A 72,089-nucleotide genomic window follows, 5' to 3' on the forward strand; every position below is an offset into this window, starting at 1 on the left:
GTTCCTTGGTCTTATTGACATTGAGTGAGAGGTTGTTGTTAATCCAACACACAGCCAAGTTTTCAATCTTCCTCCTGTATGCTGATTCATGATAGAGCCCGCAACAGTGGTGTCATCAGCAAACTTGTATATGGTGCTGGAGCTGTACTTCACCACACAATCACAGGCGTAAAGTGAGGCTAAAGGCTGATTTATACTTGTGCGTATGGGCTATGCCACAGCCTATGCCGTAACCCTGATTTTCACTTCTGCGTCACTCTACGCCATAGTGAGCATGCGTTGGTGTGCGCCAAAATGCTAGTTGGCGGTGGGGTTTCTATGGCACTGTGTTGAGTTTCTTCGTGAGAGACATGGATGAGGCAAGGCATTTCAAATATTTTTGCATGTCGGCAGGTAGATTTGATGATTGGTTCATCTATTTCTCATCGGTGTACGCACAGCCTACAAACATGGCGGAAAAGCAACCGGAAATGCGTAGGAGGAAATGTGATGCTATCAAGTGGACCCATCACAGTTGTTGCGGTCTCTATCGCCGCGACGCATGAGTAACTTTTCTGGAGAAGGGCATGTCACCCTACAGCGTAGGTACAGCATAGGGCACGCGATACCTACAGCGTAGATGCGACGCACAAGTATAAATCAGCCTTAAGTACACATCCCTGCTGTGCTCCTGTGCTGATTGAGATTGTGGAGGAGATGGTTTTGCTAATCCAAGCTGACTGGGGTCTGCAAGTGAGGAAATCCAGGATCCAATTGCACAAGGGGGTATTGAGGCCCAGGACTTGGAGTTTATTAGCTTTGAGGGGAAGATTCCACAGGGGAAGAGCTTTCTTTTCTCAAATGTATGCTCAGTTTTAATGGTGTACCACCAAATATGAAAGTTGTAATGTACATGCTTAAACTTTCAATGTTTTAAAACACAATCTACTTTTAGGTTTCTTGATACATTTAAAGTAATAATGATGCTGATATTCTCTCAAATTTATTTCAATGTTTTTTTTGCTGCATTTGTCATTTGCTCTTGTTAATGAGCTTCAACGGTGACATCGTACATGTATTACCAATAGCCTGCCCTGGTCCAGCCACATTGATGTCACAGCTAAGAATGCTCACCCACACCTACTTCCTCCTGTGTCTGTCCCTCTCATGCATTAGCCTGTCTAAGAAAGGGGATACGAGCCAAACTTGCAGATGGAATTTCCCATCTCCATGTTCTGCTTCCCACACAGCTGTTTCTAATGGACAACAGATTGCTTAGATCTCTTCCTGTAGATTTGGAGGTGACTAACAATTCCAAGTGAGAGCTGCAGTCTCTTCCATGGGTAGGGAAGCAGGTAGATTGTTTGTGATGGTGTGTTATTTGAGCATAGCTTCTGGATGTGTTTCTGCCATAGAGACTCAGATTCCTCCAAGACGATTCTTCTCCATTTTGAGAAACACCAATCACAACTTCCATAAGTTCATAAAGATGCTACAAATCTTCAACGAAAAATTGAGAACACCCTTGAAGCACATAGCTGACCCTCACGGAAATCTCCTAATGTCATAAAGCTCAGAGTGGAGGGCATGTTCTGGGAGTCTGGCGATCGGTACGTGTCTACTGGTTCACTTGTTTTTTGTTTTGAATAATATTGCCATGGTACCAAGATGCAGTGAAAAGCTTGTCTTGTATACTGTTCATACCAATCAAATGATCAGACAGTACATTGAGCTAGAATAAGACAAAACAATAACAATGCAGAATAAAGTGTCAAAGCTAATGAAGAAATGCAGTGCAGGTAAACATTAAAATGCAGGATCTTCCGAGGTAGATTTTTGAGGCCAATAAATCATCTTATTGTACGAGAAGTCCATTCACTAGTCTACTTAAAGTGGGGGGTGGAAGCTGTCCTTGAGCCTGGTGCAGGATGTTTCTGGCTTTTGTATGTTCTGCCCAATGGGACAGGTGAGAAGACAGAAGATGCGGTCTTTAATTATGCTGGCTAAATTACTGAGGCAGTGAGAAATATAGACAGAGTTAATAAAAGGGAGGTTGGTTCCCATAACATGCTGAGTTCTGTCCACAACTTCCTACAGTTTCTTGCAGTCATGTCCAGAGCAGGTGCCATACCAAGATATTATGCAACCAGACAGAATTCTTTCAATGGAACATTAACAAAAATTGGTCAAGGTCAATGGGGACATGGCAAATTATCTTTTAGCCTCCTAAGCTGATGGTAAGACCTCTTAGCTTTGACATCAGTATGGTTGGACCAGGACCGGCTATTGGTGATACATGTACAATGTCGCAGATCAAAGCTTATTGGCAATGATCAGAGCCTCAATACTGGAGTTGCTGGCCTGAGAGAGAAGACTGACATTGTTTTGATTATTCAACCAATGGATTTCAAATATTTAAAAAAAGACAGTATTAGAGGCACATTCACAATGTTTTATGTTAGTATCCATACAAATGGTTAGCCAACTTAATCATTACTGGATGACATGAGGGTTGGTAGTGTTGTGGATAGTGTAAAGGTTGTTATAGATTACAACAGGATGCAGAGTTGGGCTGAGAAATGGCAGATGGAGTTCAATATGGGAAGTGTGAAGTGATACACTTTGGAAGATTGAACTGAAGAGGAAATACAAAATAACAGGATTCTTAATAGTACGGAGAAATGGAGGGATCTTGGTGTTGAAATATGTAGATCCCTCAAAGTTTCTGCACAAGTTGACATGGTGGTTAAGAGGCCTCTGGTGTGCTGGCCTTCATTAGTCCGGGTATTGAGCTCAAGCACCAAGAGATGATGTTGTAGCACTGCAAAACTCTGGCCAGACCACAGGTGGAGAATTATATTCAGTTCTGGTCACCTCACTTTCAGAAGGATGTGGAAGCGTTATTAAGGGTGCCGAAGAGATTCACTAGGATGCTGCCTGAATTAGAAAACATGTTGGTTGAGGAAAGTTTAAGCAAGCTTCAGCTTATCTCGTTGGAGTGAAGGAGGATGAGAGGTGAGTTGATACAAGTGTATAAGATCCTGAGAGGGGTAGACAGCGACAGAGCTGCAATGGCCAGTACCAAAGGATATTCAATTAATGTGAGTGGAACATAGTGTCAGAGAGTAATATGTGACCGATTGTATAATAGGACATTTAAGAGGCTATTAGATAGGCAACAGAAGTCCCAACATATCGATGCAGCTATAAAGAAGGCAAAACGGCAGCTATATTTCAGCAGGAGATTTGGTTTGTCACTACAAACACTTGAATACGTCAACAAATGTGCCATGGAGAGCATTCTGACTGTCTGCATTCTAACTAGTTCCGGTAAGGGGTTTTGGGGGAACTACTGCACAGGATCAAAGTAAGTTGCAGGAAGTTGTAAAATTAGTCAGCTTCATCTTGGGTACAAGCATCTGTTGTATCCAAAACATCTTCAAGGACTGGTGCCTCAGAAAATTGGCTTCCATCATCAAGGACCCCTACCACCAAGGACATGTGCTCTTCACATTGTCCTTCATCAGGAAGGAGGTACAGAAATCTGAAGACACTCATTCAGAGATTCAGGTACAGCTTCTCCCCTCTGCCTTTCGATTTCTAAATGGACATTGAAGCCATGAACACTAGCTCATTATTTTTTTAAATGCCAGTTGTTGCATTTCTTATCTTATTTTAATTTTTTAATATATGCGTACAGTACTTACTGTAATTCAGTTTTTTTTCTATATTCATCATGAATTGCATTGTACTGCTACCGCAAAGTTAACAAATTTCATAACATATGACTGATTCTGATTCATTGACAGAGTATCATTTCTCTGCTTTGGGGAGATCTGAAATTGAATGACAAAAAGTAGCTTTGAAAGGATCCTTAGTGTATCACCGGAAAGGCATTTAAATCTCGGGCCTGGTGTTCCAGGATTAAAGAGCTGATGGCATGTGATCAAATTCCATTTGGCTTGGAAATAAAGACTCAATAAATTAAGTATCTGGTGAAAAGTAGTGGGCATGTAAGCACTGGATTGCATTCAAAATATTTTCCATTTGTGTCCAGTCCATATTTACCTATTGGGACTATTCACAATTTTGGAATAATAATCCTACAGCTGATTTGGTGTTTTTCTTTCTTGGATTTCAAATGAAACACATTGTATATCACCAGACAGTAAAATCAGCAATTCACCAGTTCAAGTGGTCAGTGATTTAAAGCATATATATATTTAAGTTATGCAAATCATTAAGTATTTCTTGTCGATATGAAATATTTCTGCACATTTCTGCCAAACCACAACCTTCACCAATCAGCATGCAGCGGTTGAAGAAAATACTCCACAAACACTTTCTTAGAACAATTGGGGATGGTTTTAAGAGCTGGTCTTTCCACTCACTCTCTCTCTCTCTCTTTCTCTCTCTCTCTTTCTCTCTCTCTCTTTCTCTCTCTCACACACACACACACACACACACACACACACACACACACACACACACACACACACACACACACACACACACACACACACACACACACACACACACACACACACACACCAAAAACTAAGTCGCTCGCTAGTTGTATTCCTAACTTCTCAGTGAACTGAACTCAAATGCTGCCTGGTAATGTCTATTGCTCAATGCCTACCCAGAGCCAACGGAATCCAGTTTGTTGTTAGAGCCTCACTGAAGGCTGCAAAAGAGAACATTCTGCGGGGACTGATGACAAATAAATTACACATGGATGATGTAAGGGTTAGTGGACACAGTAGGTTTCTAAACTAACATTAAAGATTGGCTTAAGGTTTTGTGACCTTTTACGCTGGTTACACAGATTTTAACCCAGTCATGCAAATAAGACAGCAAGAAGTGAATTCTACCATATTTTCTTTTCCTTTATGTTTCTGTTCCTTCTTCCTTTATCTAACCTTTCCTTCCCTCCTTCTATTTTCTACACCCATTTACTCCTGCTTTTCCCAGTGGTTCCTTTCATTCCATAAACCGTATTTATTAAAGAATTGCATGATCAGCTATCCAACTTGATGAGGAGCCTGCATGGTGTTCCCATGCATCTGCTATCCTTGCCCTTCCTGGTGGTCGAGGCTACTGATTTGAGGAGGTGCTGCCATTGTTGCTAAGGCATTTGGCAGTTGCTACACATTGTAGACACACTGCCTTGATCGTGAATGAATAAATTTTACAGGATAGATGGCTATGAACCGAATGAGCTGCTTTATCTTGGATTCTGCTGAACTTCATGAGTATTGGTAGAGCTCACTCAATCAGGCACAATGTCAGTAACCCATCACACTCCTGACTTATAACCCAGAAGACTGAGTCACTCCGTACAGGACCTAGTTCCTGATCTTCTCTTTGAGCAAGGTATTTATTTGGTTAATTCAGTTGAGCTTTAGGCCAGTGGTGACAACCATAATGTTTCCAGGGCACAAGCCTGGGCAGGGTTTTTTTTAACGGAAGGCCAGCAGTTGCCCAAGCTGCAAGTCTCCCCTCTCCACGCCACTGATGTTGTCCAAGGGAAGGGCATTAGGACCCATACAGCTTGGCACCAGTGTCATTGCAGAGCAATGTGCGGTTAAGTGCCTTGCTCAAAGACACACACGCAGCCTCAGCCAAGACTCGAACGCCTTAGCCACTTGGCCACATGCCATCACACTAACGGAGGCCTACAATGTCGACGTAAGGAATTTATTAATGGTGGTGCAATAATTGAATGTCAAGGCAAGATGATTAGTTTGTTGGAGATGACCATGGCCTGGAACTTGTGTGGCATCAATGCTGTCCAGATCATACAGCATGCTGGCATGGAATGCTTCATTTCATGAAGAGCAGCTAATGGAATTGAATGTTGTGTGATCGTCAGCAAACATCCCAACTTTTGACTTCTGATAGAAGTTACTATCAGATCAAGAAAGTGAGAATATTTAAATACTTGCTAAAATCCATATTGATTTGCAATATTCTATCCTCATTGAGCTAGTTAACTCCTTAAAAATTGTACACAGGTTACTCAAGCTGGCCTTTCCATAACAAATCTACATTGACTCTCCTTTATTAAAGATCACTTCTTCTGGCTTCCAGAAGTATTTCCTTCCATCAGTAATGGAAAACCTTCCCTGTATTTATTCACGTGTTTAAGTAAGGATATCACATTACCAACCTTCTAGTCCTCTGGTTTGTAGCAAGAGAGAACTCAAAAAAGATCAGAAATTGTTATTTTCTCTTTGCTGGCATTCATTTCATCCATCCAAAGATGCTAATCCTCTTAATATATCTTCTTTCATGATCTTTATCTCAATCCACAGCTTCAACTTCTCTGCTACTACAATGTTTTTATTGTTCCTCCTGTTTGTGAATACAAAGTATTCATTTAGACCCAGGCCCATGTCTTCCACATCCACACACACATCAACTCTTTGTTCACTACAGTCCCAGAGCTTTCCTAGATATCCACGTTATCTTTATCTACTTACAAAGCATTTTTGGATTTTCCAAATCTTTGACTTGCCAGTACTTTACATATCATTTCTTTGCTTCCTAATTTCCTTTGTAAATTCATCCTTTCGCTTGCCAAGTGTTTTTGATAGCTGATATAACTTTCTCTGCTTTTGCCTTATCCTACACTCTATACTCCTTGACATCCAGAGATTTCGAAATTTGGATGTTCAATCCTTTTATTTCTTGGGAATAAATTTGGATCAAACCCCATTACTTCTTCCTTGACATTCTCCTACTGCTCTGACTCTGATTTATCAGCAAATAAAGTTACTGCTGCTCCAATTTAGAACTCACCCTCACAGTCCTCTGTTCTTTCCCTCAACTAAATCCTGTTGAATTATGTTCACAATTATAATGATTTGGAACTTCAAAATATTAAACTAATTCAAAGGAAGACACAGGAGTCCAGAAATGCAGGTATAACTTCATGTTTAAGCAAGGTGTGCATGTATCGCATGGTAACATGATGACATATATATTAAATGCACAGTAACAATCACCAACATGCATTCTGCTTAACTTCTTCCCCTGCAAAATGGAACTGAACTCTTCAGGACTGTCCTCGTTTGTTAAATAGGTTATGTACAAAGATGTTGCTCTACTGCTAAAGAACCTTACACTCTGCCGTCTCTATACTTTTTACAGGAATCCTATCTCAGTTCATATAATAACACTTGAAATCTTTTATTACTCCTATCATTTCTATTTCATTCATTTTTCACTATCTGGGTATCACTGGTAAGACCCAGTATTTATTTCACATGTCTTTCATTGGCCTTGAAATGGCTGTGAGGAGTTACCAACATAAACTAATGCAGTCCTTCTGATGAACGTGCTCCCAAATTCCAAGATTCAGATTCAGCAACGATAAAGGACTACAATGCATGACTAAGTCAAGATGCTGTGACTTCGTGATAAAGGTCTGGGTCTGAAAAGTTAACTCTGTTTCTCCTTCCATAGATGCTGCCTGACTGGCTGAGCATTTGCAACATTTTCTGTTTTTAACTTTTGGATGGTACGTGGGTTGGAGGAGAATGTGTAGGTGATAGTGTTTTCAGGCACCATGCGAGTGGGCAAGGCTTTGGGAGATTCTACTGGAGTAGCCCAAACAGGTAATTGTAGTGCATTGAGTCATTGGTGCACACTGCAGCCACAATGCACCAGTGTGAATGGAATAAGTGTTTAGGGTAGTGGATGGACGTGACCAAAGACAGCACAGTACAGTAGCACAGTGGTTAGCACAGTGCTTTACAGTATCACCAACCAGGGTTCATTTCCTACCACTACCTGAAAGACCTTGTACGTTCTCTCCGTGACTGCATGGATTTCCTCCGGGTGCTCTGGTTTCCTCCCACAGTCCAAAGACGTACTGGTTGGTAGGTTAATTGTTCATTGCAAATTGTCCTGTGATTAGACTAGGACTAAATTGGGGGATTGCTGGGTGGTGCAGCTCGAAGGGTCGGAAGGGCCTGTTCCATGCTGTATCTCAATAAATAAATAAATCAGAATACATCCGCACAATAATTTTAGCTCCAGCACTCTTAAAATGCAACCTTTCTGGTATGTATGGACGCCTCTTCTCCATATTCAGTCTGAACACATCAGGAATTGAGGCTGTGACACCTGCATTGTCTCCTCAGCTCTGTAGTCACACTATTCTCCTCCATCCTCTCTCACTAATAGATGACACAGATAGGAGGAGTAAGTCATCTTTGTACCGTAGACCCTACACTACTCAACGTGCCTGTCCTGCCAGTTCAGCTTACTTTGCGTCACCAGTCTAATGTAATTTCACCTCCTGGTCTAACAGACTTCCTTCTTGACATCAGCCATGCCTATATTCCTGTCTAATGTGCTTCTCCCTCCTCTGCCAATATGTCATCTTGCACCCTTGTTCTAGAGCCCACACCTTTCTCTTCTGGTCCCATTCTTGCTCCTGGTCCTTGGCTTTGTAGACAGTAGCCTTTGCTCTCATTCAGCTCCTACACATGGTCTTGAGCCCCGTGGATCTGCTCTATTGAAGACTGCTCTTGCACTTCTGTCGGCTCCAGCTGCTGGTCTTGCATCTCTTCCAGACCTTCTCTTTATACTGGGCTCACTCAACTGCCCCACATCCGAGAGGCCATGCACTATGTCCGGGGTGGTCCCCTCTGTAGATACAAGCTGTGAGATAGCCTTCATTTCCCAGTCTCTCTCTTCTTCTGTGAGGATGGAATGGAGATGATTAGTGAGCGCAATGGCTTTTTTGTTAACGTGTTTGCGAGGCAGAGCAATGGTGTTGCATAAAGATGAGGGAATGTCAGTGATTGCTAAACAGAACAGGATTTAAGGAAGTGGGTGGACAGAGGAAGACTTGTTGCAAGTGGTTGCTAAACCTTAAAGTTCCCTGGAAGGGTCAGTATTCCATTTCCTACCAACATTTCTCAGTCAGCCCCAGAATCCTGTTTGCAATGTACTTTTATATAACATTCGCATGATATCCAGTGGCCTTACAACTGCCTATTTAAAGCAGCTCGGACCCTGAAACTCTTAATATCATTTTGTTAAAAGTGCCCCAACAAAATGCCTAGAAGCAATTTCAATTCTGGCATCCACTGCTATGCCTCCCCCTGCCTACACTCAATACGTCAGGAGCTTCAGTCCAGGCCAATAGATCATGGTTGCTTCCTACAAAGGTGATTGGTTAATGTTAGGGAACTAAAAGAAACAAAATGCTGAAACTCCCAAAGCATTCTTTAACATCAGTTTTCCTCTCTTAAGCTTTAAAATAAATGGCTTTTGAGCTAAATACTGCTTAAATTGGCCACTTCACCAAGTCCTCGTCCTGTGCTGACTCACAGGCTACTAATCTACATGTATCTGAAGGCAGCTCTGTATCACTGACAGTGCTGGAAAATACAGAGGATTCCTTCAGAGCCCAGTGAGGTCTGGTGAACTTTGTTTGCCAGGTTATGAACTTATACTGGCAAGTGGTGAAATAGCCAGAGTCAGCATGCAGCCGGAGGCAGGAACAAGGTGGGAGACTGCGCCGCTGGAACGCGTACAGAAGCTGTTATATTCATGGGATTAATCACCGCACGTCATGGCAGCCTTAGTGTCAATGGCAACAGCCTTAATGGTATCCGTACTTCTTATTTTCCACAGGAAGACTGCGCACTTATCCCTCATGAATAACAAGGAATTAGTGGACTGTGAAATTATAGACTGGAAGTTAATATGTAAATTGGTGTCAGCCGATTATTGTGGTGTTATTTTACTGAGCATTATCTCAAAGGACCAGATTAATTAATAATTGTCTGCATTGCAACAGAGAAGTAAGGATATAAATCAATGAATTGCTGCGTCCTTATTTTACCAGTTCTCTTCAAAGTGTTCAGTCCTGGGTCAAAGTGCATGAGGAACTTGTCAATGGGGCATCGCAGACTGACCTTCAGTCACATGATGAGGAAAGACACACACACACACACACACACACACACACACACACACACACACACACACACACACACACACACACACACACACACACACACACACACACACACACACACACACACACACACACACACACACACACACTCAGAATTGGCTCTGTTGGGATTGTTCAGCCGCTCAGAATGCTGCATTTTAACACAAGGCCACAAGGACTGATCCGCTGGGTTCACTGTGTAAACTCTCAAAATACTAACAAAGGTGACAATGCTACGTGCTGGTTACTACCACAAAACCACAAAGGGCTCTTCTTACAGAAACTGCACCTTTACAGCTTTGGGTGTCTGAATTAATTCTTATTTCATTAAGCAGGGAAGAGACTCCCCTTTATAATGATTCATAAACGAGTCAGTCCAGTTTGATACACTGAGAGGTTCCTTCTGTTTCCAGCGATTTAATTCTCTGGTTCAGTGCAGTTATGGTGCCTTGGAACAGGCTGAGACTCTGCATGGATACTTCCCACATCAGATAGGCACATCCTGCAAGCACCACCCTGTGAGGTCAGTACTTCCAGAACACGTTTCTCCCCAGGAACGGTGACAAGTCGTGGATCACTCCTGACAGAGCCAATATATCTCCAAGGTATGCTGTTGGTGTATAGTTTGTCTGCAAAACCTGATTTATCCTGCAATTGAAGCTATTCAGTTCAATATACTCAATTAGAGCATTTGAAATTCAGACCAGGAGCATAATGCCTGTTTCAGATATGTCTTCACAGGATCTTCCTTCAATGATATTTAGTCCACAAATTTTAATGTAGATCTTTGTGGTGAACTACATATACCTGTCTGGACACGCCCGCCCCCCCCCCCCCCCCCCGCTGACTGCTCCTGTGGCTCCTCCCACTGACCGTGGCTCCTCCCACGGATCCCGGTATAAAGGCGATTGGAGTCTGAGCCCCGGCCTCAGTCTCCAGGATGTAGTGTGGTGGTCAATTGCTGCTTGTTCTTTCTTCCAGCCAATAAAAGCCTATATCTCGCCTCTCGACTCCGAGAGTTATTGATGGTGCATCAATCTTCCAAAGTTATAGATATTTACTTTATTAGTTTTCCTCCGCATTTTGGTTCAGTTAATGCATGATAGACCTTTAGATTTCTTGTCTGCTTACTGCTCAGATGCAAGATTTGGGGAGGTTTTGTAAATCCAACCTGGGCAGTACCAAAAGCAATCTGACCTCGAGACTGGTAATATTAAGGACATCCTTATTCCAGCAGTATAAATACCAGGACGGTAATGAATCACGAAGCGACGTGGTGAGGTTTTAAAATGAGGAATCCTGTTTAATCCCCTCTCTCTAACGATGCTGCCAGTGCATACATACGTCACACATATGTCATGTTTACATACACAACACTGCTTTCACATTTTTTTGAGAAATGATTCACATATTAGCAGCATTTACAAATTTAGCCTACTTACATTTATACTCAGTTACAGCATGCTCCTTTACAGATTTGACTGAGCTTAGTCATGTTCCTTGTAACTCACTAAGAGTGTAACACATTGTGGAATGTGATATCATTCTGTATTTTAACAAATAATTCAGTGTTTGGTGCCTCATTATTACATTCAAACAACATCCCGATAACTATTTCTTCACAGCTTCTTCAATCCTTCTGCCACATTATGTGTCACCTCCTGTTATGGGGAAATAAGTGTTCCTTTAATAACATTTTGCTTCATAAAATGCTCAAATAGAAATGAATGGAACTGAAGATCTTTACTGAAGATCTGTTAAAGATACATGTTACAATGTATCATTGCATGGTAACCTAACTCAATGACTATCGTCCAGTAGTACTTACATCAACAGAGATGAAATGCTTTCAAGAGCTTTTTCATGAAACATGTCAAATCCTGCCTGAGGAGTAACCTGAATCCGCTCTAGTTTGCCTACCATCACAACAGGTCAACAGCAGATGCCATCTCATTGGCTCTTCACTTAGTTCTGGAGCACCTGGACAATGAAGATGTATACTACATCAGGATGCTCTTCATTGACCACAGTTTCATATTCAGCACTATCATGCCCTCAAAACTCATCACTACTCTCCAAGACCTGGACCTCGGTACCTCCTTGTCAAACTAGATTATTGTTTTCCCCACTTGCAGGCCCCAGTCAGCACAGATTGGAAATAACATCTTGTCCCCAATCACCAGCAGCATCGTGCACCACAAGGCTGTGTGAAGGTAGGGCTGGGGGGAGATTATAGTGAGGGGGGGAAAAAGAGAGAGAAAGAGAACCAGACTAAAATTATAGATAGGGATGGGGTAAGGGGAGGTTTGTGAGTTGAGCTTGACAATATCACTAGTGGGGCTTACAATTGAGCACCAAATTTCACTCCAGGTGCTCTTTAAATACTCAATTCTTGGTGCCCAAAACATGATTGTCAATTAGCAGAACCATCCTGAACTCTTAACAGGGCCGCGCCAGCAATTGATACTCGGGAGAGTTAGGGCAACTAAATACCAGAAGCTGGAGCAGTTCGGAGCATTTTGTAACAGCACCTCCTCCCCTGCAGCCAACTCCTGGCGTCCCTGGCTGCTCAGAGAGACAGTGGTGGTAGTCGTGGATGAGAGCTGGATCTACATTTCTTTCAGGCACCCAACACCTTTCCTGGGGTCCTAATCCGTCCCAGTCCATGAGGTATTGCTGAACTCCCTGAACAGCTCGTGAGTTCAAAAGTCTTCTCACCGTGAAGACCTGTTCCCCATTGATAAGCCTGGGTGGCAGTGGGGCTGGTGGTAGTGGAGGTAAGGGGCTGGTACAGACAGGTTTTAACTTAGAGATGTGGAAGGTGGGATTGATCTTCAGGGTCTTGGGGAGCTGCAAGGTGTAAGCCACTGGGTTTACTTTCCTCAGGACATTGAAGGGCTCAATGAACTTGGGTGCCAGCTTTCTAGACTCCACCCAGAGAGGCAAATCATGAGTGGGCAGCCAGACCAGTTGCCCAGGCTGCAAAGTGGGACCTGTCTTCTCCTTCAGTTCGCCTTGGTCTCCGTCTTCCAGGTAGAGCCCAGCAAAATCTCTCTTGCCTTCATCCATTTTTGCTTGCAGTGTTGGATGAGATTTTTGACCGCAGTGACCCCACCCTCGGCCTCCTGCTCCAGAAGGAGGGGTGGAGGATAACCAAACTGGCACTTGAACATGACATCCTGTGTGCCGAATGCTGTAAATGTTGAGGGCAACCTCAGCCCACATCAAATGGTTACCCTGCTCATCAGGTCTTAGGGCATGTTCTAAATCTCAGTTGGTCTGCTCTGTCTGGCCATTGGACTGCGAGTGAAACCCAAAGGAAAGGCTTGCTGTTGCCCCTATCAGCTTACAGAATACCCTCCAGAAACGTGATGTTGGGCCCAACATATTGATGCAATTACAAAGAAATCATGACAGCAGTTACGTTTCTTTAGAAGCTTGATGAGCTTTGGTGAGTCAAGTACACTCACAAATTTCTACAGATGTACAGTGGAAAGCATTATAACTGGTTCTATTACCATCTGGTATGGAGGGGCCACTGCACAGGAACAGAAAAAGCTGCAGGAAATTGTAAGCTCAGCCAGCTCCATCATGGGCACTGGCCTTCCCAGCATCGAGGACACCTTCAAATGCCGATATCCCAAATAGGCGGTATCCATCTTTAAGGATCCCCATCATCCAGACATGTCCTCTTCTCATTGCTACCACCAAGGAGGAGGTACAGGCGCCTGAAGACACACACTCTCAACATTCAGGAACAGCTTCTTACTCTCTGCCGTCAGATTTTTGAATGGACATTGAGCCCATGAACACTACCTCAGTATTTCTTCCTCTCTTTTTGCACTGCTTATTTAAATTATTGTAAATATATAGATATACTTCTAATTATAATTTATAGTTTTTATTATTATGTATTACATAGTACTGCTGCCACAGAACAGCAAATTTAACACATCTGCCAGTGACATTATACTTGATTTTGATTCTGGTTCTGTGATGGTCTGTATCCAATAATTTTTAAAGGCCTTTCCATTCAAGGAAATGGAATTGATTCCGGAAAGCTTCCTGAACTGAGAAACTCAGATGATAGAAAGATTTTGGATTGTATGAAGATGAGTCATTGACCTTCTCCTGGAGGTGGTAAATTGAGATGTCTCACGAAGTTTCCTGTCACTGGTGACCACGAGGAAGCCAATGGCGTGGAGATTTGTAGTGGTGCAATTGAATATTTAGGATATATATTTAAAGCTCTTTTGTTCAAAGGGCCATTTCCTGGCATTTTTGCACTGAAGTTGTAAATTTTTACAGGCCAGCCCATACCTGAATGTTACATACAAGATATTCTGTAGATGCTGGAAATCTTGAGCATTCCTCAAGCAATGCTCGAGGAACTCAGCAAGTCAGGCAGCATCTATGGAAGGAAATAAACACTCAACATTACAAGCCGAGACCCTTCATCAGGACTGGAAAGGATGGGAGCCGAAGCTAGAATAAGAAGCTGGGTGGGTGGAGGGAGAGGAGAGCATGCTGCCAGGTGAGGGGGAAGGTGAGTGGGTGAAGGAGGAGGGATAAAGGGGAATGATGTGAGAATCAATAGGTGGAAGAGGTAAAGAGTTGAAGAAGAAGGAATGTGCTAGGAGAGGAAAGTAAACCATTAAATAAAGGCAAGAAGGTGGGGGACCAGAAGGTGGTAATAGACAGGTCATCAGGGCAGGGTAGGGGAAGAGAAGGGGTGAGAAGGCCACAGGAATGAGGGAATACAATGCAGGCGGAACAGAAGGTAGTTTTTACCAGAAGTTAAGGAAATTGATGTTGATACCAACAGGGTGGAACCTAACCAAACGGATGTTATTCAGATTATTCATGCCAGAATACTACCTATATCTTGCTGCACGCAGGTATGGATTGCTTAATTTGCTGAGAGTTCTGATGTCACATAATGCTCTGTTTCTCATCCTGCCAGGGACCTCTTCTTCTTTGGCTGTCCATCGATTTTCGATGATGACTGAGGCCTGGGCAAGGTTGTGTGGAAGACCAGCAGTTGCCCAAGCTGCAAGTCTCCCCTCTCCACGCCACCGATGTTGTCCAAGGGAAGGGCATTAGGACCCATGCAACTTGAATCACTAAAAGGGATGTGCTTGTTGTCAATGCAAATGTCACATTCCACTGTCTGTTTTGATGTACATCTGATAAGTAAATCTGTATCTGTAACCCAGCTGAAGCACGTACATCGAGTTTTCTCCGCGTTCCCTAACTACACTGTGCACGTGTCCATAGGTCATTCACTTTTGTTACTCAGCCTGGTGCTTTTGCGATAAAAACTGGACTGAGTGAGAAACAGGCTCAGAATTCCATGTTGCCTGTTTGTCATTATTATCCCCAGTGTCCTTGGGCTTTCTCGGGTCATGATACATCTGTCAGTGCGACCTGACTACACAGAGACATTTGGTGCGAGCGTAATAGCCTCTCTGTGCCTCTCTAATTTTGCTGTGGAAGGGATGTCAGTGAGAAGTTTTCACATTCTTGTTGAATCACCGCTTTAATATTCTATCCTCCATAAATGTCTTCCAAAATTCTCAGACAAATGAGTAATTTTATTATTTTATTATTTATACATGCAAAAGAATAAACATGTGCAAAACATTTTATATTTATTAATTCAGTAGTGATAACTTTTTTTTAAAAAACCATAGCATTATTGCATTCATGTGATCCCCTGAGTTTAATGCCATTTCAATGTTTGAGGGTACTCCACATCGAACGCAGACCCTCCATGTGCAGTCGAAGAAGGAGCCTGGATGGTAGTTCTTCCGCGGAGAGCCTTTACGTTGCACGCACCAAGCTTCAGTGCCTCCCTCAGCAGGGACTCCTGCAGCCTGGGACATGCAGCGGTCCCTTACAGATGTCCCACCATGCTGAAGGACCAATCCAAAGGCAACGATCCACCAACGCAGCACAGGCCTACAGCTTGCCTAATAACCAGCTCCAGTGCAGAGACTCCCCTCCCACTTCAGCCTTGCTCTGATTTGCTTCTTTCTCCTTTAATCTCCCCCACCCCCCACCACCCCTGTGACAAATGAAACAAAACAACAGCTGCACTCTAAATGATCTCCCTCTTTCCAGTCAGCGCAGTATATGACAAGCTCGGCTCCTCTACGTGCAAGGTCGTTGAGTTTCGGAAGGAGTCGTACCACACAGTTCAAACAAAAATGTACAGGCTTGTTTGCTTAGCTATGCAGTCAACTGGCAGCATGAACAACTGTAGAGAGAAGTTAATTATAAAGCTTCTAAAAGCAAACAACTTCAGATGTTGGAAATCTTAAGTAAATTCAAAAAATGCTGAAAACACTCAGCACGTCAGGCAGCAACTATGGAGAGGAAGTAAGTTAACGCTTCAGACTGATGATCTCTCACCTTCATGACCAGATGCTGCCTGACATGTGGAGTATTCTCAACAGATTCTGTCTTTTTTTCATATACAACGTCTACATTTTTATATAGAAATTATGAAACATTTGAAAGGCTGTAGACACAAGTCTCAGACACTAGAGCTACTGAAAGTCTAAGGCATTGTTAGAAGCATTGTCTTTTGAGTAACCAGCAACTCGAGGAGACATAAAAGATTCTGGTTTATGGAAGATCTGAGGTGATCTCTCTGCAGTCACTATTGATCAACTAAGTCACCAGAACAAATGATTTGATTATTATTACATTTCTGTGTGGCAAAATTTTCAAAGTTCGAAGTAAAATCTAGTATTTTATTTAGAAAAAAGTCTACAAGTCCTATCAATCAAGCACACTTTCAGTAATCGTGACCAACTAAAGTACATTTATTGTCAAAGTATGTATACATAATACAACCTTGAGATTCGTCGCCTTACAGGCAGCCATGAAACAAAGAAACCCCAAACAGAGCCCATTAAAAAAGACTGTCAAGTACTCAATGTGCAGAGAGGAAAAAAGGCAAATCATGCAAACAATAAATGCAAGGAAATAGCGTTCTGAACTGAAGTCCACAAAACGAGTCTGTACTCAGACCTGTAGTCCAGCATAGGGCTGAGTAAACATCTCAGAGTAGCTAGTTGAGCTTCCCAGTCCCCTGCCTCAGGCCCTAACACCCTGAACTTCTCAATCTGTCCTGGTGCACAAATTATCATCCAAACATCAGGTTCCGTCACTTCGATATCCTCTGTGTCCCGCCATTTCAATTCAGCCTGTACCCAACCTTACCTGTTCGACCCAGCGCTTAAAACGTCATCCAGGCATCAGATCCTGTTGCTTCGATACTCTCTGAGGCCTTAACCACGTTGCCTCGATTTAGCCTGTAATCAACTGTTCCAATTTCACCCAGTGTTTAAACTGGCATCCAGACATTGGGTTCAGTCGTTTCTGTATGCTATGGCACCTAAACCTTGCCACGTAGATTCGGCCTGTACCCAACCTTTCTGATTTAACCTGGTACTTAAATCGATCACACCTTGGGTCTTCATCACTCTCAGCGATGGACCTACTGCCTTGCCCCACATCAGTTTTGCCTCATCGAATTGCCTCCACGTCGAAAGGAAAGTTACAAGCTATTGTTTTCAATGTTCATTTACCAGGGAAAGAGTGATACCAAAGTATTTAGTTGTTTTTTCCCCTTCATTGTCCATCAACAAGAAGTCGCTGAGATTCGGTAATTATACAGCAACATGGAACTTCATAGAACAGAAGATCTAGATGACCTGTGATCACGGAAAACACATTATAAATTTAAATGGTTCTTTTTATGGCCCACAGTTTTACACCTGAACAATACCAAATAACAATACTTCACACCATCAGGAAATTGTCTCCAAAACCATCAATAATCTCATCAACTCTGCAGAATTTCCATCCAATGCCACCAAACTCATAGTTCCCTTACCCCACGCTACTCGTTTCTACCACCTACCCAAGATCCATAAACCCGACTATCTGGGCTGGCCCATTGTCTTTGCTTACGTCGACCCCACTGAACTCATGTCGGCATACCTCAACTCCACTCTGTCCCCCTTTGTTCAGTCCCTTCCCATCTTCATCTGCAACAATTCATATGCTCTCAATCTCCTCATCAACTTTCAATTCTCTGGCCCTGACCAGCTCATTTTCACCATGGATTTCCAGTCCCTATACACTTCTATCCCGCATCAAGAAGGCCTTAAAGCTCTCCGCTTCTTGCTCGACAAAAGACCCAGCCAGTTCCCCTCCACCCTATCACCCTCCCCCATCTGGTTCTCACCTTCAACAAGTTCTCCTTAGGCTCCTCCCACTTTCTCCAAACGCAAGGGGTAGCCACGGGCCCCAGCTGTGCCTGCCTCGTTGTTGGCTATGTAGAACAGTCTGTGTTCCAAGCCCTCCCTGGTAATGCACCCTAACTCTCCTGCACTGCATTGACGACTGCATTGGTGCTGCTTCATGCTGAGCTTATATGTATGTCATTAAGTAACTCTTTGTAAGATCGTAAGACCATAAGACATAGGAGCAGAATTAGGCTATTCAGCCCATCGAGTCTGCTCTGCCAATCCATCATGGCTGATCCTGGATCCCACTCAACCCCATACACCTGCCTAATCGCCATAACATTTGATGCCCTGATCAATCAGGAAATTATCAATTTTTGCTTTAAATGTACCCACAGACTTGGCCTCCACAGCTGTCTGTGGTTGAGCATTCTGCAGGTTTACTACTCTCTGGGTAAAAAGATTCCTCCTTACCTCTGTTCTAAAGGGTCACCCCTAAATTTTGAGGCTATGCCCTCTAGTTCTGGACACTTCCCAATGTAGCAATCATCCTCTCCACATCCACCTTATATAGTCTTTTCAAAATTTTGGTAGGTTTCAATGAGATCTCCCTGCATTTTTCTAAATTCCAGTGAGTACAGGCCTAAAGCCAAATGTGCCCCATATGTTAACCCTTTCATTCCCAGAATCATCCTTGTAATGATTCTTCTGGACTCTCTCCAATGACAACACATCCTTTCTGAGATATGGGGTCCAAAACTGTTGTTAATACTCCAAGGACAGCCTGACTAGTGTCTTATAAAGGCTCAGCATTATTTCCTTGTTTTTGAAAGGAAATGAATGCCTTTTGAAATGAATGCCAACATTGCATTTACCTTCTTAAATCACAGACTCTATCTATAAATTAATGTTCTGGGAGTCTTGCAAGAGGTCCCTCTGCATGTCTGATGTTTGAATTTTCTCCCCATTTAGATAATAGACTGCACTTTTGTTCCTTTTATCAAAATGCATCATCATACATTTCCCATATTTTACATATCTGCCACTTTTTTGCCCATACTTCCAATTTGTCCAAGTCATTCTGCAATCGCATTGCTTCCTCAGCACTACCGACCCCTCCACCTATCTTTGCATCATTCACAAACTTTGTCACAAAGCCACCAATTCCATTATCTAAATCATTGAAAAGCAATGTGAAAAGCAGCAGTCCCAATACTGACCCCTAAGGAACGCTACTAGTCACTGGCAGCCAACCAAAAAAGGCCCCCCCTACATATTCCCACTCACTACTTCCTCGCTGTCAGCCATATCTCTATAGGTGTCAGTATCTTTCCTGTAATACCATGGGATTTTATCTTGTTAAGCAGTCTCGTGTGTGGCACTTTATCAAATGCCTTCTGAAAATCTAAGTCAATGACATCCAATGTCTCTCCTTTATCCACCCTGCTTGTTTCTTCCTTGAAGAACTCTAACAGATTTGTCAGGCAAGATTTATTTTTACAGAAACCATGCTGACTTAGACTTATTTTATCATTAGTCTCCAAGAACCCCATTACCTCATCCACAATAATGGACTCCAACACTTTCCCAACCACTGAGGTTAGGCTAACTGGCCTATGATTTCCTTTCGTTTGCCTTTCTCCCTTCTTACAGAGTGGAGTGACATTTTCCAGTCCCCTGGAACCATGCCAGAATCAAATGATTCTTGAAAAATCACGAAAAATGCATCTGCTATCTCTTCAACAACTTCTTCCAGAATTTTGGGCTGTAGGTGACTTCTCCAACTTGAGACCTTGCAGTTTGTCTAGCACTTTTTCCTTTGTAATAACAATGGCACTCACTCCTGCTCCGTGATACCCATGGACTTCTGGCACACTGCTAGTGTTTTCCACAGTGAAGACTGACGCAGAGTACTTATTAAGTTCATCTGCCATTTCGTTGTTCCCCAGTAGTACCTCACCAACATCATTTTCCAGTGGTCCAATATCAACTCTCACCTTCGTTTTACTCTTTATATAACAGAAAAACAATTTAGTACCCTGCTTTATATTATTAGCTCGTTTGCCCTCATATTTCATCTTTTCCCTTCTTATGGCTTTTTAGTTGCCTTTTATTGCATTTTAAAAACTTCCCAATCATCCAACTTCCCATTCATATGCCATTTCCTTGGCTGTAATGCGGTCCTTAACTCCCCTTGTCAGCCGCAGTTGCCTACCCCTGCCATTTGAGAACTTCTTCTTCTGTGGGATATATTTACCCTGTGCCTTGTGAACTATTCCCAGAAACATCAGCCATATCTGTTCTGCTGTCATTCCCGCCAGCGACCCCCTCCAATCCACCTGGGCAAGCTCCTCTCTCACGCCTCTATAATGCCCTTTATTCCATTGCGATACTGATACATCTGACTTATGCTCCTCCCTCTCAAATTGCAGTATGAATTCAATCATATTATAATCACTGCCTCCTAAGGGTTCTTTTACCTTAAGCTCCCTAATAAAATCTGGATTATTACACAACACCCAATCTAAGATACAAGCTGCTCTAAAAAGCCATCTCGTAGGCATTCAAGAATGCATTTCAACACCAACCTGATTTTCCCAATCCCCTTGCATATTGAAGTCCCCCATTTAGGTTGTGACATTACCCTTATTACTTACCCTTTCCAGCTCCCTTTGCAAACTCTAAACCACATCTTGGCTACTCTTTGGAGGCCTATATATGATTCCCATAATGGATTTGTTACCCTTGCAGTTTCTTAACTTCACATACAAAGATTCAATAATCTTTGATCCTATGTCACCTCTTTCTAAAGATGTACGAGGGGTGATTGATAAGTTCGTGGCCTAAAGTAGTCAATTTTAGAAAACCTAGCACATTTATTTTTCAACATAGTCCCCTCCTACATTTACGCACTTAGTCCAGCGGTCGTGGAGCATACGGATCCCTTCTCCTAAGGTGGAAGGAGATGAGTTACTAACTTCGAACTTTCTGCATAGTCACTCAAAGAGATGAATTGTACGCGCATGTAATGAGAGCTGTATCCTTCCACCTTAGGCCACGAACTTATCAATCACCCCTGCTGTGGACCACTTCTGGAAGTCCAAGAAGCCAACTTCTACAAAGAAGGGATTTGTATGCTCCACGACCGCTGGACTAAGTGTGTAAGTGTAGGAGGGGACAATGTTGAAAAATAAATGTGCTAGGTTTTCTAAAATTGACTCCTTCTACCTAGGCCCATGAACTTATCAATCACCATTCCATCTCTTACCAACAGTGCCACACCACCGTCTATGCCTTCCTGCCTGTCCTTTCAATACAAGGCATATCCTTTGATATTCAGCTCCCATCTATGATGCCCACTATGTCATAACAACCAATCTCTAATTGCATCACGAGTTCATCCACATTATTCCGAATGCTATGTGCATGTAAATATAGTATCTTTTGCATTCTTCACCCTTTTGAATTTTGCCTCCGTGGTACAATTTAACTCTATGCTGCATCTGCTTTTGTACCCAATCACTGTCTTGTCCTTCCTTACGTTCATATTACATACATCATCTACTTGTAAACCTGCTGGCTCACCTCACTGCTGTCATACTGTCTCCCATCCCCCTGCCATATTAGTTTAAATCACTGATGACACAAAGGTTGGGGGTGTTGTGGATACTGTGGAGGGCTGTCAGAGGTTACAGTGGGACATCGATAGGATGCAAAACTGGGCTGAGAAGTGACAGATGGCGTTTAACTCAGTTAAGAGTGAGGTGGTTCGTTTAGTAGGTCAAACATGAAGGCAGAATATAGTATTAACGGTAAGACTCTTGGCAGTGTGGAGGATCAGAGGGATCTTGGGGTCCAAGTCCATAGGACACTCAAAGCTGCTGCGTAGGTTGGCTCTGTGGTTAAGAAGGCATACGGTGCATTGACCTTCATCAACCGTGGGATTAAGTTTAAGAGCTGAGAGGCAATGTTTCAGTTATATAGGTCTGGTGAACTACATATACCTGTCTGGACACGCCCCCCCGCTGACTGCTCCTGTGGCTCCTCCCACAGACCATGGCTCCTCCCACGGACCCCGGTATAAAGGCGATTGGAGACACAGCCCTGGCCTCAGTCTCCAGGATGTAGTGTGGTGGTCATTTGCTGCTTGTTCTTTCTTCCAGCCAATAAAAGCCTATATCTCGCCTCACGTCTCCAAGAGTTATTGATGGTGCATCAATAGGACCCTGGTCAGACCCCACTTGGAGTACTGTGCTCAGTTCTGGTCACTTCATTACAGGAAGGATGTAGAAACCATAGAAAGGGTGCAGAGGAGATTTACAAGGATGTTGCCTGGATTGGGGAACATGCCTTATGAGAATAGGTTGAGTGAACTTGTCCTTTCTCCTTAGAGCGACGGAGGATGAGAGGTGACCTAATAGAGAGGTGTACAAGATGATGAGAGGCATTGATAGTGTGGATTGTAAGAGGCTTTTTCCCAGGGCTGAAATGGCTAGCATGAGAGTGCACAGTTTTAAGGTGCTTGGAAGTAGGTACAGAGGAGATGTCAGGGGTAAGTTTTTTATGCAGAGAATGGTGAGTGCGTGGAATGGGCTGCCGGCAACGGTGGTTTAGGCAGATACGATAGGGCCTTTTAAGAGAGTTTTGGATAGATGCATGGAACTTAAAACAATAGAGGGCTATGGGTAACCCTATGTAATTTCTAAAGTAAGTACATACTCAGCACAGCATTGTGGGCTGAAGGGCCTGTATTGTGCTGTAGGTTTTCTATGTTTCTATATTTCACTCCCCACAGCTTTAGCAATCCCGCTCATGAGGATATTGGTCCCCCTCAGGTTCAAGTGCAACCCGTCCTTTTTGTACAAGTCACACTTGCCCCAGAAGAGGTACCAATGATCCAGAAAATGGAAACCCTGCCCTATATTCCGATTCTTCAGCCAAGCATTTATCTGCCATCTCATTCTATTCCTATCCTCGCTGTCACATGGTACAGACAGCAATCCCAAGATAACTAGCCTTGAGGTCCTGCTTTTCAACTTCCTTCCTAACTCCCTGTATTCTGCTTTCAAAACCTCCTCTCCTTTTTTTTAACCTATGTCATCGGTACCAATGGACACCAAGACTTCTGGCTGCTCACCCTCCTTTCTCAGGATATTGCGGACGTATTCAAAAACATCACAGACCCTGGCACCTGGGAACTATCATCCGTGTTTCATTTTCGTGTCCACAGAATCTCCTGTCCCCCTAACTATAGAGTTACCTATTACTACTGCCATCCTCTTCAGCTCCTTACACTCAGAGCCACTGGGCTAGATTCAGTGCCAGAGGACTGGCTACTTTTGCGTCCCCCTGTTAGGTCATCTGGCCTAACAGTATTCAAAATGGACTACTTATTGTTGAAGGGGACAGCTACAGGGGTGCTCCGTACTATTTGCTGTTTTCTCTTGACAGTCACCCATTTACAGTGTCTGTCACCTGTAGCCTTGGGTGACTACCTCCCTGTAGCTCCCGTCTATCACCTCCTCACTTTCCCTAACAAGCGAAGGTCAGCGAGCTGTGGCTCCAGTTCCCTAACGCAGCCTCTAAGGAGCTGCATCTCGATGCACCTGGCACAGATGTGGCCGTCAATGAGGCTGGAAATCTGCTGGAGATCCCAGACACCCAGAACTGAACACCGGCCCTCAAGACGTATCCCTACTCTTTCAAGAGTTAAATTTAAGAGTTTTACTGGAACAAATTATTGGAACACAACTTCCGCATAACCCAATATTATTTTTATTAGGTGATATTGAAGGGATAAAACCGAAACCCAAATTGAATAAATATCAGAAAGAATTCATAAAAATTGCACTGGCAGTAGCCAAAAAGGCTATTGCAGTTACTTGGAAATCAGATTCATACTTAAGTATAGATCGTCGGAAGAATGAAATTTCCAGCTGTATTCCACTTGAAAAAATTACTTATAATTTAAGAGATAAATATGAAACATTTTTGAAAATTTGGCGCCCTTATTTACAAAAGACAAGATTAAATATATAGGTGCTCCGAAGATAAAATAATTGGTTATTTGGGGAAAGAAATAAATATATATACTAAAATTATTATGAACTCAGTGGAGCATGTGGGGATCTTCTGATATCCAGGCATTCTTTCTTTCTTTCTTTTTTCTTCTTTTTCTTTTTCTTTTCTTCTATAGGGATGTTAGGGGGGAGGGGTTAAGGGGAGGGGGGAAGGCTAGATAATTTTTTTTTCTTCTGTAATTATTTGAAAACTCAATAAAAAATTCTTTTTTTAAAAAAAAGAGTTAAATGAGAAAAAGAAGTAAGAAATAAACTTAGCTACTTACCTGGCCTCTGCCTGTTCTCACCAGAGCCTGTTGAGCCAAAGTCTTTTCTCTGTGATTCAGACGATTACGACTCCGCGAGACAGCACCTCTCATTTATGGAGTCTGCATTTTTCAAGCTCTGCTCCAGACCTGCGCGATACTGCTTCTGCTTCGCTGTCCAACCAAAGACTCCAGCTGAAAACTGTAGATGGCATTGCAGCTGTACGTGAAAAAGGTTGGGTGACGCTGGTGAAGTCCGAGTGTAATGAGCAGGGCAGTTAGACTCAATGGGTGTGCACCTAATTCAAGGATACTCCTGTGGTCTGTGTCACCTCCTCAGAGCATGTTCCTCCTTCAGAGTCTGAAAGAGACCATTTGGCCCACGAGCTCAATGCAAATACATAAAAGCTTTTAAGAGACTTTTAGATAGGCACATGAATATGAGGAAGATGGAGGGATATGGAGATTGTGTAGGTAAAAGGGATTAGTGTTTGGGGATTTTTGATTTACTTTTCAGCTGGTTTGGCACAACGTTGTTGACCAAAGGACGTGTTCTTGTGTGGTGCTGCTGCATGTTCCAATAGGGTAGTTTACATCTGGCCAATTAATCTACCGACAAGCACATCTTGGGGAGGTGGAAGAAACCGGACCACACGGTCGGTGGGAAGAGGTGCAAATTCCACACAGTCAGGATGGAGGCTGGGTCACTGGAGCTCTGAGGTAGCAGTGTGACCTGTTCTGTCACTGCGCTGCCTGGCTGCTACACCCTGTCCTGGGATTGGGTGCGGAAGGAAGTAAAGATTCAAATTTCTCCAGGGATATAGCTACAGGTCAGAAAAAGCAGGAGTTCAGGTTGGTACAGTAATGACATTGCAAATAAACCGGTGGGAGGGGTGGTTTGAACGCACTTCACTAATGCAGTGGACGTTTCAGGTACAACACACAAAACAATGGAGGAATTCGGCAAGTCAGGCAGTGTCTGTGGAGGGGAATAAACAATGAGTGCTTTGGTGCCTCATCAGGACTGGTAAGGAAGGAGGCAGAAGCCAGGATAAGAAGCTGGCAGGTGATAAAGGAATGCAGGTGAAGGGAAAGGTAAAAGGGTGGGGGGGAGAGGTCAAATAGTTGGAAGAGGTAAATGACTGAAGAAGGAGATATCTGATGGGAGACGAGAGTGGGCCATGGAAGAAATGGAAGAAGGGAACCAGATGGACTGATGGGCAAATTATGGGAAAAGAGAGGTGAGAAGGAAAGATTGAGGAAATGGGTGGACATAGAAGGTGCAATGGGTAGAAGTTACTGGAAGATGGAGAAGTTGATCTTCACACCATTAGGTACAGCATTCGATCAGATCCTCTGCAGACTGGTGTGACATTCAGCATAGAGTAATAGAAACAACTGCAGTTTGGTTTGGGCACTGAACATAGCTGCTTGATGATCTTGTAGTCATTGCATCATTCCGTGTTGGTTACTGGGAAGTGGAACAGATTTTAAAGGAAAATGCAAGAGGTTGCTAATGGGGAACCTGGATCCCCTCCACCACCACCCTCCTCCTCCATCTGGCAGAACTGGTCCTTACCCTCAGTATTTCTCATTCAGCTCCTCCCAATTTCTCCAAATTCAAAGGGGCAGCTATGGGCCCCAGCTGTACCTGCCTTTTCATTGCCTGCTTAGAACAGTCCATGTTCCAGGCCTTCACTGGCAATGCTCCCCAACTCTTCTTGCATTACAATGAGAGCTGCATTGGTGCTGCTTCATGCACCTATGCTGAGCTTGTCAATTTCATCAATTTTGCCTCCAACTTCCACCTTGCCCTTGCCCTAGGTCCACTTGTGATTATGCCACCCCTCCCCCCCACCCCATCTCAATCACTCTGTCTCCATCTCTGGAGACAAGCTATCAACCAATATCTTTTATAAAACTACTGATTCCCATGGTCATCTCGACTATACCTCTTCCCACCCTGTCTCCTGTAAAAATGCTATTCCCAGTTCTCAGTTCCTTTGTCTCTGCTGCATCTGATCCCAGGATGAGGTTTCATTTCCAGGCCCTCCTTCAAAGAACAGGTTTCCCTACCTCCACTATTGATGTGGCCATCACTCGTATCTTCTCCATTTCCTGGACATCCGTGCTCACCTCACCTTCCCACCGCATTGAAAGGGATAGTTAGGTCCTCTTGTCCTCACCTACCACCTCATGAGACCCCAATTCCAACAAATCATTCTCTGCAACTTCTGCCATCTTCAACGGAATTTTACCACCAAACACATCTTTACCTGTCCCCCAGTCTCTGCTTTCTGCAGGGATCTCTTCCCCCCCGATTCCCTTGTTTAATCATCCGTCCTTACCTACCTCCCTCTTGGTGCAGAGGGAGCAGCTTACCGGAAGTTGGAGAATTCAGTGCGGATGCTGCCTGGCAGTAAACTGTCTAGACCTAATTTATGGCACTGTTCCTCTAGTTTCCATTTAGCCTCATCTTGGCAATAGAGAAGGACGAGGGTTGTAAATGGGCACTCCCCATGGCAGCCATCGAACCACTACATAAAAGGTAAAATAGAGAGGAGTGGGGGTAGGGAGGCTTGGCGATTCTCTGCGGCCTTGGCAACGCTTCCCTGATGGACCACCTCCACTGAAGTCGGTTTGCAAATGGGCAGACAATACTCTGAGGTTCAGGTTGATTGTCAGCACAGAGACCAAAGTAATGGAACAAGCAGTGACAAAGTTTCATCTGTCCTAAGCATCACAATCTGATCAACAACAGGCTGGATGGCTTTTACATTACATCATTGGTGATCCTATTGTGATGTGCACTTGGACAACATAAAATTTCACTAGCGGTTATAGCTGAATCAGAAACAGAATTGGGTTTAATATCACTGACATATGTTGTGAAATTAGTTGTTATGTGGCAGTAGTACATCGCAAAACTACGAATTACAGTACAAAGTATATATATCGATATGTATTAAAAAGTTCAATTAAATACGTAGTGCAAAATAAATACAGTAGTAAGTTATTGTTCATGGGTTCAATGCCAGAGGAAAAGAGCTGAAAGTCCAGTGAGTTCTGATAGTGTTGATGGAATCTTGATTTGACCACAGGCAGAGATTGTGGGGAAGTGGAGCCAGTGGTCAGAGATCCACTTGGATCCAGGTTTAGGTTGGGAGTTGTAGAAGAGGAGGACAATGGTAATGATTAGAGAGTGCAATTTTAGTGCAGAACAGGGTCTCTGCTGGTGGTGTCAGGAGGAAATACTGTTAAAAGGAACAGTCTTTTTCCGGAGCAGAGGAAAATGGCATGCAAAAGTGAGTGCCGCCGCCTCACAGCTCCTGGGTTGCAGGTCCAATTCTACCTCCTGATCTCCAGTGCTGTCTGTGTGGAGCTTGCATGTTCTCCTGTGAACACATGGGTTTCCTCGGGAGCACTGGTTTTTCCCCACGTCAGTAAAACATGCACTGCAACTGGCCACTTATTTCCAGAGTAGGTTAATTTAAAAAAAGAACTCGATGATAGTTAATAGGCATGTGTGAGAGCGAGAGTGCATATGGGAAATAAGGAGAAGGGGAGCAAAACTAATGCGATTGCTCCCTTGAGAACTGGCAGAGACCTAATAGGCTGAGTGGCCTGATTTTGTGTATTTAGCTGTCAAAGAAAATTAACATCACCTGCTGCTCTTCTACTATTATGATTTTTTCTCAAATAACGTTAATGAAACTTAAATGGTTTAGGTTCTGAGTATCTGACCATTCCACTGACTACATATCTAGAGTAATTAATTTTAGATGAAACATAAAATGCAGCCTCATTCTCCTGATGCTATTTGAATATCAAATTTATTTTAATAATTTTAATATTACAATTACAATTAAATTATTTTAATTTAAAAATTTTAAAAATTATATAATTTTATATCACTTTTCATACAACTATGATTATTATCATTCTTACTTGCTTATATTATGATAATCCACATATGTGAGACCCAGCAAACAAGAAACACACTAAATGTATCTGAAATACATGTCTCGATAATATATAAATAATAATATTCGACGTTACTTCAAACGGCAGTGGTGTCCACACTCACTGAAATGTCGTCTGTATAATTGAACATGATATTCAATATCATGTTTATTTTCTTCTTTTTTAATTTCACACACCTTGGTCTTGGCAGAACGGCTTGTGACAGCCTTGGGACATTTACTTGACAATTTGCAGTACGTCAATAGGACTGAACAGGGTTCCAACCCATTGAAATCTCCATATTCCCGCCCTGACACTATCACAGAAAGGATCGCCATTCTCAAAACAGCATTAAAACAGACCTCACTGTGCACACCATCCCTCATAGATTAATAGATACAGCTAGTTAGGGATGGAAGTCAATTATGTGAAAAGCTTGCATATATTTTTATGCAAAAATAAACAACTACTCCTTGACACCATGAAGCACAGAGATGAATTTCTTCAGCTGAGTTCCAAGTCTTGATTTTAAAACACCCTTGACAGTTCAGTACTCGTGTAACTGTTGAATTCTAGGTCATAATCTTATATAGATAAAGCAGTAAGGGGTCAGTATTGGGAAGATAAATCAGAATGTATAGCTTTATTTAGAGTCATCAAACAATTGAAAACTATTCTCCTTGTAATAAGTATCTTTCAAATTGTGCACAATCAACTCCACAACTTCAAATTTGTATTTCAATGGCTGGATATTGCTTTTTGACTTGATTAACTTTTTGTTTTAGAGCAAAGGAATATGTTTCCAAATCTTGTTGGGGTGATGTGTGGGATTTTGGCAAGCAAAATTAAAAAGAATGTTGGAACACTAACTCTGCCTTGCTTGGTATTTGCCTGCTCTGAGATTGGCAGTCTTGTGGAATTGTTTATTAGGATCGTGGTTTGCATAACAACATAAAGCAAGTGTAACATGGAGAAGAACTTTGAAATTGAATTTTAGATGTTGATTCTCAGCCACCCTTTTCCTCATTCTTCCAAAGGCTGCGCAGAGAAGATGATGAATTTCACCATCGATGTCTGTCTTTGCTCAGAGGTCATTCAGAGATAAGAACATTCTATGATTTCCAGTGACTCGTTGATGGAAGGTAGAGTTGTACAGTGGCAGGGTTATTTTGCAGATATTTGAAGATTACAAACTAGAATTTAATTCTATACCTCATCCCACCTTGTTACTTGTAAAAATGCTATCCCTTTCTCTCAATTCCTCCCTCTCCACCACATCTGCTCTCAGGATGAGGCTTTTCATTCCAGAACAAAGGAGATGTCCTCCTTCTTCAAAGAAAGGGGCTTCCTTTCCTCCAACATCAATGCTGCCCTTAACCATATCTCTTCCATTTCACGCACATCTACCCTCACTCAATCCTCCCGTCACTCCACCAGGAACAGGGTTCCTCTTGTTCTCACCTACAACCCGACAAGCCTCCACATCCAGCACATAATTCTCCGTAACTTCCGCCATCTTCAACTGGATTCCACCACCCAACACATCTTTCCCTCCCCCCCCCCCTTACCACATTTTGCTTTCCACAGGGAAAGCCCCTTCATTTCCACTTCGTTGTCTATTCATCCCTCCCCACTGATCTCCCTTCTGGCACTTATTCTTGCGGGCAGAGCAAGTGCTACACCTCCTCCTTCACTACCATTCAGGGCCCCAAACAGTCCTTCCAGGTGAGGCAACATATCACCTGTGAATGGGTTCATCTACTGTATCCGGTGTTCCTGGTGTGGCCTCTTGTACATTGGTGATGTACAAAGTAGATTGGGAGACCGCTTTGCCAAACCCCTACACTTTGTCTGCCAGAAAATGCTGGATCTCCCAATAGCCACCCATTGTAATTCCACTTCCCATTTTCATTCCAACTTGTCTATCCATGGTCTCCTCTACTGTCACAATGAGGCCACACTCAGATTGGAGGAGAAACACCTTATATTTCGTCTGGGTAGCCTCAAACCTGATGGCGTGAACATCAATTACTCGAATTTCCAGTAATGACCCCTCACCTCCATTCACCATTCCCATCCCCTTTTTTCTCTCTTACCTTATCTCCTTACCTGCCCATCACCTCCCTTTGGTGCTCCTCCCCATTTTCTTTCCTGCATGGCCTTCTCTCCTCTCCTATCAGACCCCCCCCCCCTTCTCCAGCCCTATATCTCTTTCACCAATCAAATTCCCAGCTCTTTACTTCATCTCCCCCTCCCAGTTTCACCTATCACTTTGTATTTCTCCTTCTCCTGCCCCCAACCTTCTAACACTAACTTCTCATCTTTTTCCGCTAGTCCTGCTTAAGGGTCTAGGTCCAAAACATCAACTGTTCTCCTTTCCATAGATGCTGCATGACCTGCTGAGATCCTCCAGCATTTTGTGTGTGTTGCTTGGATTTCCAGCAACTGCAGATTTTCTCTTGTTTGGGCTAGAATTTAATTGTTGAATGAGTATTGAAATGTCAGGGGAGTTTGAAGATCAAGACTTAGAATTCAACTGAAGAAATTCATCTCTATGCTTCATAATGTCAAAGGATCTTTAAACTAAACATCTGCAAAATTAAAAAACCTGGCCCCTTTTTGCAACTTTGACCTCCGTCAATAAGTATCACAGTGAGTAACTAGAAATTGTGGACCACAAATTAAAAATAAATCATAAACAATTTTACTAGAAAAACAAACAAATTACACTGAAATTTTACAAGAGTAAACACAATTGTTGGTTCAATTAGTGTAATACAGTAGTTCAACAGTTCCATTTAATATCAGAAAACGTATACACAATACAACCTGAAATTCTTACTCTCCACAGACATCCTCGAAACAGAAGAAAACCCCAAAGATAAATTACAGAAAAAAATAAGAACCCCAAAACCCCCTGCCCCGTCCCACACACAAGCAGAGGCAAAAGCATCAACCCTCTCCCCCACTTATTCTAGCAGAAAGCATCTGCATTCCCACCACCCACCATGCAACCAACAGCAAAGCCACCAAACAGAGGCCAAACATTTCAACATCCCAGAGGCACTCTCTCACTAACAAGGGAGAGACAGATATCGCTCCTTCCACAATGAGAGGGGAGACAAACAGTCGCTATTTCAATGTTACAGTCAGTCCGTAACATTGTTTTTTTAAATTTTGAGTTCCCCAACTCGAGAATTGTCAGGAAACTGTCCCTTGCCATTGAGAGAGAGAAAGCAATCGATCCCGTGTGCAGTGTCAGTGACAGCCACTCTCGCTGTCTTTGTTGTTCCAGCTCCTGCTTTATTTCTCAACACTGGCGAGAATTCACGTCCACAGGCACCACACAAGGCCCCTAAGATGCCCAATTTCTGGCCGCACCAGGACGTACTGAAATGCAGACAACTGGCGAGCTCCAAGAACAGGAACACGCCGCCGTGCAGAAGCGCAGGTTTTGAATGCCGCTGTCAAAGATCCCGATAGGATCGCAGCCACCCTGAAAAGGAACATAGAGACATTAAAACAGGAGCAACTAAACCGTTTCACTGGTGAGCTGGGAGAACTTGCCCTCTGGCATCACCTTAAGCTCTGCCCACAACCGGTTGATCACAAAAGGCTCAACTTGGTCAGAGTGTTGCAAAACTGTATTGATGAGGGTTTAAAAACTGAATGGTTAAAGAGAAGTGGGAACCTCATGGTACTCCGAAGATAGCACCAACTGAGCCTTGGCAAAATCAACCAATCTCTTAAATCCACTGATAGGATAAGCAACCCCATTTCAGTGTCTTCTTCCAACTTAGCATCCCCAACAACGTGGTCGAAATTAAACTCAGTCAGCTCTACGTGACAGATAACATTCTTTGGATACTCACTAGACAGGCACTCTCTTCTGATCTCTCTCATGGAGAAAGACTTCCAGTGGATAGTGGAAAAGATTCAAGGGTATGCTCAAAGCATCTTCATTAAATGGAATGCATTCTGATTCCTGAGAATCCCTGGACTAAGACCATTGAAAGTTGAGAAGAAGCATTCAGGTTGGAAATGGGAACCTTGAATCCACACTTCACAAATGTACCACCCATGTAGCCAGACACTTCCACTCCCATTTGTACTTCCCAGATTGGCCTCATTAGCAGAACATAAGTGGAATTCCTTGATCCTGAGGAGCTGCATTATCTATCGTTTTAATTCTAAATCAATAAAGACAAATAAAGAACAATTTAAAAATTAACACAAGTAATTATTGACAAAAAAGGAATAGGAAAAAAATCCAAGGGATTGAGTAAAACCGCATCTATAGATTCTACATAACTATTTTAAAAATCCAGGGTATACTAGGATTCAATCATCCACAGGTGCAGAAGTCAGAGATAAACTTACACAAGTAGGACATTAGCAGTAATTCTCTACAGAATTACCAGTCAGAATTAAATATGGTTCAGACCGATAATTACATTATTCATGCTCCATAGACAATTACAAATAATTTAAACAATCATACTGAGACTGAGAATTGAAATGCGTTGCTGTTCATTGCTCACCATTCAAAACCTTCAAGTCCAAATCCCAATCATAACTTGACACATATTTACTTTCCCTTTTAACACCTAATATGTAGCCAATTGTGTGTTTGTACAGTATACAGTTCAGCAAAACCTGGAGTTTATCATGTCTTCACTTAATAACCTGATTTCCTTTTTAACACACATTATTTCCATTGGGGCAATGGGATCAGCATAATTCACAATTTCATTATCTTATCAACAATTTTTCTCCTTATGTATATTTCCTATTCCAGAAATAAAATAGTTAATTATAAGTCTGTCTTTGAATCAGTATTATTCAGCAATGTTCTGAATTAAACTTTATTTTAAAGGTTCACACTTTTTACCATGTATTTCCCTCTTGCAGGATTAATTGCCATCTTTTTCTCCATATATCACTGATTAGAATCTTCCTGAAGTTTGAGTATCAGTTCACAATGGCATAGGTCCAATTAATTCCTCTCATTAAACCACTGATTACTTCATATCCTGACCAGTTCTGTCAGAGTCAGGCTCAGGTCAAAAATCCTGCATCTATTTTAAGGTATTATGATAAGAATCTGACTTCCTTAACCACATGCATGCATAAGGTGATTATCACAAATTTTCAGCCCATTTTTTGTACCTTTTCAACCTTAAAATAACAAGAAAGTAGTCAACATCCAATAATAATGCATGATGACTTGTTGCCATCGTTTATTTAGCAAGAGCTATTTATTGAAGAGCTTTTCTTGTAAGTTCAAGAACTCTGACAAGCTTTCCCCAATCATTCAGCACATACTTTGCGAAGAAGGATCACCTCCATTTTATCTGACTTCAATACAGGGAATTGACCATTTGGTTTACAGCCCATTGCACACAAAAGGAAGAAACTGTTTATCTTATTATTTTGATTCAAATCTTTGTTTTGTACAAATCAAAAACAAGCAAACTAACACAAAATGCTTTAAAATTGGTAACAGATGCATTGTTAAAAATTGCAGACCTTCTGGTTGCTAAGGCGAGTGTACAAAATATGCATAGCAATTAATTTGTTTTCTGTATCATTTCAATTTCCACTTCCCTTGAGAATAGTTTTAGTCAGTGGGAGGATTCTCAGGCTGTTTACTATACAGATGGGTTATAAAGTTAACCTTTTTCTGTGCCCATTTGGGAGAGTTATCTGAGCATCCACCCTTATATAACAAGGAGTCACCAACCACACCCAATGAACATCAGTTTTCCCACATCGTTTTAACCTAACATTCAAAGATAGGGTCTATACTTACCAGCACAACCTGGAGTGAGGTTAACACCCCAAAGTTAAAAGGCAAAGGACAAAAATTACATGGGACCAAAGAGCCTGCAATGGAGACATAATTTATTCATTAATGTCTAAATGTTGGATGCTTCTGAAAAGCCGGGATGTAGAAAAGGTAAATAATTGAAAAAGAAGGTATCTGGTAGGAGAAGAGAGTTGACCATGGGAGAAAGGGAAGGAAAGGGGGCACCAGAGGGAGGTGATGGAGAGGTGAGGAGAAGAGGGAGCAAGAATGAGGAACGGAGAAAGAGAGAAGGGGGGGGGTGAGAAAATACTGCAAGTTGGAGAAATTGATTTCCATGCCATCAGACGGGAGTCTACCCAGTTGAAATATGAGGTGTTGCTCCTCCTACCTGAAAGTGGCTTCTTTGTGGCAGTAGAGGAGACCATGACCGATACGTCACAATGAGAATGGGAAGTAGAATTAAAATGGATGGCAACCAGGAAATCCTCTTCCCACCCTGTCACTTGGAAAAATGCTATTCCCTTCTCTCAGTTGCTCCACCTCCAACACTTCTGTACTCAGGATGAGGCTTTCTATTTCAGAATGTTTGAGGTGTCCTCCTTCTTCGAAGAATGGGGTTTCCCTTCCTCCACCATCAATGCTGCCCTCACCTGCATCTCCCTTATGTCTGGGACATCAATGCTCATCCCATCTTCCTGTTGGCATTATACAGATGGAGTTCCCCTTTTCCTTACCTACCGCCCCATGAGCCTCTGCATCAGGCACATTTTTCTCCATAACCTCTGTGAACCTCAACAAGTCTTAGCACTAAGCAGCTTTTCCCTCCTTCCCCCACTCTCTCTATCTGCTTTCCACAGGGATTGCGCTCTTCATGAATCCCTTGTCCATTCATCCCTCCCACCTGGCCTCCCTCCTGACACTTACCCCTGCAAGCAGGACAAGGTCTACATACACTACCGCACTCCTCCCCACTTCCCATCTGAGCCACAGAGCCAGCCCTGGTGCTAGAAAAAAAAATCACTGCACCTGCCCCTTCAGTTCATGTCTCACCACCATTCAGGTCCCCAAACAATCCTTCCAGGTGAGACAACACTTAATCTACAAGTCTCTTGATGTCGTCTACAGTATCCAGTGCTCCCGGTGCAGTTTCCGCTACTTTGGTGAGACCCGACTTTTAAATTGGGGGTCCTCTTCATCAAACACTGACGCTCCATCTAGAACAAGTTGGATTTCCCAATGGCCAACCAGTTTAACTCTTCTTCCCATTCCTTTTGGTCACATGTTGGTCCATGGCCTCCTCTACTGCCACAATGAGGCCAATCTCATATTCCATCTGCATCAATTTGTCTAACCTCGGGTAATTTTCCCCCTCCCCTTTCTCTCGTTTTTCATTCCCCATTCTAACTCTTCTCTTACCTCTTTTCTTTTCCTTGCCTGCCTCTGGCGCCCTCCTCCTTCCCTTTCTCCCACGGTCCACTCTCCTCTCCTCTCCTCTCAGATTTATTCTTTCCCAAGTCTTTACCTTTTCCACCTGTCACCTCCCACTTCTCACTTCATCCCACCTCCCCAACCCACATACCAACCCTCTGCTTTCACCTACCATCTGCCAGCCTGTACTTCTTCCTCTCCTCCCACCACGCCCGCCCCCTGACACATTCTGGCTTCTCCCCTTTCCCTTCCAGTCCTGATGAACAGTCTCAGCACAAAATGTCAACTATTTATTCCCCTGCATAGACATTGCCTGACCTGCTGAGTTCCTCCAGTACATTGCGTGTGTTGCTATGAAAATATACAGTAGACAACCAGATAAACAGCCTAATTACATTGTGTGTATTTGGGTAGCATTAGGAGGAAGAGTTCCACAGAGCAATAATAATATTAAACAGTGTTTGACTGCATGCAAGGTTATCCCAGCAGCTCCTGTAACAGAGAAGAGCACAACACAAGAACAGGCTCTTCAGCCCTCAATCTCTAAACCAACCAAGGTTGCAATCATAACCGTCTTCTACATCCATTTCAGTCCAACTGCCTCTCGAATGTTACCATGCATTTACTGCTTCCTCTGGCAACATGACCGAGACACCTACTACCCTTTGTATTTGAAAACTGGCCTCACAAATCTCCTTTAAACTTTCCCTCTCTCATCTTAAGCCTATCCATTTTTTGTATTTGATATGTCCACCTTGGGAAACAAAAAGGACTCAGATAATCTACCCTATTGGTGTTTTTGTAATTTATCAGGTCACCCCTTGGCCTCCTTAACGTGGAGGAGCAAAAGAAAGCACCCATGCTTCTTAAATTAATGAATGCTAGAAAGTACAGTCTCTTACGCAACTTAGGCTACCTTCACACTAGACTGGATAATTTTGGAAATGCCGGTTTCGCATAAAAACAATAGGCATCCACACCAGGCATTTTTGAAAATACCTCCGTCCACATTAAAAAAGGTATTTGGGGGAATCTCCTCCTACTGGGCATGCACAGTACACATCTACAGAAAACAAGCGACATGTTTGGTGTTGAATCTCGCCGTGAAAGACTAGAAAAACTTAAAAGGAAATTGCCAAACGATGGACAGCTGTTGGCTCTTGCGCAGGAGGACTTACAACTAAAAAAAAAATACTGGAGCGTATGGAGGCAACCGACAGGGAGCTCACAGACAGTATTGGAAACATTTTCAATAGCCATAGTCTCTTCACCGATGAAAGGGGTGACAGCTACAACTGAATGCAATAAAGCTTGTTACTGGACAAAAGTGAAATTTGCTGTTACCTCACTTGTTTGCCTTTACTTTTGCCATGTCTTTCTGTATTATTTTGCTGTATTTAGCATGTGCAATAAGATGAGTTACCAGGCAAAAGTGATTTTATTTTTACCTGAGCAAAAGTGAAACTTATTTTTTTGACCTTAACATTTTCACGTCTATGCCAAACATAAGCAACTACTTAAAAATAACATTTTGGAAGTAGTGACAATTGCATCCATTGAATGTTTGCACAAGCAATACATTAATAAAGCACCTTGTTAAAGGTATAAAACATGTCTGCATCAGTGTTATCTTGTATTTCCATAAAATGTTACATTAGGCTGTTACACATCTATTGTCAGAGAAGTACTTGAATAAATAGGTAAACCACCTTCATAAAAGCAAGGACAGAAAACAAAGTGAGTATACTTATTTATTCAGTAAGTTATGGGTCAAAGTATTTGGTGAGTACATTTCTAACTCTTCTGGCTTCAGTCTCGTTGCCGTCTGTTCTGAAATTGTTAGGATGTGTGGGGGGTTGCAATTCTCTGTCATACTGCAAAGCTGCAGTAACATTCTACTCAGGGACAGTCTCCTGAAGCCGTCCGCCATTGTTGTTGTAGTGTTGGAGGTTGTGTTCAAGAAAACTATGAAATGCCGCGCTGCTGCTACCATCTGTTCCGGCACGTCATGAGAGGTTTTTAAAAAGCATCAGTTGCCCTGTACACACTACACTGGCTAATCAGCTTATTCAGATTTAAACACTCTGGAGAGCGTTTTAGAAATGCTCTGTTTTTGGGGGAGGGAAATGCCGTTTCAGTGTTGTCGGAGGGTAAAAACGAAGAGAAAAAGCTTCAGTTACGAATTTACCTGGTCTAGTGTGGACATAGCCTTAGTAACCCCTGAAAAGACAGCAAACAGGATGTTTGATGAAATTTTTACAGTTTTACAAAGTCGTTTGAGCTCTAAACTGCTGGTAATGGCTAAGAGATTTAGATTTATACAAAAGGAACCAGTGAAAGGATGAAAGCATTTCTGAATACTTTGCAGAACTATGCAAACTTTCCCAATACTATGACTTTAGAGAACAGGCTTGTATATGGCATGCATAATCAAAGCACTCAAAATAGGCTACTGGCAGAGAGAAACCTAATTTAGAATGGGCATTTAACATTGCAATACTGTTAGAGAGTGCAGCAGAACTACAGAAATAGATGTTAGATTATAAAACGTACAAAATGTTCCTGAATGGTGCAAAAAGGCAAAAATGTTATCAATGTGGCAAATCCTCCCATGGTTCAAAGAAGAAGTTTGCAGGAAGTGTCACAGTCAAGGTTACATAGAGAGAATTTGCAAGGCAGACAAAAAACACAACCAAAAAGAAAAACCACATCGAGTGAAAAGTTTCAAACACAAAACTAAGAAAATGCATAAAGCTACCAAGTGTGAAACAGAATCAGACAACACAGAGTCTGACGAAGGTGAGCTGTCTTGCCTAGAACTGCAGAGTATTACTGAAGCAGATCACAAAATCAGATGAGTCACAATTGATGTGTCTGGTGTAAAACTGAAAAAGAGCTGGGTACGGGGTCAGCTTTGTCTATAATTTCAGAGGCTGACTACAACAGACTGTTTTCTAAGCTACTATTGGAGAAGACCTCAGTGATGCTAAAGACCTATACAGGTGAAAAAAGTGTCTTCCAGAGGTAAACTGAAAGTAAATGTGATCTAACTCTCAACAGTTAGAGCTTTATATATTGAAAAGTGGAGGGCCAACACTTCTCAGATGTGAATGGTTGAGAAAAATCTAACTAGACTGGCACACAATCAAAGATCTCAATGTGACATCAACAGGCAATGGCAGCCCCAATGGCAGCTCTAACCAGAGACTGGCACAGCTGCTTAATGTTAATGAGAAGGTGTTTGAGAAGAGGATTGGTAAACTCAGAGGCAGAGGAATTGAACTGGATGAAGCAGCAACACCAAGATTCTATAAAGCGCGTCTGGTGCCTTACGCACCATGTACTAAAGTGAATGCTGATCTTCCAAGCTTGGAGCAATCTGGAATTCACTCCAAGGATGATTGGAGCGATTGGGCCATGTCCATTGTCCTGGTGATCAAGAAAGGGAAGGCCAAAGCCGTTCACATGTGTGGGGATTTCAAAGTGCTGCATAAGCTGCCACGAATAGAAGACATTTTTGTATCTTTGGCAGGCGGGGAGAGGTTTTCAAAGATTGACTTGTCACAAGCCTAGCTGCAAAAGGATGTTCAGAAGTCAAGCAGGAAGTTCCTCACAATCAACACTCACAGGGGACTGTTCCAGTGTAATCATCTCATCTTTGGCATCGCATCAGCTCCAGCAATTTGGCAAAGAGCAATGGACCAAGTGTTCCAAGATATCCCAGGAACACAATGTTACCATGATAACATCATTGTAACTGGCAAAAATTATGAAGAGCACCTCCAGAACCTGGGTAAAGTGCTTACCAGGCCGAGTGAGTATGGTCTGCGAGCAAAGATCTGTGTTTTTCAAGAATGACATTTCATACTGTGGACATGTTATTGAGAAAAATGGCTTACATAAGTCACAGAAGAAGACTGAAGCAGTGCTAAAGACACCCAAACTAGAAAATATGTCAGAACTCAGGGCATACTTGGACCTTGTAAACAACTACCGCTGGTTTCTCCCAAACGTTACTACAATGCTGCACCCATTAAACGCACTGTGGCGGTGGTCAGAAAGATGTGAAAGAGCATTCAAGGAAACAAAGAGACTAATAACATCTGATGAATTGCTCACCCATTATAACCCATTCCTGCCCATCGGACTGGCATGCGATGCTTCCCCTTATTGCATTGGAGCTGTTTTGTCACACATTATGAAAAATGGATCTGAACACCAGATTGATTTTGCCTCCAATCACTGACAAGTGCGGAACGCAACAACATACAGATTGACCGAGCGACCCTTAGTCTAGTATGGGGAATAAAGAAGTTCCACTACTACCTCTACGGACAAAAGTTTACGCTAGTGACAGATCACCAGCCCCTTGTGTCCATTTTCATTCCCAGGAATGGAATTCCAGTGATGCTGCTATTCAGTTTCAATGTTGGGCACTGTTCCTATGCCACACTTATGTCATAGAGTTTAAGGGTACCAAACAACACAGCAACACTGATGGTTTGTCCCGTCTTGCACTATTGGCAACTGAAGAATAAAAACTTTCATACTGTGACCTAGCAGAAATGTTCTACACTCTATTGGTGGACCAGTTGCCAGTAACAAATTCTGAAATACAAAGGGAAACAAGGAATGACCCGACATTGTCAAAAGTCTATGACATCACCATACAATGATGGCCAGCTCATGGTAACCCTGTGTTTCCAGAGTTCTCAGTGAGGTGAGACCAACTGTCAGTATGTCGAAGAACACTGATGTGTGGCTCTGGTGTTGTCTTTCTTTCTAAACTATGCACCAGAATGTTAGAGAGCCTGCTTGAAGATTAAGAGTCTCACCCGGAGCTACATGTGGTGGCCATGAATAGATAAACAGATTGAAGACTTAGCCAAAAGCTGTTTGAGATGCCAAAAAGTTCAAAATACACCCCCACAGGCATTGTTAGTGCACAAGAAGCTAGTGCTTCTTGGGGGGGGTTTAAACTAAATTTGCTGGGGGCAGGGATCCAGAATGTGAGAGAGGATAGCGAGATGAAGAATAAAGGACAGGTGGGGACTACACGGTTCCGGAATATTAAGTGTGTAGTAGAGAATGGTGAGGCGGAACAAGCGATAAGGAGGACACATGTACAGAGGGATGGTCTGACGGAACATGGAGTTAAATGTGCAGAAAGAATGAGTAAATTTAGGAAGGACAACAAAATTCTAGGGGCGTATAGTCCGATGGGAGTTCGGGGAGCTGGGTTAAGCACAATAGGCAGAGATTCAAACAGAGAGAGGAGAAATGGGCTAAAAATTCTATATCTGAATGCACGAAGTGTCAGAAATAAGGCGGATGAGCTTGAAGCTCAGGTGTGAATGGGTAACTATGATGTTGTTGGGATAATGGAGACATGGCTGCAGGGAGATCAGACCTGGGAAATGAATGTACAAGGGTATACGTGCTATCGTAGGGACAGAAATGTGGGCAGAGGGGGTGGGGTGGACCTGTTAATGAGGAATGAGATTCAGTCCTTTGCAAGGGGGACATAGGATCAGGAGAAGTGGAGTCTGTGTGGTTATAATTGAACAGTAAGGGCAAAAGGACCCTAATGGGTGTTGTCTATAGGCCACCAAACAGTAGCATGGATATTGGGTGCAAGTTGAATAGGGAGTTAACATTGGCATGTGGCAAAGGTAATGTTGCAGTAGTTATGGGGGATTTCAACATGCAGGTGAACTGGGAGAATCAGGTTGGTGCTGGACCACAGGATAGGGAGTTTGTAGAGTGCCTACGGGATGCATTCTTGGAACAGCTTGTACAAGAGCCGACCAGGCACATGGCTATTCTGGATTTAGTGTTATGTAATGAACAGGATTTGATAAGCGATCTTGAAGTAAAGGAGCCATTAGGAGGTAGTGATCATAATATGATAAGTTTTTATCTGCAATTTGAGAAGGATAAGGGCAGCTCAGAGGTGTCAGTGTTGCAGTTGAACAAAGGAGACTGTGGAGCCATGAGGGAGGAGCTGGCCAAAGTTAACTGGACGGATATCCTAGCAGAAAAGACAGTGGAACAGCAATGGCAGGTATTCTTGGGAATAATGCACAAGGTGCAAAATCAGTTCATCCCCCAGAGAAGGAAGGATTCAAAGGGGGGAAGGGGCCTCAGTGGTTGACAAAGGAAGTCAGAGATTGCATAGCATTAAAAAAAAGGAAGTATGACAGAACTAAGGTGAGTGGGAGGACAGATGATTGGGAAATTTTTAAGGAACAACAGAACTTAACTAAAAAGGCAATACGGGGAGAAAAAATGAGGTACGAACGCAAGTTAGCCAGGAATATAAAGGAGGATAGCAAAAGCTTTTTTAGGTATGTGAAGAGAAAGATGATAGTTAAGAACAATGTTGGGCCCTTGAAGAATGAATTGGGTGAAATTGTTATGGGAAACAGAGAAATGGCAGAAGAATGTAATAAGTACTTTAGATCTGTCTTCACTAAGGAAGCCACAAGCAATCTCCCAGATGTATGGATGGGCCAAGGACATAGGGTAACAGAGGAAATGAAACAGATTGACATTAGGAAGGAAATGGTGTTGAGTAGATTGATGGGACTGAAGGCTGACAAATCCCCAGGTCCAGATGGTCTGCATCCCAGGGTACTAAAGGATGTGGCTCTGGAAATTGCGGATGCATTGGTAATCATTTTCCAATGTTCCTTAGATTCAGGATCAGTTCCTGAGGATTGGAGAATGGCTAATGTTATCCCACTTTTTAAGAAAGGAGGGAGGGAGAAAACAGAGAACTATCGTCCTGTCACCCTAACATCAGTAGTGGGGAAGATGCTAGAGTCCATTATTAAAGATGAAATAGTGGCATATCTAGATAGCAGTGATAGGATTGGGCCGAGCCAGCATGGATTTACCAAGGGTAAATCACACTTGACTAATCTATTGGAGTTTGTCGAGGATGTAACCAGGAAGTTAGACAAGGGAGATCCAGTGGATGTAGTGGACCTCGATTTTCAGAAGGCATTTGATAAGGTCCCACATAGGAGATTGGTGGGTAAAATCAAAGCTCATGGCATTGGGGGGAAGACATTGACATGGATAGAAAACTGGTTGGCAGATAGAAAGCAAAGGGTAGCGGTGAATGGGTGTTTCTCAGAATGGCAGGTGGTGACTAGTGGGGTGCCACAGGGCTCGGTATTGGGACCACAGCTGTTTACTATTTATGTCAACGATTTAGATGAAGGCATTGAGAATAACATCAGCAAGTTTGCTGATGATACTAAGCTGGGTGGCAGTGTGACATGTGATGAGGATGTTAGGAGAATTCAGGGTGACTTGGATAGGCTGGGTGAGTGGGCAGATATTTGGCAGATGACATTTAATGTGAATAAGTGTGAGGTTATCCACTTTGGGAGTAAGAACAGGAAGGCAGATTATTATCTGAACGGTGTAAAGTTAGGTAAGGGAGAAATACAAAGAGATCTAGGAGTCCTTGTTCATCAGTCACTGAAGGTGAATGAGCAAGTGCAGCAGGCAGTGAAGAAGGTTAATGGAATGTTGGCCTTTATTACAAAGGGAATTGAGTACAAGAGCAAGGAAATCCTCTTGCATTTGTGCAGGGCCCTGGTGAGACCACACCTGGAGTATTGCGTATAGTTTTGGTCTCCAGGGTTAAGGAAGGACATCCTGGCTGTAGAGGAAGTACAGCGTAGATTCACAAGGTTAATTCCTGGGATGTCAGGACTGTCTTATGCAGAGAGGTTAGAGAGACTGGGCTTGTACACGCTGGAATTAAGGAGATTGAGAGGGGATCTGATTGCAACATATAAGATTATTAAGGGATTGGACAAGATAGAGGCAGGAAATATGTTCCAGATGCTGGGAGAGTCCAGTACCAGAGGGCATGGTTTGAGAATAAGGGGTAGGTCATTTAGGACAGAGTTAAGGAAAAACTTCTTCTCCCAGAGAGTTGTGGGGGTCTGGAATGCACTGCCTCGGAAGGCAGTGGAGGCCAATTCTCTGGATGCTTTTAAGAAGGAGCTAGATAGGTATCTTATGGATAAGGGAATCAAGGGATATGGGGACAAGACAGGAACCGGGTATTGATAGTAGATGATCAGCCATGATCTCAAAATGGCGGTGCAGGCTCGAAGGGCCGAATGGTCTACTTCTGCACCTATTGTCTATTGTTACACCCATGGAAGTGGCCATAATCACCATTGAAAACAGTATGTATTGACTTTGCTGGATCATTCATGGACTCCATGTTTCTGATTGCTGTGGGTGCTCATTTGAAGTGGCCAGAGGTCATACCAGTGAAGTGAACCACCTCAGCAAAGACTGTCTCCACTCTGAGGAATATCTTCACCAGGAAACAGCTTACCTGAACAAATTATGAGTGACAACAGACCACAATACACGTCAGAAGAATTCAGACTATTCTTGAAGAAAAATGTCATCAGACATTTCAAACAACACACACAAAATGCTGGTGGAACACAGCAGGCTAGGCAGCATCTATAAGGAGAAGCACTGTCATCGTTTTGGGCCGAGACCCTTCATCAGGAGTCCTTTGTGTGTGTTGTTTGAATTTCCAGCATCTGCAGATTTCCTTGTGTTTGATCAGACATTTCAAGTCAGCTCCTCACCACTCAGCAATGATTGGGTTAACTAAAAAGGTTTATCCAAATATTCAAGAAGCACATTAAAGCAATGGACATTCCTTTACAGCACAAGGTGGACAATTTTATTTTTGTGTATCAGAACTCTGTTCACACGATGACAAATTAAAGACCTACTAAACTCAAACAAGAGAAAATCTGCAGACGCTGGAAATCCAAGCAACACACACAAAATGCTCGAATAACTCAACAGGCCAGGCAGTACCCATGGAAAAGAGTCTCAGCCCGAAGCATCAACAGTATTCTTTTCCATAGATGCTACCTGACCTGCTGAGTTCCTCCGGTATTTTGTGTGCGGTACCTACAAAACTGCTGTTCATGAGCAGGAATCTGAGATCTCGCATAGACCTCCTGAAACCAGATTGGCGGAGGTACATGCGGAATAAACCACTCAGCCAATTGCCAAGTGAATCAGCAAGGAGCCTCAAGATTGGACAGGAAGTCCTAGTGCATGATTACCAAGAAGACAAGTGGGCACCTGACAGGATAGCTAGAAGAACTGTAGCACTGATGTACACACTGGATGTTGGAGATCAGACATGGAGAGGTCATGTGGACCAGATACAGGATGCTCAACCAAAGAACACACCTGAGTCAATTGCATCCAACAAGATGGACACATTACAGCTACCGGACTTACCTCTCAGTGATGATCATATCACTGACAGCAACATGACACCAGCTAGCGAGAACGTTATCTTTGACAAACTCCCTGCCAAATCTGATGCCACGCCACATGTCCAGAGGTGCTATCCTGAAAGAAACAGAGTATCACCCAAAAGACTGAATCTCTAGTGTAGTGTAGTTATGGACCATTATTGTGAAAACATATTTATTTGTATATAGTTTATAAAAGGAAAATTGAATGTCTTGTACACACAGTATACACTTTTGTGTTACATTTATCTAAAGACCTTGGTCAGACCCAATTTGGGGCACTGTGTTCAGTTCTGGGCACCTCACTACAGGAAGGATGTGGATACTATGGAGACAGTGCAGAGGAGATTTACAAGGACGTTGACTGGATTGGACCGCGTGCCTTTTGAGAATAGGTTGATTGAACTTGGCCTTTTCTCCTTGGAGCAATGAAGGAGAGAGGTGATCTGATAGAGTTGTATAAGATGCTGAGGGGCATTGATCGTGTCGATAGCCAGAGGCTTTTTCCCCAGGAGTGAAATGGCTAACATGAGGGGGCAGAGTTTTAAGGTGCTTGGAAGTAGGTATAGAGAGGATGTCAGGGTGGTAAGTGGGTGTGTGAAATGCACTGCCAGTGACAGTGGTGGAGGTGGATACAACAGAGTCTTTTAATAGACTCTTAGATAGGTACATAAAGCCTAGAAAAATACAGGGCCATGCGGTAGGGTAATTCTAAGCAGCTTTTAGAGTAGGTTACATGGTCGGCACAACATTGTGGGCCAAAAGGACTGTAATGTGCTGTTGATTTCTATGTTCTAAAGGGCGGGGGAGTGTAATGTATTACATATGGACTGTTGTTTACGCATGCATATTGATCTGTTGTCTACACACGCATATTGATCTATTGTCTAGGCATGCGCATTGTTCTCTCTCTCTCTTGCTGAAATGTGAATATACAGATTAAAGCCATCTCCTGTGTCCATGCTTTTATTTAATTGATCAGTAGTTGCGAAGACAGGACACTCAAAATCTTGAATTTTTGAATCTTTGAGTTATTTCCCTTCAACCATCAGGCTGTTGAACCAGAGGGAATAAATTCACTCAGTTTCACTCACCCGATCATTGAACTGGTTCCACAAACTATGGACTTACTTTCAAGGACTCTACGACTCACGTTCTTGATATTTATTGCTTATTTGTTTTTTATTATTATTTCATTTTTTTCTCTTTTTTTATTTGCACAGCTTGTCGTCTTTTGCACATTGGTCGTTTGTCTGCCTTTGTTGTGTGTGTTTTTTCATTGATTGTACTGTGTTTCTTTGCATTTACTGGGAATGCCCACAAGAAAATGAATCTCATGGTGTTGACGTTTATGTCCTTTGATAATAAATTTACTTTGAGCTTTGAGCTTTGAGAACGATCCAGCACATTCTAGTCCAGATAGATGCAGATACTCTAGATACAGAGCCAAACAAAGCAAGACAGTCTGAGGAATTATTCCTGAAAGGTGCTGGTCTGAACTGAAGCCTTGGTATCCTGGATTGGTCTTTCATTCCTGCTTGCTGGTATTAGTTAAAAACACAATCAGAATCAAAAACTTTCAAAGGATATTCCCAAGGTGTTGCTTCTCAGTGGTTGAATCTGACTCAAATGGAGGCAGAGAGATAGAAAACAAAAGAGAAGTAGCCAAGACCTTTCAGAGGCTTGAGTTATGGAGAGACGTTCAGCAGGCACGTACTGCCCAGCAGGTATGTTTTCAGATGATGTGTTAAAATGAGGCCTCACAACTGAGTGTCAAAGCTTCTATGGCACTATTTCAAAAAGAAATAGAAGGCTCTCCCCTGAGTCCTGTCCAAACAGAGAAAAGGATAGGCTGAGAAATCACAAGCCAGTTAGCCAAACATTGGCAGTGGGCTAACTACGGGGGGGGGAATTCCCAAGGGAAAGCATATATTATCATTTAGAAAGGACGTTTGGAATGGAATTGTTAAGGGAAGGATGTGTAGGAATGATTGCGTTTTCTTGACAAAGGAACAAAGATGAACAATGAGCCTAGCGCATCTGAAGTAGCCAACACAGATCTCGGCAAAGGTCCCACATGGAAAACAAGCCAGCAGCATGAAAATTCATGGGACAGAAGAAAGGCAGCAAATTAATTCCAAATCTATCTCAGGGCAGTGAGTGCAATGGTTAATGTCTTAGTGAGTGAAATGTGTTTACAGTGCTGGGACCCTTATTGCAATCTTAGATTTAGGTGTAGGAGTCATGATTCAGAACTGTAATAATAATAGCACAGAATGCTGTACAGTATGTCCACCAGTGAGGAAAAAACCTATAGATGGAAAGAAAATATCAATGTTTACGATATGTAATCTGGACAGAAAATGGCAAATAGAATCTAGTCTAGAAAACTTGAGGTAATGCACTGGAAGCACTAACAAGGCATCTAACAAGCTACTGAGAATGAGTCATAAAAGAGGTACCTTGAGATGCATTACTAAAGATAGCAGGACATTTAAATATGATGGGATATGTGCAAATTGGATTTCGTCCAGTTGCGTTCTGTTTATAAAAAGCAGGACAAATCCATTCCAACTAATTACAATCCAGTCTACCTATAATTATCAGCTATCGAAAAGGGCTTACTTGCTGAAAACTGATGCAAAGCAATTTGCCAGGATCACCCGTCTCCAGACCTGATCACACCCAAGAGCTGAGCTCCTGAGGTGAGGTGGGTGACTGACCTTACATCAAGGTAGCATTTGACTGAGTGTGGCGCCAAATATCCTGATAAAACTGTTCATCAGATAAAGGACCCTCTGGTGGTTGGAGGCAAGCCCGGAGCAGAGGTGTTTGCAGTTGTTAGAGGTGGAGGGGCCGGGCTCCTGGTCAACCCCAAGTGGTACTCAGATGTGACAGTCCTGGTGAGTTTCTGCTCACCCGACTTGGAATATCTAATGATGAAATGTGGCAATACTATCAGCTTCAGTTTGCTTCAGCTATCCTGACAGCAGTCTATGTCCCACCCTAGGCAAAGTTGAATATTACACTCAATAAACTATACTTTGTGGTCAACAGCCTTCAAACGGCATACCTTGAGGCCTTCTCAGATTTCCCAGTGACCACCCATTTTAATTCCACTTCCCAGTCCCATCCTGACATGTCAATCCATGGCCTCCTCTTCTGCCGCGATGAGGCCACACTCAGATTGGAGGAGCAACACCGTATATTCCATCTGGGTAGCCTATAACCTGATGTCATTTATATTGATTTCTCAAACTTCTGGTAATGCAAGCTCCCTTCACCATTCCCCATTCCCATTTTCCTCTCTCACCTTATCTCCTTTTTCAGTCCAAAACATTGACTGTTTACTCTTTTTCATAGATACTGCCTGGCCGGCTGAGTTTTATGTGTGGGCCTTGAGACCCTCTTCATCATAGTCAATTACTTCAACCAGGCCAACTTCAGGAGAGTGTTACCAAAATACCACTAGCATATCTCCTGTCCTAACAGAGGCTGAAACATCCTTGAACATTGCCACACAACCAATTGTGCCTACCGAACCACCCCCTGCCCATACTTTGGTAAATAAAATCACCAAGCTATAAACAGGATACCACCAAGATATGCTTCTTGTTCCTGTGCACAAACAGATGAAGTGTGAAGGTCCAGTGCAGAAAGTCTCACAGTACTGTTCCGCAAAAATAGTTGATCTTCTACACAACTGCTTTGAGTCAGTAGATTGGTCCATGTTCAAAGACTCAGTAGCCAGCCTAGATGAGTTTGTCATCACCATTGCAAACTTTAACAACAGGTGTGTGGAGACTGTGTACTGAAAAGGTCAATTAAGTTGTTCCCAAACCCAGAAACCACAAGTGAAGTGGAAGATCCACTCCCTATATAAGTTTGTGATGGTGGTGTTCACAATATGTGACCCTGACTAAACAAGAACTTGAAATATAACCTCTGTAAAGCTATCTGGGATGCCCGTCTAAAAACCAACCTTCAGTTGTAGCAAGGTTTACATACATCAGCACAGTAAAAACACCTGAGTTTGACTATTGTTTGTTGATTACATCTCCACCTTCAGTACTATAATTCCAAGGGAACTCTTCTCCAAACTTCTAAACCTGAGTCTCAATGCCTCCTTTTGCAACTGGATCCTTCACTTCCAGACCAACAGACTGCAATCAGTAACAACAGGCAGGAGCACCTCCGCCACGATTACTCTCAATGTTGATGATCCACAAGGCTATATCGTCATCTCCATACTCTACTCCCTATAAATGTATGACTGTGTGGCCAGGCTTTGCTTGAATTCCATTTACAATTTTGCAGATGGTACCACTGTTCTCGGTTTCATATCAAATAATGACGAGTTGGAGTACAGGAAGTCAATAGAGAATGGAGTGACATGGTGTCATGACAACTTTTCCCTCAGTGTCAGCAAAATGAAAGAGCTGGTCATTGACTTCAAGGAGGTGCGGAGCGGGTGGTTAGCAGTGCCTACACTCCTGTTTATATTGATAGTGCTGGGGGGTTAAGAGCTTCAAGTTCCAAGGAGTGAATATCACCGATAGTCTTTCCTGATCCATCCGCGTAGATGTTACATCAGAAAAGCTAACCTATCATTTACTTCCTCAGGAAGATTGAGAAATTGGGCCTATCACCTCTTACCCTCACCAATTTTTATTGATGCATTGTAGAAGCATCGTATCTGTATGCATCATAGCTTAGTGTGACAACTGCTCTAACTGTGACTGCAAAAAACTGCAGAGAACTGTGGACACGGCTCAGCAAACCATGAAAACCAACCTCTCATCCATGGACTCTGTCTACAGTGCTGCTGCCTCAGTAAAATTACCAACATAATTAAAAGACCCCACTCACCATTCCCTTCCCATCAGGCAGGAAATACAAAACCCTGAAAGCACGTACCTCCAGGCTCAAGGACAGCTTTTATCATTCTATTGTAAGACTATTGAATGGTTCCCTTGTAAAATAAAGTGGACTTATGACCTAACAATCTACCTCATTATTTTATTGTCTGGCTAAACTGCACTTTGCCTGTAACTGTAACATGTTATTCTGCACTGTTATTGTGTTTCCTTGTACTACCTCAAAGCGCTGCAGTAATGAAATGATCTGTATGGACTTCACACAAAACCATTTTTCACTGTACCTTGGTACAATTGAACAATGCTAAACAAATTAACCAATTTACCGACCATCTTCACCTCCCTTCCATCATAATGCCAGGAGTTGGAATGTTCACTAATGATTGCATTCGTCACTCCTCAATAAATGAAGCTTGTGGAAAGACCCAGACAACAGACAAGTGTGGGCTAAAAAAGAAAAGAAGCCCATTTGATTAGTATCCTATGATTCCTGTTCAGATTTATTTATCACATTTACCTCAAACCATGCAGTAAAATATGTTTGCATTAACAACCACACACCAAGGATGTGCCATGGGCAGCCTCACATTCTTGTGCCAACATAGTATGCCTACAAAGTTCAATACAACAACACAACACGTAACACAAGCTCTTCATTCTCCCTCATCCCTGTCCATTCAATCGCCCCACCACCAACATACACTGGATAGTTTTTATACACTCAAACAGGACCACCACAAAGCTATGACCTCTAAAACCAAGAAAGACCAAGGGCTCTGGTAAATAGAAACATTACCCTGGCAAGTTCTCCTCCAAACTGTAACCTCCTATGGCTTGTGACATATTGGCACTGCATCATCATCTTCATCACTGTGTCTTTATCTTGGAACTTGCCACTCTCGCAGAACTGTGGGCTCATGTAGGCAGCTCACCACCATTTTCTCAAGGGCAGTTTGGGATGGGCCATAAATGGAGGCCTTGCCAGCAACATCCATGTTCCAATAAAAAAAAAGAACGAGAAATGAATATTCCTTTATTGACTGGCAAATGACTCACGAGCACAGGATGTTCAAGAACTGTAGGAGAAGCAACAAGAGCACCATCTACCATTGTAGTCTCATCCAACAGGAGGAATGTGATGACGCTGGGAGAAGGTGAGAGGACATTTCCCGGGATGGAGTATATGAGGACGTCATCTATAGGTAACTACTGAGAGAGCTGGGGCCCTTAAGGGTTAATATTGCTATCTATATGTGGAACCACAGGAGGCAGACATGATGTTGAATATTCCCCATTTGTACTTACCATGGAAAAGATAATGCAAACGAGGGGATTTGGGAAAGAAAATAGTGATGTTTTGAAGCATATGCACATTACAAAAGAAGAGATGCTGCTGGTCTCAAGTGCATGAAGTGGATAAAACCTCTGGGCTTGACAAAGTGATCTTGGGACATGATGGAAATTGCGGCAGTGTTGGCAGAGACACTTGCATCATTGAGGTATAAGAGACTGCAGATGTTGGAATCTGGAACAATCTGCTGGCGGAATTCAATGGGTCATGGAGCATATGGCTGCGTGGGAAGGAATTGTTGAAGCCCTTCATCACGCCTAAGAGTGGAGAGGAGAAATAGCCAGCAGAAAGGAGAGGGAGAGTGATGAGACAAAGGCCAAGAGTGATGATGGTGCATTGATGAGAGGCAAAACTCAGAGGGCTGATTAAGATGTCATTGTGGTAGTTCCTAAGATAAAGGGATTTAGGTTTAAGATGAGAGATAAGAGGTGCCAAAAGAAGGATATCTTCAGAAAGGGAGCTCAAAGTGTGCTGTCTGAGGTACAAGCAGGTATCCTCACCATATTTAAGAAACTTCTAACCACATATTTGAATCAGCAAGGCACAAATGGCTCAAACCAAATGTTATTAAATGGGATTAGTATAGCTGAGTAGAACAGTCAGCATGGAATCAGGGGGGTCAAAGATCCTGTTTCTGCACTCTTCAGCTCTATAATCATAAGATTTGTTGAAAATTTGAAAATTTACATCATAGGAGGAGGCCCATCATGTTCATGTCAGTCAAGGAAATGCTACCCAGCCAAATTCTCCCTTCAAGTGTCTATGCAGGTCAAGGCTCGTCAGACATACACATGGGCACTTATTAAATGTGACGCTTCGACCATCCTCTCAAACAGGGAGTTCCAGATCCCACGTACTTCCTGCAAGAAAAACTATTTCTCATCTCCTTTCTATTCCTTCTATCAGTGACTTTAAATTAATTCTTCCTTGCTTTTCATCCCTCTGTTAAGAGAAGAAGCCTCTTTCTGTTTATAATTTTTCATAATTTTATATGACCCTATTAAATTTGCCCTCAACCTCCCCTGTTCCACAGAAAATAATTCCAATGAATATAATCTTTCCTTAGTTTTTAAATTTTCAGGCTTGACAACATTCTCATAAATCTCCTTTTGTAGCATTTCCAGTGCAATCACACCTTTGCTGTAATGTCGTGTCCACACTACATGTAGTATCAGCCTATGACCCAGCATAAAACTCTATCATCTCATTGCTGCTCTTATATACACTGTCCGATAAAGAAAATCATTTTCTTTGTGTTCTTATCACCTTATCTATCTGTCTACTATCTTTAAGAATCTGTGGACATACACTCTAAGGTTCTCTGTCTCTTTCTCATTTTCCTCCCATTTGTTACGGACTACTTTGCCTTGGCGTCCTTTCCCAGATATACAACCTCATGGAACCCACTATACTTGTGCACACATAGACTGCCACATTTCTCACTGCGCAGTGGTGAATTGACCACAAAGCTGAGGGACTATAATGTTTTGAAAGGCACTAAAAATATTCTCCCTTTAGTATCACTAAGGCACCCAAACAATTTTCAGAGCCTGAACCACATTAACAAAGACTAGATCAGTGTAATGTCAGAGGTGTTTACTGACACTGCATGGGGTAGGGAATGGTTCAAATCCAGAGCCATAAATAAGTTATGAGGTAAAGACACAGAAAAAGGGACTGAGGCTACATCCACACTAGACCGGATAATCTTGAAAATGCCGGTTTTGCGCAAAACCGATAGGCGCCCGCACTATGCGTTTTTAAAAATATCTGTATCCACATTGAAACAGAGATTTCGGCGAATCTCCTCCTCCTGCGCATGCACAGGACACATCTACCAAAAACAAGCGACATGTTTGGTGTCAAATCTCGCAGTAAAAGTGCGCATTTGTGTAGTTACAGACTAGAAAATCTTAAAACAACAGACAGCTGTTGGCTTTTGCACAGGAGAACTTAAAAGTAAAAGAAAACAAATACTGGAGCATACGGAGGCAATCGACAGGGAGTTCACGGACAGATTGACCCGGCTGACGATGAACATTGAAAAACTGACTAACTCTGTTGCATTAATAAAGCACTTTGTTAAATGTATAAAACATGTCTGCATCAGTGTTATCTTGTATTTCCATACAATGTTACATTAGGCTGTTACACATCTATTGTCAGAGAAGTACTTGAATAAATAGGTAAACCACCTTCATACGAGCAAGGACAGAAAACAGGGCAAAGTGAATACAGTATACTTATTTATTCTGTAAGTTGTTTGTCAAAGTATTTGGTGAGTATATTTCTAACTCTTCTGGTGTCAGTTTCATTGCCATCTGTTCTGAAATTGTTAGGTTGCGTTCAAGAAAACAATGAAATAGCATGCTGCTGTCTGACAGCGTTTTCAGATTTCTCCGGTTACCCCGTCCACACTAATCCACCAATCCGGCATTTTCAAAAATACACACTTTGGAGAGTGTTTCTGAAAAGCTCCAATTTTGGGGGATGAAAACGCCGTTTTAGTGTGGACGAAGGGTAAAAACGAAAAGGAAAAGCTTTGGTTATGGATTTATCCGGTGTAGTGTGGACATAGCCTGAGGCATAGAAGTGGGGTGGGTGTGAATGTGAAAGAGTTTAAGTTTACTGTCATTCAGCTATTAACATGTATACCACCAAATGAAACAATGTTCCTCTGCACTAATGCACACAACACATAAAGTAATATTACCACAAATAAATTAGCAAATAATTAAATATATTCCAGAAGAGATATACAAATTCATATTAATTTATTATAATAAATTATAAAAATAGAGTAAATGCAAGCAAGGCTTTTTCCACTGAGGTTGGGGGAAACTACAACTAGAGGTGAAAGGTGAACATGTGGGAAACTTCTTCACTCAGAGGGTGATGAGAGTGCGGAACGAGCTGCCAGTACAAACAGTGGATGCAATTTTGATTTCAACATTTAAGAGATGTTTGGATGGGCACATGGATGGGAGGGGTATGGAGGGCCATGGTCCAGGTTCAGGTCAATGGGACTAGGCTGCTTAAATGGCCTTGACAGAATGAGCCAGAGGCCCTGCTTCTGTACTGTGACACCTAAGAAGCGATGCAGCAGGGAGTTCAGAAGCCTAATGGCCTGAGGAAAGACGTTGTTTCCCATCCTGACCGCTCTAGTCTTTATGCATCGGAGTCTCTTGCTTCATTGACTCTGAGATTGACAGTTAGTATGAAGTGCATTTACAAAGTACATTCAAAAGTAAACAGTATAACACTGCTGGTCACTTCATACGTGATGAGACCTGGTGGTGACAGGGAGTTCAGTAGTCTCACGGCCTTGGGGGAAGAAGCTGGTTCCCTCCCTAACAGTTCTTGTCCTAAGGCTACGGCATCTCCTGCCTGAGGGCATGGGGTCAAAGAGATTGTGGGATAGTTGGGAGGGATACTTGACAATGCTAAGTGTCCTGTGCATGCAGTGCTCCCAATAAACATCTCAGATGGGTGGAAGAGAGACCCCGGTGACTCTCTCAGCAGCCCTCACAATCCTTTGTAGAGACTTGTGGTCCGATGCCTTGCAATTCCTGTACCAGACGGTGATGCAGCTGGTCAGGATGCTCTCAATGGTGCTCCAGTAAAAATTGGTTGGAATGGGGTTGGGGAGCCTCACTCACCTCAGTCTCCTCCGGAAGTGGAGGCGCCACTGTGATTACCTGGCTAAAGAAGTGATGTTGAGGGACCAGGTCACATCCTCCATTATGTGCACTTCCAGGAACACAGTGCTCCTAATTCTCTCCATGGAGGAGCCGTTTATGTGCAGTGCAGAATGGTCAGCCAACACCTTCCTAAAGTCCACAATCATATCTTGACTCTTGTCCACATTGAGACTCAAGTTGTGCTCACACCATTCTACAAGCTCTACCTCTCTGTATGCCATCTTGCTGTCACTGTTGCGGCCAGCCACTGTTGTGTCATTAGCAAACCTGATTACTTGGTTTGAACTGTGTCTATCAGTACAGCGTGAACAGCAGTGGGCTGAGCAGACAGACCGGGGGGTGGGCGGGGTGGGAGGGCACCGGCCCTCAGTGTGATGGAACGAAAGAGAAGAGAAAATCAGCAGATGCTGGAAATACAATTAGAATGGGAATATAATAGGAGAGGACAGAAGGCCATGGAAGAAAGAAACGGGGAGATGAGCACCAGAGGGACAGGCAAGGAGATAAGGGGCGGCGAGCACCTATGCTCCATCCACCAGAAGAAGCGGAATCTCCCAGTGGCCACCCATTTTAATTCCACTTCCCATTCCCATTCCGATATGTCAATCCATGGCTTCCTCACTGTTGCAATGAGGCCACGCTCAGATTGCAGGACTCCATATTGGTAGCTTCCAACCTGATGGCATGAACATCAATTTCTCAAACTTCTGGTAACGTCCTTCCCCCTTCACCATTCCCCTCCTCTTTTTCCCTCTCACACCTTATCTCCTTGCCTGCCCATTGCCTACCTCTGATGCTCCTCCCCCACCCCCCCACCATTTCTTTCTTCCATGTCCTTCTGTCCTCTCCTGCTAGATTTCCCCTTCTCCAGACCTAGATCTCTTTCGACTGTACCTTTGAAATGTTGACTGTACCTTTTCCTATAGATGCTGCCTGGCCTTATGAGTTCCTCCAGCGTTTTGTGTGAGTTGGAACTAGAGGTGTTTCTGCCAACATGCTTTGACTGTGGTCTTTCTGTCAAGAAGCCCAAGGTACAGATACAGAGAAAGTTGTTGAGACCCAATGAAGACCTTACCTACAAGCTTCTGAGGGATGATCATATCATACAATTCGAGAGGATCTGAATATCTTTTCAGGGGCCAGTTTTGGAATTCATGTTTTATCTAGGCTGCTACTACAGTACTTAACATTTTTTGTGTGCATGATGGTCTTAGAGTAAGATTCTCTAATGCCTCAGTGCAGGGAATCAATGGAGATCTTATAAATGAGCTCAAAATGCACAATTATGGATTCAGATGAGAAAGCTCACATCTGCTAATCCAAGAGGCTTGTGAATAGTGGGCTACCCCAGGCAGCAGAGGAGAGTGTTGTGGATTTAAGAATAGGATAGATTTGGCTTTCCAGTATACTGATGGTTAAGAGGAGTTGGAAAGCTTGTCACCAGCCACACACACAAAATGCTGGTGGAACACAGCAGGCCAGGCAGCATCTATAAGGAGAAGCACTGTCGACGTTTCGGGCCGAGACCCTTCGTCAGGACTAAATGAAAGGAAAGATAGTAAGAGATTTGAAAGTAGTGGGGGGAGGGGGAAATGCGAAATGATAGGAGAAGACCGGAGGGGGTGGGATGAAGCTAAGAGCTGGAAAGGTGATTGGCGAAAGTGATACAGAGCTGGAGAAGGGAAAAGGTTGGAGGCTACCCAGCCGGTATACAAGGTGTTGTTCCTTCAACCTGAGTTTGGATTCACTAGCCTGCTGGATGGAGGTGAAACATCCTTCCACTTTGGACAAAGGTTAGGGATCTGTGAAGGCAGAAAAGCAGAAAACTCAGAAGCCTCCTGTGATGAAAGTCACGGAGTTAACAAAATGACAACAGGCAGGGCAGATTTGGGGTATGTTCCACTTTGATAGTCAGAAGCCCAGTACAACCCTTGCACATGTCTGATTTCAGCTCAGATGGGTTAGGGAGTCAGAACAGTAAAACACCCTCCAGAAGGGGGTCAGGTGTATCGCAGTTAATGAGGTTCCATACCTAAAACCTTACACTGTAATATTGTATTTCCCAGAACACTTGGAAGATGGAAATGGTGAGCATGTCTGGATGTGGCAATGAAATACTCTTTAGTTCTGCTGTAGGTCAGAGAGCAGCAGGTGCCCTTTCCCTCAGTTTCCAGGGTAACCTGACATAAGTAGTTCTTCTGCTCCAGAACCAAAGCATTATCCACAGAAGTGCCTCTTGGACCCTGATCACTCTCTTGTCTCCATTCCCAATCTGAGGCCGAGCACACACTTCCCTCCGCAAAAAACTTCTTAGTCTGGCCAGCCACTAGTTGGAAAACGGAGGAGAATGCCATTACATCACGTAGTTGTCACTTTAATAGCATTGTTGGATTTTCATGATTACACCTGTCCCTCTCTGATTTCTAATCCACCATATCCTCATTGAAGTAAGGCTTGAGAGGTAACAGAACCAGTGAAACCAAAGTCCAATTGGAACGAGAACGTGGCTGGCATGACCTTCCAATGCAATGCAGAGGGCATCATTGTCCACTTCAACAAACCACATACTGTAGATACAGAAAGGCTTATGTGGCCATCATGTTGAGAGCAACAATGCAAACTTTCAATGCTTCAAGAAAATAAGTCTTGATGTAATTTGTGGTGAATCTTTGGTTTACTTGGAAAGTTTAAAATAGTGGTCACCAACCTTTTTAAGCCCAAGATCCCCTACCTTGTCCTTAGTTCAAGGCAAGATCAACCCCAAAGCAATTACTTACATGCATGCGCACCAGGGCAGAAAAGACCGGAAGTAAAACCCCACAACCCGGAAGTAGAAATAATGTATGAACACCAGGGGTACCCACCCTTTTATACACTGCGGACTGGTTTAATATTGACAATATTCTTGTGGGCCGGCTGACGGAGGAGGTGGGGTGGTGGGGGTGTTAAACACGACGGGAATACAGCGATACTCGAAGCAGGTTCCTTATGTCCAGTCTATTCCGCAATTTAGTTTTCGCGGCTCTTGGCACCTAACTTCTGTCTCACGCTGCTCACGTTTTTTCCACTCACAAAACTCAACGCGTTTGTCTTTAAGTGCGGGCCGCTTGAACTCAAGTTACCGAAGGTTTGAGGGCTTCATTGCCTCGGACAGCCTCCCAGCCCGAACTCCAGGCTCCCGCCTGCCCACCGCCAGACGCCTTGGCCAGGTGCGGTTGGTCATGGGTGCGGTGAGAGGACAAAGGCCGGTGGTCCCCATACGGGGTGGGGGGGGGGGGGGGCGGCGGTCACAGTCCGAAGAGAGCAACCGAGTGAGCGAGGAGTGTGACAGACCCACCCCCCACCCCCCTTGTAGGATCTATCGGCTGACAAAAGTTTGTTTCAGTAGATCGCAGTGCGGTAGCTGCTCTGCTACTTATGAAACGCTGAGCCCGAATTAGGTTGGTTCCCCACAAACATTCGGTGTGCTAAACAGGTTTAGAGGCAGCGCTCCAAGCTAGTAGCGACAGCACTTCCCGACGGCTGCCCAAGACCAACCAGTGATCCCTGGCGCGAGGGTGTCACTGCGTTTAGGCGACTGATGACCTCGCGTGGGTTCAAGTTCAACAGTGGGCGTGACAGCGAATTAGGAAAGGTGCAGCTGACTCATATTGTTTCCTCGCGGCCCGGTGGTTGGGGACCAGCGTGTGGCGGGGGAGCTACACGCATGCGCACTGGGCAGAAAGAACGGAACTAAAACCCCGCAACCCGGAAACAATCTCTCGACAGTATTTGTGTATTTCTTGTTCTTTTTTCTCAGGATCTACTGGGAAAGTCTCAAAGATCGACTAGTCGATCACGATCGATGGGTTGCCGACCACTAGTTTAAAAGAAAGGAAAGCAAAACAAGAGGATAAGGAAGTGGTGGATAAGAACTGAAGGGAGGTAGTCACCCATAGTTTGCATGAGGCAGGTAGCTGGTGACTGTCAGGAGAGGGGAAGGAAATAAACAGCCAGTGCAAAGTACCCCTGTGGCCATTCCCCTCAATAATAAGAACACCAATTTTGGATACTGTTGGCGGGGACAATCTATCAGCTGTAGTGATTGTTTTTCTAGCACCAAGGCTAGCTCTGTGGCTTAGATGGGAAGTGGGGAGAAGAGGAGTGCAGTAGTTATAGGGGATTCCTTAGTTAGAGGAGCAGACAGGAGACTCTGTGGATGTGAAAGGGACACATGGACGGTAAGTTGCCTCCTAGGTGCCAGGATCAGCGATCTCTTAGATCAAGTCCACAACATTCTAAAAGGGGAGGGTGAACAGCCAGAAGCTGTGGTGCATATCGGTACCAACGTCATAGGCAGGAAAAGGGATGAGGTGCTGAAAAGAGAACATAGGGAGTTAGATAAACAGCTGAAAAGGAGGACTTCAAGGGAAGTAATCTCTGGATTGCTGCCTGTGTCACATGACAGTGAGGTTAAGGATAGGATAATTTGGCAGCTGAATGTGTGGTTGAGGAATTGGTACAGGGACAGAGTTTCAGATTTCTGGATCACTGGGATCTCTTCTGGGGAAGGTAAGACCTGTACAAAAAGGACGGGTTACACCTGAACTCGAGGATGGCTAATATTCTTGGAAGGTTTGCTAGAACTGTTGGGGGGTGGCAGTTTAAACTAATCTGGCAGGGGTATAGGAACTGGAGTGATAGGGCAGGTGGTATACCAGTAGATGGAGTGTGAAGTGAGACTGTGAGGAGAGACAGGCAGAAAATAGGGCAAAATTGTGGTCAGTGGGATGAGTTGGGTCAATGGGGACAAAATCACCTCAGGGGTATGTGCTTAGCCCACTGCTCTACACCCTCTATACCTATGACCGTGTGGCTAGGCATAGCTCAAATACCATCTACAAATTTGCTGACGATACAACCATGGTTGGTAGAATCCCAGGTGGTGATGAGAGGGCGTACAGGAGTGAGATATGCCGACTAGTGGAGTGGTGCCACAGCAACAACCTGGCACTCAACGTCAGTAAGACGAAAGAGCTAATTGTGGACTTCAGGAAGGCTGAGACGAAGGAACACATACCAATCCTCACAGAGGGATCAGAAGTGGAGAGAGTGAGCATTTTCAAGTTCCTGGGTGTCAAGATCTCTGAGGACCTAACCTGGTCCCAACATATCGATGCAGCTATGAAGAAGGCAATACAGCGACTATACTTCATTAGGAGTTTGAAGAGATTTGGCATGTCAACAAAAACATTTAAAAGCTTCTATAGATGTATGGTGGAGAGCATTCTGATAGTCTGCATCACTGACATCACTGTCTGTTACGGGGGGGGGGGGGGGGGGGGGAGCAGGGGCGCAACTGTGCAGGACCGAAAGAAGCTGCAGAAGGTTGTAAATTTAGTCGGCTCCATCTTGGGTACGAGCCTACAAAGTACTCAGGACATCTTCAGGGAGCGGTGTCTCAGAAAGGCAGCATCCATTATTAAGGACCTCCAGCACCCAGGGCATGCCCTTTTCTCACTGTTACCATCAGGTAGGAGATACAGAAGCCTGAAGGCACACACTCAGCGATTCAGGAACAGCTTCTTCCCCTCTGCCATCTGATTCCTAAATGGACATTGAACCCATGAACACTACCTCACTTTTTAATATATATTATTTCTGTTTTTGCACGATTTTTAATCTATTCAATGTACATATGCTGTCATTGATTGATTTAATTGTTTGTTTATTTATTTATTCTTCTAGATTATCTATTGCATTGAACTGCTGCTGCTAAGTTAACAAAATTCATGACACATGCCGGTGATAATAAACCTGACTCTGATTCTGGTAACCTTTGAAGTATTGTGAGTAGTTTTTGGGCCCGTTATTTAAGAAAATAATCAGAGTGCATTTATTATCAAAGAACATAATATTATGCAACCTTGAGATTTGTTTGACCCAAACAAACCCAATTAAAAAATAAGACCAACCCTCAGAGAAAATAACAAAATAATCATGCAACAATAGAAGCAGCAACGACATTCCAAACCAAATTGAGTTCTTGGATCCAAATCTCCAGAGCAGCTTCCTCGGAGTAAGCCCAAAGCCCTGTTATTCAGTTCATCATATTAGCGGAGCAAGTCACCACAAAGTTCACAGACATGAAGCACAGCAGCCGGGGACGGTCTCACAGCCTTAGCATCGCGGAGAGAGGAGCCCCCAGCCTATGGGCTAGCATTTAAATAGTCCAAGCCTCACACTAGGAACCAGGCCCGGCTGCAACGAGAAGCCATTCCCAACCTCTACAAATCTCCTTGGCGCTGACAGCAATCCAACTACACCTGACTCTTGACATCCTGCCTTTCCAGATGAGTTTCACGGAATTATTCCGGGAAAGAAATGTTTGATGTATGAGCAGCATTTGATGTCTCTGGGCCTGTACCTGCTGGAGTTTAGAAGAATGAGAGGGGCTCTCATTGAAACATATCAAATATTGAAAGGCCTAGAGAGAGTGGATGTGGAAAGGATGTTTACAATGGTGGGGAAGTCAAGAGTCAGTATAGACAGACATCCATTTAGAACAGAGATTAGGAGGAATAGCCAGCATGGCTTTGTCAAAGGCAGGTCATGCCTTACGAGCCTGATTGAATTGTTTGAGGATGTGACTAAACACATTGATGAAGGAAGGGCAGTAGATGTAGTGTATATGGATTTCAGCAAGGCATTTGATAAGGTACCCCATGCAAGGCTTATTGAGAAAATAAGAAGGCATGGGATCCAAAGGGACATTGCTTTGTGAATCCAGAACTGGCTTGCTCACAGAAGGCAGAGAGTGGTTGTAGACAGGTCATATTCTGCATGGAGTTTGGTGACCAGTGGTGTGCCTCAGGGATCTGTTATGAGACCCCTTCTCTTCGTAATTTTTATAAATGACCTGGATGAGGAAGTGGAGGGATGGGTTAGTAAACTTGCTGATGACACAAAGGTTGAGGGTGTTGTGGATACTGTGGAGGGCTGTCAGAGGTTACAGCAGGACATTGATAGGATGCAAAACTGGGTTGAGAAGTGGCAGATGGAGTTCAACCCAGATAAGTGTGAGGTGGCTATTTGTGATAGGTCAAATATAATGGCAGAATATAGTATTAACGGTAAAACTCTTGGTAGTGTGGAGGATCAGAGGGATCTTGGGGTCCAAGTCCATAGAACACTCAAAGCTGACGTGCAGGTTGACTGTGTGGTTAAGAAGGCATACAATGCATTGGCCTTCATTGACTGTGGGATTGAGTTCAAGAGCCAAGAGGTAATGTTACAGCTGTGTAGGGCGTTGGTCAGATCCCACTTGGAGTACTGTGCTCAGTTCTGGTAAACTCACTACAGGAAGGACGTGGAAACCATGGAAAGGGTGCAGAGGAGATTTACAAGGATGTTGCCTGGATTGGGGAGCATCCCTTACGAGAACAGGTTGAGTGAACTCGGCCTTTTCTCCTTGGAGCGACAGAGGATGAGAGGTGACCTGATAGAGGCATATAAGATGTTGAGAGGCATTGATCATGAGGATAGGCAGAAGCTTTTTCCCAGGGCTGAAATGGCTAGCACAAGAGGGCACAGTTTTAAGGTGCTTGGAGGTAGGTACAGAGGAGATGTTAGGGGTAAGCTTTTTATACAGAGAGTGGTGAGTGCGTGGAATGGGCTGGCAGAGGATACGATAGGGCCTTTTAAGAGACTCTTGGATAGGTACATGGAGCTTAGAAAAATAGAGGGCTATGGGTAACCTTAGGTAATTTCTAAAGTAAGTACATGTTCGGCACAGCATTGTGGGCTGAAGGGCCTTTATTGTGCTGTAGGTTTTCTATGTTTCTATGAAATTCTTTAGCCAAAAGGTGGAGAATCTGAAATTCATTCTCACGAGAGGTATGAAGGCCATGCCAATTGAAACACCAACTATCTGTTTACTGACTATTCAGAAATCCCAGCGGATCAGTATTTGGCTCACCAGGTGATGATTTCCACACTTCCTTTTTGCTTACCTAGATCCCCGTCTCCAAATGCCCAGGCCCTAGTTCCCATGCTCCTTGTCAACTCAGTCGTTCCTCAGCCCCCACACTTCCTTTCAACTTCAATGAAGAAAAATGAATCCCAGTCGGGTGATGGGCAGGTGGAACCTGGTGGGCAAAGGCTGTACAATCTGAGGACTGTATGACTCTATGACTTCCTCAGGTTCACACAGCCACCCTGTCCTCAGCCTTTCTACGCCACACTGAGGGCAAACATAAACTAAAAGAACAATACGTACTTTGCCTGGGTCACTGACAACCAATAGCAAGGACAGTGTACTGTATTTCCCAACTTCAAGTAACCCACTTCACATCCCCATGCCCCCATAATTACCTCCACTACCCCTCAATCGCAATGTTCCTTTCACACTCCCATCAGTCCTACCAGGATTTATTTTCCTATGTTCACCTTTTCCATAACACCGGAAGACATAGGAGCAGAATTAGACCATTCGGCCCATCAAGTCTGCTCTGCCATTTAATCATGGCTGATCCTTTTTTTCCCCTCCTCAGCCCAAATCCTTGTTTCTAAGTTGCGGAGTCTGGGACCAGAGGGCACAGCCTCAGAATAGAATGGGCTTCCCTTTAGAACTAAGTTGAGAAGGAATTGCTTTAGCCAGATGGTGATGAATCTGTGTAACTCATTGCCACAGACAGCTTTGAAAAGCAAGTCATTGGCTATGTTTATTTTATTTTTATTGATAGACAGCGTGGAATACGTCCATCTGCCCATTCCAGCCACGCTGCCTAGCAATCCCCTGTTTTAATCCTAGCCTAATCATGGGACGGATACGTCTTTGGACTGTGGGAGGAAAGCAGAGTACCCAGAGGAAGCCTACATGGTCACGGGGGAGAACGTACGAACTCCTTACAGGAAATGGCAGGGATTGGACCCAGGCTGCTTGTACTGTAGAGCATTGTGCTAACCACTATGCTACCTTAGCGGTTAGAGCAATTCCTGATTAGCAAGAACGTCAAAGGTTACATGGAAAAGGAAGGAGAATGGAGTGAAAGGGATAATTAATCAGCCGTGACAGAATAGTGGAGCAGACTTGATGGGCCGAAAGGCCTAATTCTGCTCTTACGTTACGATCACTCAGTCCTAATGCAGGGTCTCGACTGGAAATGTCAGCCTTCACTTTGCCTCCACAGATGCTCTTTGATCTGCTGAGCTCTCTCCAGCAGTTGATCGCAGATTCAAACATCTGCATTCTCTTCTTTTTAATTTACCTGTTTAAGTAGAAAATTTATTACTATGTTACGTAACATCTAAAAACAACGTGAATGGTGTGTTGAGGTATTAATGGAAATAACATACAATAGTCTGGAATATCTGCTAATATTGAGTGTACTGAATTGTGGAGTTTTCTGGATGTCAGAATTCTTGTATCTACAGAATTTTGTTTCTCATTTCACTTTTGACTGGCCTGCTGCCCTCTCTGATTTCAGCTGAATTTACACTATTATAGATAGCTTACTTGTTCCTGATTCCATTGGCTCAAATTAACCAACTTAAATCTAAGCCATTCTTATTTTCTCATTCTATTATCATTTTACAAGCTTGAGTTTGACTGGAAATGCAATGTGCCAGATGGAATGAAATTTAAAACATTCAGTGCAGATGCCATGATTATTCCTGAGGCCATCATTAAAATCCATCATGTGTAAAGTCTGTTGGCTTCTATGTGTAATAATTATAGATTTATGAGCACTCGCCTCTAAACCATTAAACATCATTGCGGCTAATTTGCACAATTGCAATAAAAATCTATATTTCCTTTCATTAGAATGAAATCGAACAATAATGAGATATGGGAATAGATTCCATCAATTAGTGCTTCGGATACAGAGCTTAACTTAGAGAGCTATGGTTTAAAGAATTAGGTACAGAGCTCAACACATAGAGTGCCCTATTTGTGTGTTTATATTTGCACCTGAATTTTTCATACATTTACATCACATTACTTCGGATATTCTTGAAACGCTAATTAACCACCACAGATATATATATAATTTAAACAGTAGAGTCTTATACTCCTAAAAGTGGAAATTTGGTGTCAAAATATTTTAAATTTAGAATTCAAATATAAAATTATTTCTACCTTTCACTGTCTTTGCTCCCTTTCTCATATTTAATTTTCTTTTTCTTTTTCTTATCTTCTGATCTGACTCAAGTGTACCTTTCTCTGATGGGCTTCAGTTTCTTTCTCAGTCGTAGAGTCAAGGAATCATTGGATGTTACCGCAAAGAAACAGGCTCTTCAGCCCTCTACATCGATGCTGACCATCAAGTGTTTATATTAATCCGATTTACATACAATTGGTCCATTCCTTTCTAAGCCTTGGCATTACAAGTGCTTTTCCAGTTACTTATGGGAGTAGTCGATTTTAAAAGTGTTAGACTGGTGACCATACTGTTCACTATGTGCCAAAGTCTTTATACTTCACCATTATCAGTTCACATGCCCAGCAACTTACAAGGGAAAAAATACTTCCTGCAAACAAAAGAGGAAAAAATTTGAACTTGCATGACTCTTTTCTACAACGTCTGTGCCATTGGGATGAGTACAGAGGAACAAAAGAAGGATAAAACTATTAACATCAATAAAAGGAAAAGAATGAGGGCAAAGTGCTGTATCTTTGGCTCTGTGAGCAGCAAAGTGCAATATTTATATTCAGCGGTAATTCTGAGGGCATATGTCACTAGTAATATGTGCCTCATGACTTTCTCATTCCTTGTGTATGTGCTCTGTATAGTAGGTGTCTTTTTTGACTTCAGTGTAGTTCACTGCAGTTAACTTGGTCTTAACATTGATACTAGTTTTATTTGATACTGATTTACCTCATTACTGGGTTCCTATTCTTGAAAGTAATCTGAAATGATACTTACACATTCAATTTTGCATGTGATATTAACCAAAGTATTGTTATTGGCTTATTATTATTATGTGTAACAAGACACAGTGAAAAACTTCTGTTTGCATGCAATCCAGATGGATTATTCCATATTTCTGTACACCAATGTAGTCAAAAAGAAAACAGAATGAAAAATTTAGTGTTACACTTGCAGAGAAAATGCAGCATAGACAATCAAATAAATTGCAAGGGTCACAATGAGGTAAATTGGAAAATCAAGAACACAAGAGCTTCTGCAGATGCTGGAAATCCAGAGCAACACATGCAAAATGCTGGAGGAACTCAGCAGGTCAGACAGCATCCATGGAAATGAATGAACAGTCGATGTTTTGGGTCAAGCCCCCTTCATCAGGACTTAAAGACCGTCTTTTCATGGATGAGAGGTTCATTCAAGAATCTGATAACAGCCAGATAGAAGCTGTCCTTGAGTCTAACGGTACATGCTCTCAAGCTCTTGTATCTTCTGTCCAATGGGAAGGGGAGAAATATAACCAGTGTGGGAGGGTCCTTGATTATATTGGCTGCTTTCCCGAGGAAGGGGGGAAGTGTAGATGGAGTCAGTAGTGAGGAGGCTGGGTTTGTGTGATGGACTGCTAGACCCATTTTAGTTAGATGTAGAAGACACAATTCAACAATCCCAAAGAAGGGGGATTCTCATGGAGTCCTTGCCAATATTTTTACCTTAGCTTCCATTTCAGTTGTTTATCTGCTCTTCATCACATGATTCTTCGGGTCTTGTTATGCACAAATTGACTGCCAAGTTCTTTACACCACATAGTTGTTTCTAAGTGCCTTGTGAAAACCATTGCAGAAAAGCAAATTTATTCTGTCATTGTTATTGAATATAACTTTTATTAATAATTTTAGTTTCTGTATTTAACGTTTAGTTGTATTATCTTCTACTGGCAAATCAAATATGCAAAAAAAAATACGCCGTACAAAACAAAGACTTCGCTGAGTGATGTGGAAGGAGAGAGAATACAGTTCAACAGGAGTTTCTCATTACATTTTGCAATTTATTGTTGAAAGCAAAGGAGCTGGAACACATTAGAAATCAACAACAGAAAAAGATCATGTTATTCATGACAACGGTATTGAAAGGGTATTTCTGCATTATAAGTACAAAGTGACAGAATAAGTACATAAACAGTACATAAACATACCATAAAGTTTAATGAAGCCAAATATGGTTGATAATATTTTTGAGAGCTTGCATCTGAATACTTATTCATGATACAATTTTGTAAGTGAAAACTGTTGTGCCCTCTGGCTGTCTTGAAAATTGCAGAATGACGACAAGGAGAAGAGTTTTGTTAACTGGGCTCAACGTGTAGTAACTGAGCAACTGGTAAAGACACATGAGCCTCAGGACTCATACCACCAGGTTCAAGAACAGTTTCTACCCCTCAGCCATCAGGCTCCTGGACAAAAGGGGATAACTACACTCACTTGCCCCATCATTGAAATGTTCCTACAACCAATGATCTCACTTTAAGGGCTCTTTATCTCATTATCTCAGACTCTCGTTATTTATTGCTAATTATTTATATTTGCATTTGCAGTTCTTTTTGTCTTCTGCACTCTAGTTGATCTTTCATTGCTCTTGTTATAATTACTATTCTATACACTTGTTGAGCATGCCCGTGAGAAAATGAATCTCAGGGTTGTATCTGGTGACATAAGTATACTTAGATAATAAAATTTACTTTGAACTTTGAAATATAAAAGCTAAACAATTAATGCAACACAAATAAAAGGGAACTGAAGATGGTGGGAACGAGTAAAGTACCTGCTCATTGAAAGGGAAGCTCAGTAAACATCTTGACCATGAAATAAAAACATAAAACACTGGAAATTATCAGGAAATCAGGAAGCAGGAAATGAATAAAAGGTTGACATTTCAAGCTGAGTACCTTCAGGACTTGATCCGTTTTTTTTATCAAGTATTTCATATGCTGAGACACAAAAGTCTATAGGCTCTGGGATTGGAGCATCATACAAAAGGCTGGAGAAAGTCAGCAGGTCAGGCATCATCTACGGATGAAAAATTCAGATGGTCTTGACCCAAAATATCAAATGCCCATTTGTATCCATAAATGCTGCCCGATCTGTTGAGTTCTTCCAGCTTTTGGTGTGGTACCTCATAAGTTCAACAAGGTGGAATGGAATTTTAAGTAAACGGTCTGATCATCTTCTCATTCATGAAACAGCCTAAATTTCACTTTGACTGAAGTGAATGGTGCTATAAAATGGGCAGATTCTACGAAGACAGGATGATTCACAAAGCCAGATTCATACCCAAGAGTCATGTTAAAATCAAATGAAAATATCCACTTTCATCTCCCCTGATTCAGATCCAATTAAGTCTTTACTGTTCCATTTTAATCTCTTATTTCATTTGTCATAAATCACTTGTCTGCAGTTCGGCATGCATCTGAAACATTGAAGACTTTGTTAAAAATCAGGATAAAATAATTATCTGAGATCCTCTCTGTATGCCGTGCTTCTGATAATTCTTCAACTGAATTTACTGATGCTGCATTGAGAAAGGTTTTCTTGGAATCACTCAAAAATACTTCTTCATGAATGATAATGATGAAGACACACTGGATAAAATGATGAGCAGTTATTAGTACTGTTCATGAATGATTTATGGAAAAAAGTTTTGATGGTGCAAATTTTCATTGAAAGTACCATTCAATTGATTCCTGAGATCAGCTCTTATTGAGAGTGAGAGAACAAATTCCAGTACAGGTGACAGCCTGCTACCTCCTGGACATCAACGTCAATCCTCCCTGTACAGCTGACCCCTTTGAAGAATCTCTTGTCCCTCCCCTCACACTCAGTTAGTTGTTCTTCCATATATAACATGGACACAGTGAACTCTTTATTAGGTACACCTGCCCATTAATACAAATATCTTATCAGCCAATCATATGGCAACAACTCAATGTATAAAAGCTGGTAGGCAGGGTTAAAAGGTTCAATTGCTGTTCAGACCAAACACCAGAATAGTGAAAAAATGTGAGCTAAGTGACTTTAACCATGGAATGATAGTTGGTGCCAGACACTGTGAGTTGAGTATCTCAGAAACTGCTGATCTCCTGGGATATTCATGCACAACAGTCTCGAGAGTTTACAGGGAATGGTTCAAGTTGAAAGGAAGGTGATAATAACTCAATAACTATGACAATACCCATTCACTACAACAGTGATCTGCAGAAAAGCATCTCTGAATGCACAACACATCGAACCTTGAAGTGAGTGGGCTACAGCAGCAGAAGACCACAAACATACACTCAGTAGCCCCTTTATTGGTACCCTAACAAATGATTATAAGCTTCATTTAAGTGACAATATTTCAGAATATACAATTTAATATGAGGTGCAGACTGATTGGATAGTCAGAGACTTTTTCCCAGGGTAGAAATGTTTACTACCGGAGGATTTAATTTTAAGGTGATTGGAGGAACATGTAGGGGGGATGTCCAAGATATGAAATGTAGGGGAGATGTTCTTTACACAGAGTGTGGTAATTGCATGAAATGCCCTACCAGGGGTAGTTGTAGAGGCAGATGCCTAAGGAGCATTTAAGAAGCTCTTATATAGACACATGGGTGATAGAAAAATAAAGGGCTATATAGTAGCAAATTGTTAGATTGGTGTTAGAGTAGGTTAAAATATCAGTACAACATTGTGGGCTGAAAGGCCTGTATTGTGCTGTAGCATTCTATGTTCTATTTCATTGCTCATTAATACTGAAGTGCAGTGGATCAAGCAAGGCACATTTAATTTGCGTACAGTATGTCAGGAAATGTAGAGGAGGCTTGACCCAATTGCAGAGTAATGGAGACAACTTAGCTGTGTGTGATCACTTTAATTATAAACTGCAAGATTACAAGCCATAAGGGTTAGGGTTAGATTTATCATTAGAACAAATACTTCAAGAGACAAGGCAACTGAAGGATAGCAGCAACTGGTTGAGGCCGGCTGGTTCGCTGAGTCAACAAGGGCTGTGGATGAGAGCTGAGTTTAAATAGGCTGCAGGTGACTTCTGTTAGCTCGGTGGAGTCTGGGAGGTGCCTGCCTGTGCAGGACTGTACAAAGTATGAAGTCAAAGGTAGAATAATCAAAACAACCATGGCCTTTGGTTTCCATTTTCTGAAGATAATTTGTTGTGGGTTATCCCTTTGTCATGGCCTGTACTACCCAGTGGCAGAACTCTCAGCACAATATTGAAATGTGAGAAGGACATGATGAATTGAAAACAATGTCTGAACAACATTTTGTGTCTCCTGGCATGAGAAGCAGCAAGTGATTTGCAAGTGATTCAGCCATGAAGCCTCTTCACCAATTCAATCAGAACCTATCTTGTAGGCAATCCCTCAAGGTTGAGTTTGATTTGCTTCTGCTGCAGTTCTGAGGAGTGAGAGATGACTGTGCGTGACTTTCTGTGAATATGTAGTGGCCCTTGCACTGCTGTTACATGGGATGAACACAGCAAGCTCTCCACCCAGTTCAAGTGAGCTTAAGACCACTGAGAGAGACACACACACACACACACACACACACACACACACACACACACACACACACACACACACACACACACACACACACACACACACACACACACACACACACACACACACTTCACTCACCCCAGCACTGAACTGTTCCCCTAACCTATGGACTCACTTTCACTGACTCTTCATCTCATGTTCTCAATATTTATTGGTTTTTTTTGTATTTTCACAGTTTGTCTATCTTATTGTGTGGCCGTTCATTGATTCCATGGTGTTTCTTTGCATCTACTGTGAATGCCCACTAGCAAATAAATCTCAGGGCTGTATATGGTCACATATATGTACAGTAATACTAAATTAACTTTGACCTTCAAACTTTGAGCTTTGAATCTTTCCTGGCCACATCCTGTTCTTCAGATCCCTCTTCCTTACTCCCCTCCTGACATTAATTTCCCTCTTCAGTCTTACAACATTCACCCTTAGTCCTTTTTTCCATACCTTAGTCTCCTCCTGTTCTACCTCATTATCTCTCACCTCCACCCCTTCAGCCTCTTGTCAGTTCTTAATGTGATCACCCCCCCCACCTGTACCTCTACCTACAATTTGCACCAGATCCTCAAATTCAAGGCCAACATGGACTTCAGCTGCATTTCCCTGCCTAAGACTCCCGACTACTCTAACTCAACTCTTCCTCAGCATCCAAGGCCTTTGGGGGAAGAGGGATTAGTTTCCTGCCATGCTTTGTGTCTTTATGCTGCTTATTTTGAATGATTCTGGTGATAAGCTTAAAGATGAATTCTCCCACTAACTTACCAAAGCCCTTGTCACCTTAAACAAAGTTGTTGACAAAGGAGTGCATGAATATCACGTGAATTCAGAGAGGGGACAGAATCTTTTCCTCACTTCTTAGTAAGTATGGACCTCAGCACTGTGCTGTTCCATTGGAAAGTAATCTTGATTGATTGCAGAAAAACCTTTATTGATATAGCGTTGGTAGTTTCAAATAAAGGATTACTTTATTACATTTTAATCTTAGGCACCTGCCAACCAAGTGTATGCAACGTGCCCTCATGAGCACAGCTAAAGGCCACTGAGTGGATTTAAAATTTAATTAGTCTGCCAACAATTTGTTGAGAAATGAAAAACTTCCAAAAGATTAATTATAATATCATAATTGGGCTTGTAACTTGGCAGTGACTTTTCCAGCCTCTCTTGAGACTGACATTATGAAAAGTGAGGGCTCCTGCCCAAGTTAGTGTCAGCTAGAGAAGATAGCCTTTTCATCGCCCAGCCTTTTGAAATGATTTTCAGCTTTTAACTAATGTCATCAGAGCTATGGGCGTGGTCAATGAACTGAAACTCTAAATTAAAGCAATAACGAGCACCTAGTCTGATGCTGGTTGCTGTCAGGTCAGTACAGGTGAGCAAAAGGTCAGTAGGATGGTAACATTAGGCCACATACTAAACACCAGTTAAACAAGTTACTGAGTCTTCCCTTGTCTTCATTTTCTATCCACAGCCTCAAAATTCACCCTCCATGCTTTTCCACAGATGCAGCCAGATGTCACACCTGTATCTCCCGTCCCCTTTCATCATCCCAAAAAGATTGTTCTCTCAGCAACACTTTACTCTTC

The sequence above is a fragment of the Hemitrygon akajei genome, chromosome 30, assembly GCF_048418815.1.
Source record: "Hemitrygon akajei chromosome 30, sHemAka1.3, whole genome shotgun sequence".
Lineage (NCBI taxonomy): Eukaryota > Metazoa > Chordata > Chondrichthyes > Myliobatiformes > Dasyatidae > Hemitrygon > Hemitrygon akajei.